The 69,118-nt window shown below is 39.9% G+C and overlaps 1 protein-coding gene across 5 annotated transcripts; it reads right to left on the bottom strand.

Moving 5' to 3' along the window:
• Nucleotides 1-9,246: 9,246 nt before the first annotated feature.
• ecscr (endothelial cell surface expressed chemotaxis and apoptosis regulator) lies at nt 9,247-47,875 on the bottom strand. 5 transcript variants are annotated; one of them, XM_043703696.1, is made up of 11 exons: nt 47,739-47,875; nt 26,905-27,021; nt 26,544-26,618; nt 23,364-23,468; nt 19,965-20,063; nt 16,677-16,751; nt 12,736-12,837; nt 12,203-12,239; nt 12,010-12,077; nt 11,828-11,922; nt 9,247-10,349 (listed from the first exon to the last, which is right to left on the bottom strand). In XM_043703696.1, the coding sequence occupies exons 1-11, from the start codon at nt 47,794-47,796 to the stop codon at nt 10,332-10,334; spliced, it is 849 nt and encodes a 282-aa protein (XP_043559631.1). In that variant the 5' UTR covers nt 47,797-47,875; the 3' UTR covers nt 9,247-10,331. The 5 variants fall into 5 exon arrangements, with proteins under 5 accessions (XP_043559631.1, XP_043559632.1, XP_043559633.1 ...); XM_043703697.1 differs by having other exon boundaries at nt 11,828-11,919; XM_043703698.1 differs by having other exon boundaries at nt 23,364-23,417.
• Nucleotides 47,876-69,118: the final 21,243 nt, after the last annotated feature.

The following is a 69,118-nucleotide window of genomic DNA, read 5'->3' as shown; positions in this document are numbered from 1 at the left end:
ATTTAAAGTCTATTTGTTCTTCCATTTTCCAGAATTATCAAGCAAAAATGAAGTAAAGAAAAACAATCTTCTACTGTTACATGTTTCAAATTTTGGTTTTATTAACAGTGCAGAAATAAAATGTTTGATACATTCTACTTGTCCTTGCCAAAAACATTAGCCAACAGTTCTTAAACTTTAATTCAATTATCGCCACACTTTAAATTAAAAAGTGTGTATGGAGTCTTATAGGGCCATGAATGATGTGAAATTTGGTGAGAATCTGGGAGAATTGTGTGAGAGGTCAAGGAAGGGTCTTTTTGAAACTCAGGAGCAATTAGTTGCATTTACCAATAAAATTCTGGATGTAAAGATGAGATCTTCACTACAGAGCAGCAAGATGCCTATTAACACATAACTATATTAATTATTATAATTAATTATTAAAATCATCAATGCTGAGTCTTGCCTCATTTATATGCATCTTCATATTGTACCACAGAATGAGTGGATGCTCAGAATTCCTGCCATAAACATCAGAGAGGGTTCCTGGTGGTTCCAGTTTATTCCTCCAGACTGCCATCTTGGACAGTACCAATGTTTCAATGCACACTGCACACTATGTCCACAAACAGTGGTGTCCAACATATTGTCAACCTTTCAGCGCCATCGTGGTACATCTTTACTCCACTTGCAGAATGTTTCTGGCATGTAATGCTGCCCATAGGGGCACACTGTCAACTGTAATTGCAAAGCAACTGCAAGGGCACCCAGCCTCAAAGACTGGACCAGACTGCTCATGTGCTGTCTCAGTGCTCACTTACTTTGTGCCTACCTGCGTGTTCACATTATCCCTGTTTTGTCTTACCATGTCTTGCTGCGTTATGCCTCTTAGCATATTGATGATAGGCCAGATCTTAACTATAAGTCTGTCTTGACTTGCTGATCAGTGCAGAGGATACAGAGCCAGGCTTCTGGTCATGCTTGACAGTTGTGATCAGAGTGAGGTGGGCATCTTGCTGTAGAGCACTGAGCTACATGAAGCTCACACTTACAGCATTAACAAGCTGCATGTGTGGGAAACATATGCAGGATTCTATCAAAAGGCCAAGTGTGAACGTCCAGAGACAGTAGTCCACAGTCGAGTCAAGTCAGACTGCAGTTAACCAGAGCGTCATGTTATAGTCAAGGGCAGCTACTGCACACAGTCCAGGGGCATGTGAACTGTCAATCAGGTGCTTGGATGGCTCTGGGGTTTCGTCTTACAATAGGCTGAGTAGTGGGACTGGGTCAATACTATAGGTTCAGTGCGGGAGTCAGATAACTTGCAATATGTCAGTGAGGGAGCTGCAAGGAAAGTATTAAGGGGTCTGCTCAGTCATGCAGTGGGGCTGTCCACTGAAGATAGTAAAATTGGAAGTAGTGAGTCCTGGGACTTGCTGGTTGAGTGTTGTGGTAGGGGGAAATGGGGCATTGTAGCAATAAGAAGGTGTTGTTTGGACACCGGGGATAGGAGGCAGAAACCTGGGTTGTGAAGAGGCCAAGGCCTCTGATGGGGAGAAATTTGAAGCACTGGGGGCTGGAGCAGTAGTGAATAGGATGGCAGGAGATGCTGTGGAAGATGTGGGAGGAGGAGTCACTACTACTGTGACCTGTACTGGCAAACAGTAGGACAATAGGCACTTCCAGATTATAGTGGCAGGGCTCAAGGGGTAAGATGAAATGTTGTGGTTGTACAACAATGTGCTGGGTTTCTACAATGTGGAGATTTGGTAGAGATGGACTGTCTAGGGAGAGCAATCTAGAACATGACATGAAGGCTCCGTGAGATTGTGGGGAGGAGAGGGTGGAGATAGGAAGGGCTTTTACCCGAAACGTCAATTTTCCTGCTCCTCGGATGCTGCCTGACCTGCTGTGCTTTTCCAGCACCACTCTAATCTAGACTCTGGTTTCCAGCATCTGCAGTCCTCACTTTTGCCTATAGGAATTTAATGACCAGGTCGAACCTTACCCTGAACAGTGTCCAGCATGATCTATGTTTCCGGTCATGACTTGCTGATTGCTGAAAGAGCTCTGCCATTAGAACATGCCCAGGGTGGATGCAATCCATGTCTGTGTTTGATAAGCAAAAGTGTGAGTTCCATTTCTGTGTGATAGGATGTCATTCAATAGGCAAATACACCAATCATGCAACTGTAAAGTGCATGTTCATATCACTTGTAATCATATCGTGGTGAGTATGAAACGCATGCACACAGGTGGAATGCAAATACTGGTCACAGTCACTAATCTTTGCAAATTGCAGATGGACTTCTCAATGTAGCGGAAGTAACCACAGCTGACATTAAAAGAGGCAGCCATGGGGCCACAATGAACACAGTTGATGTAAGGGTCCAAAGGGGCACTGGACTGAATCTTTCTGCACTTGAACTGTGAGTACAAAGAACAAAGAGTAAAGAACAAAAGGCAAAGAACAGTACAGCACAGGAATAGGTACTTCAGTCTGCCAAGCCTGCACTGACACATGAATATCTTTCTAAACTAAAAGTGTTTTACCTCCACATGGTCCATATCCCTTTATTCCCTGCCTATCAGACCATAGTGGAGAAGATGATAGACCTGCTGGAGGTGTAGTTTCACTCCTTGGACCTGTCTAATGGGCCTTCAATATATTCCAGATAGAATGTGCTGCATCATCCTCGCATACTATTCCCTGCACAACTGGTGCAAGCAACAAAGAGATTTGATAGATGCTGAGGAACTAGGAGAGTGGAAGCGGTGTTTCAAAGATTGAGGGTGTTAAGCAGAAGGCACATCATCTTTTGCATGACTCAGTGCAGCTGCGTCAAATGGTACAAGTCAGATAGGAATTATTGACAAACAGTAACAGTAAATGAAAGCTCAGTGATGACTCACTGACGGTAAAATTGGTGTTGTTCCACATGCAAGTAATCTGTTTGCATTCTAAAAGAGAAATGCAGTTCCTCTTCATTTCCATTCTGTTTGCTTTTGGTGTTACAAGTAAAAGATTGTCATTTGAAGATTTGCCTGTATATGATGGCCCCTCACTGAATAATGATCAGAGACTAGTGTCCAATGGACATTGGAGAAACAATAACAGTGATAGGGTGGTAAGATGCGATTTCTCTAAGGACAGGTGGGATGTGTGGCCTAGTGTTTAAGCAGTGATTGTCAGAGAATGGTATTGCTTATAGAACATAGAACATAGAAGAATACAGCGCAGTACAGGCCCTTTGGCCCTCGATGTTGCGCCGATCCAAGCCCACCTAACCTATACTAACCCACTATCCTCCATATACCTATCCAATGCCCGCTTAAATGCCCATAAAGAGGGAGAGTCCACCACTGATACTGGCAGGGCATTCCATGAACTTACGACTAGCTGAGTGAAGAACCTACCCCTAACTTCAGTCCTATATCTACCCCCCCTTAATTTAAAGCTATGCCCCCTTGTAATACCCGACTCCATACGCGGGAAAAGGTTCACACTGTCAACCCTATCTAACCCCCTAATCATCTTGTACACCTCAATCAAGTCACCCCTAAACCTTCTTTTCTCTAATGAAAGGAAGTGTCATCCATGTTAACTATGTGCCATGAGAGTACTGATTTCTGGCTGTTGTGCCACTGTATTGCTTGGGGAAAGGAGTTTTGAAGTGCCAGTGCATGTCTGAGTACACAGGATGCTGGTCTATTCGAGGATATCACAGCAGGGATGGCTTCTTCTGGGTCTGGTGAGAGTTAGAATCCAGCTAACATCGAACAACAGGGGGTGTGACAGGGTTGGTAGTTAATGAGGCAAGTTCAGGGCAATAGCACAAGAAAACCTATTAGGACTCGCAGTGAGAAACCCTTTGAGAAAATTGATGAAAATGGTACTTTGACAAAATATGGGAAAATTCAGCCTTTTTATTTAACTGCTGCTCACTTGATCAATGTAAATAAAGGAGAATAAACTGAATAAAATCCTCTTTAACAATAAGTGTCTCTGAATGCATTTGTTGTGTTTGGGTGACTAGTGACAATGCAATGATAACAGTTAACCCATTGATAATTAAAATGATTAAAAAAATTTTTGCTTGAGATAATTGATCAATTTAGGCAAAAAGGGTAAATAATTTTTACACTTGAATTCTGTGTTTTGTACGGAGAGTTGAAATCAATTTACTATCAATTAAGATGTTTTTGTTAGCAAATGTATCCATTTTTAATTGTTACCCACTGCTTAAAATGATCAAATATGTAATAATGTCACAGAATCACCAAATTACTGTGGTGCAGAAGGAGGCCATTCACTCTACCATGTCTGCCCTATCTCCCTGCTCATCTTAACTTAGTGCAAATCTCCTGCCTTTTCCCTGAACCCTGCACATCATTTCTATTTAAATAATCATCCAATGCCCTCTGAATGCCTTTTCCACATTACAGACTATGCATTCCAGACTCTAATTACTCACTGGGTGAAAAAAATATTTTCCATCTAACGTCTGCTTCTTTTGCAAAACACTTTGAAACTGTGTTCCTTGGTTCTTGATTCATTTATGAATGGGGTATTTCTCCCTGTCTACTTTCTCCAGAACTCTCACAACTAACAAACCCTTAAAATTAATATTTTATGTTACAGAAAAAAATCACTTTACCCAACAAATAAGTGTGTTTATGGTTGTGGATTTTTATTCATAAGCACGAATCTATATTTTGTAACAGTAATGACAACAAAAACAATCAGTATTTGTCGTAATTATCCCACCAGAATTGACAGCAATTTTTTACATGAACTATTTGCACAATTGCTTTTTGTTATTTACATACTTAATTATGGCATAACTGATGAAATCAATGTGAAAGTGGTTCATAAAAATCAACAATACAGATTTTAATGTTGAGCTGAACCAAATGAGTTGCTGCTTTGCTGTAAGATCTCAAATAATATTGTATGTAAGCGTATACTTTACTAAAATGTTATTTTTCTTCAAGCTTATGTGAGACCTGATAGTATTAAAATGACCTCATAAAATTATTTACAATAATGACACTGCTTAAATAAGTGGCTCTTATTGCCAGTTGTGATTTGATTCTATTCTGACAGATAGAAAGTATACAGCCTTAAAAAAAACTTACTTAACATGCAATAACAGAATTTAATGCCAAACAGGGATCTAGCAAGAGACTGTTGGTCTTACTCTAGGCAAACTAAATTTTTAAAAACTAAGTTTGGTAAGATTTTACATTCTTATTAAAAGACTAGATAGAAGCAGAAATGATCCTCACTGATCAAATATGATAGATTGTGTTGAAATATAATGAGTGAGGATGTGAAGTCAAAATAGTATACATAGCACCCAAATTTGGACAGCTTGATGCCACAAATAGCAAAAGAGCTCCAGGAGTTGCTCAGGGTGGTGTCCTAAACCCAACCATCTTCAGGTGCTTCATCAATGACCTTCCCTCCATCATAAAGACAGAAGTGGATATGTTCATTGATGAATTCACGATGTTCAGCACCATTTGTGATTCCTCAGATACTGCAACAGTCTATGTTCAAATGTAACATGATATTGACAACATCCATGCTGCCGTTGACAAGTGGCAAGTAACAGCTGTGCCACACAAATGTCAGGCAATGACCATCACCAATAAGAGACTATCTAACCACCACCCTTTGACATTTAATGGTGTTACCATCACTGAATCCCACTCTATCAACATCCTGGGGGTTACAACTGACCAGAAACTCAATTTGACTTGCCACATAAATACAATGGCTACAAAGCAGGTCAGAAGTTAAGAATATAGCAACAATTAACTCACTTCGTAATTCCCTAAAGCCTGTCAATCATCTACAAGGCACACAAGTCAGGAGTGTGATGGAATACTCCCTACCAGCCTGAATGAGTGCAACTCCAACAACACTCAAAAAACGTAACACCATCCAGGACAAAGCAGCCCACTTGATTGGCACCACATGCACAAGCATCCATTCCATCAACCACCAATGCTTGGTAGCAGCAGTGTATACCATCTAAAAGATTTTCCTGACCCTTGGATGCTGCCTGACCTGCTGTGCTTTTCCAACACCACTCTGATCTAATCTCTGGTTTCCAGCATCAGCAGTCCTCACTTTTGCCATCTAAAAGACGCACTGCCAACATTCACCAGAGAACCTCAGAAAGCACCTTCAAAACCCATGACCAGTTCCATCTAAAAGGATATAGATACACGGGAACATCACTACCTTCAAGTACCCCTCCAAGCCACTCACCATCCTGACTTAGAAATATATTCTTCACTGAGGCTGGGATAAAAGTCTGGAATTCCTTCCCTAATGGCATTGTGGGTCAACTCACAGCAGTTCGAGAAGACAGCTCGCCACCACCTTCTCAAAGGCAACATGGGACAGGCAATAAATGCTGGCCCAGCCAGAGATGCCCATATCCCACAAGTGAATAATAAAAGGTAGCTAATTATTTAATCTGTATTTATTCTATCTGTTGGATTAATGTTAACCAGCTCATTTGAAGAACTCTGTACTTCTCCTCAAGTACTGCATGTACTCTTTACAGCCCTGAGAATGGGCAGATGGGGACTTTGTCTAATGCCCCCTCTATGATCGACACCTCTAATTCAACATTCTCTTGTCCTGAAATGTCATTATTTGTTACATACATTATATGGTGATTTAACCAATAAACTAACTCAGAGGTAAAAGTGATCTTATTGAACTAAGTTGATAGATAACTGGTTGCTGGGAAAGGTCATTTAGGAAATAATTTGTTATTATAATAGAATGGTCAGAATGGTATTCTGGAAACATGAGATTAGCTGGCCTTGTTTCAAGCATCTTGTGCTCTTAGTCCAAAACCAAACTCTGAGTGACATTAGTGTTACAAAACTTAGATTGTGCTTTCTGATCTGGAGTGTGACACATCAAAATGATTGTTATGACCGGCTGTGTTCTTTCGGCTAATTAAAATTCAGCTATCATAATCCTCTGACCAAAGAGACAAGAAAACAAAACATGTGATACGGAAGTTTAAGGCTTTACTGGGGCTTTCCAAAGGGGAGTGTGATATGTTAAACTGATCACCATGAGTTCCTACATTGATCAGACAAAATAAAATTTAGTTATCATAATTCCCCAACTAAGGGAATTCATTGTGTCAATTTCTTAACACCGCATCAATTATTACTGTACTTGGAGCAGTACAAGATGCACTAATGGGTTAGGGGAGCAAAAATCAGACAAGTTTGAAATTATTGAAATGCAAGAAGGTGAGAAAGGAGTGCTTCATTTGCCAATGAACACAAATGGACCTTTGGGTCAACTAGTTACTATAAATAGAATAAGGTTTACAACAGGCAAAGAAATGTATTATGAATCCATTAAATATAGATATAACCTAATGTTGCAAGTAGTGATTTCTATGTTCTTGAAATTTAATGAAATCTGACAATTACACCTTTCAAATTTTTATATTTTTAAGCATTTCAACATTTTATTTCAATCCAATGTAGAAGTCAGGAGAGGAGAGATTTGGTAAGTAATTTTGAAAATGTCATTATACTTTGAAAATAAGAAATTAAATTAAAATGTAAATTATAAACTGTTTATTCATTTCTTTTAATTTCTTTCTTAAAGAATGGATAGACTAAATTAACTACACAGGAAAACTATAGTTTACAAACATGAAAGTTACTCAAAGAGTTCTAGCGAAATTGAATTCAATGGAAAGCAGGAGGAAAATGCTCCATCATTATACCTAGCACAAAAAAGATGGTTGTGGTTGTTGGAGGCCAATTATCTCAGCCCCAGGGCATCTCTGCAGGTGTTCCTCAGTGTAGTGCACTAGGCCCAACCATCTTCAGCTGCTTTATAAATGACTTTCCCAACATCATTATGCCTGAAGTGGAAATGTTCACTGATAACTGCACAATTTTCAGTAGTATTCATCACTCCTCAAACAGTGAACCCTTGTCCATATGTAGCATGATCTGGATAGTATCCACTCTCGGGCAGATAAGTGGCAAGTAACATTCACGTCACGCAAGCACCAGACACCTCTGACAAGAGAGAATCTAACCTTCTCCTCTTGATATTCATTGCATTCCTACCTTTGAATCCTCTGCTCCGAACATCCTCTGGCAACCGAACTGAACCAACTATATAAATACTGTCATTATAAGAGCAGGTTGGGATGTGGGAATTCTGTGACAAGTAATTCAACTGCTGTAACCCCAATGGCTGCCCACCTCCACCTAAAAGGTTCAAATCAGGAGAGTAATGGAATTGCCTGGGTGAGTAGAGGTCAAAAAATACTCAAGAAGCTCACAACAATCCAGGACAAAACAGTCTGCCTGACTGGAACCCCATTCACTGCAAAGCACGATGGCATCAATGTGTACCATCTACAACTCACCAAGCCTTCTTCGATGGCTTTGTTCAAACCCATAACCTCTTCCACCATGAAGGAAAAGGGAAGCAGATGCATGGAGCCACCATTAACTGCAAGTTTCACTCTAAGCCACACAGCACCCGGACTTGGAATGCTATCACCATTGCTGTTCTATCACTGGGTCAAAATCCTAGAATACCCTTCCTAACAGCATTGTGGCCATACCTACATTCCTTGAACTGCAGTACCTTACAAAGGCAGCTCACCACCATGCTCCTAAAGGGCAATAAGGATTGGGTAATTAATGCTGCTCCAACCAAAAACTAGTCTTTAGTGCAGATTCCAGGATTCTAGTAAGATCAATGTGAGGGGAGGTAATTTGTAATAGGGCCAATGCATTTAGATCACTGGACTCTTTCTACGTCAGAGCTGGGAACTTCCATACGTGGCAGTCTTTGGGGGCTGCTTAGACTACTCCCCAAGAGATTCTATGTAGATCGCCCCTGATCTGTTTTGAATTGAAATGTACTAATATTTATTTTAAAGGATTCATTATGTATCATGGCTTGGAGAGGGTGGACACTAGGAAATTGTTTCCGTTAGGTGAGGAGACTAGGACCCGTGGACACAGCCTTAGAATTAGAGGGGGTAAATTCAGAACAGAAATGCGGAGACATTTCTTCAGCCAGAGAGTGGTGGGCCTGTGGAATTCATTGCCACAGAGTGCAGTGGAGGCTGGGACGCTAAATGTCTTCAAGGCAAAAATTGATAAATTCTTGATGTCACAAGGAATTAAGGGCTATGGGGAGAATGCGGGTAAGTGGAGTTGAAATGCCCATCAGCCATGATTGAATGGCGGAGTGGACTCGATGGGCCGAATGGCCTTACTTCCGCTCCTATGTCTTATGGTCTTATCTCTAACCTAAATTCCTCTTGATGACATCCATTGCCATCTTTCTGGAGTTAATATATCTCATCTTACTGGCTTACCACCCCCCATTTTACAAAAAAAAAACTTTTGATAGGCCTGAGCCAATCCTATCTGAGAATCCCCAGACTGGCCCCTCATTCATGCATTATTTATTTGTAAGGTTTGGGTTGAGACGTTTCACAAGCAATGATGTTCAAGCTCATCCACAAGACCTTGCACGTACTTTTGAACCTGTGTAGGACAAAATCTGGTCTATAAGAGTCCTGTCAAAAATCCAGGTTCTACTGCAGGTACATTCATCCCATTTACTTTTATGCATTTTTGCCAGAAAATAACTTTATACTTACTAAAGGAACTGGAAATGATGCAATGGGGAGATAGAGTCATGAAGGAACTAAATATGTCCAAATGTATTAATTAAACATCTATGTATTCCACTTCATGTATTTACCGACATGTATTTGTCGTATTGGAAGTTGTAGATAATTGTTTTTTCAACAACAGGACTGGCATTTTTGTGTATACGGATTTGAAAATTGGGTAAACAGAAGTTTAGAAGCAAAGTTAAGCTCTATTTCCCTCTCTGAATCTAATCTTCTCAGAACAAATCAAAGTTTTGAATGGAGGACATGCCTCTGTAACATGTATAATAATCAAACAAATTCAAATATCATACACTTAAAATTCTCAGTGTTTCATCTTGTTTAGTCTTCATTATTCTTTACACATCTATTGACAGAAATGATAAGTAACAAAACAATAATTTACAAAGTTACAGCTTATATAAATGTTACTTTAGCTCCCCAAGTGGTGAAGCACTCTGGAATATAGTTCACTTATTAGTCCATAATAGCATGTAAAAATGTTTCAGATATTGCTTTATTTAAAGTAAAAGGGAGAACCATGTACTAATAGGGAAGACGAACAGATTGAGTTGACAATGTTGCATTGTAAGATTCGCTCCATGCTTCTCCGGAGTTTATACCTATCTGCAGCATTGGCCTCTGTCAATTTCTTGATACCAACTGAAATAAAGTTCCAGAAGGGTTAATAAATAACAGCAACAGGAAACAGTTTATTATAGTGACATAGCCACTGTGATTATGGATAGATCAATAATGAGAAGCAGAAAACATCACTCAGGATATGTACCGTTTTGGATCTCAAAACATTTCCAGTGGCATGTCTCCTAATTATGATAAAATAGATTATTTTTAAAAGATAGTATCAGTTATGTATTTAAAATGCTGAGTGATCACAGGATTGCAAAGCTGTTGCACTTGTAAGGACCCATGAATATAACATTATGTGACTGAGACTAATGAGACAACTGTTAAGTTCACATTCCTTACCCACTCTCACACTTCAGTCACTCACTTTCCTGATGTTTAGAGTCATGGTTCTCAAAGTTTTAATGTTAGAGACTGCATTAATTTCTGCATAATCTGTTGAGATTAGATAGGGATAAACCAGAACATCTTAGGATCTCATGGAGTGCAGATGTACATCCACAAGTCTCCTCAGTTGCCCAATAGTTGTCTAATGAACTAATGCAACTTATAACTGATTACCCTCATGTTAAAAAGAAAAGCCATTTTTTCAATCTCAATAGTAGTCATTCCTCCACAACTATAAATCAATTAAGCCAATACCAGTAAAACAAAAGATTGTTGGCAATAACCTTTGATCCACAAATGCTTTTTAATTCCTTTCCTTCCTATCTATTTTCTCCATGCACCTCTATCTTCTCTATTTTCATTCACTATTCTTACTTTTAACCCTTGTCCCATCTTTCCTCCTTCTTTGCTTTGTCCTGCTCTTCTCTGTCTCTTTCAATCCCCTCCTCCTACTTGTATTTATCTTTCACTTCCCTTCTTTCCCTCTCCTCTATTGTCTTCATTTCTCCCTGCTTTCCTCTTCCATTTATCTCCTCCTGCATTTCTCCCTACTATCCATTCAAGTTTTCCTTTTTCTCGTTGCTCCTCCTCTCATTTTTTGCCATCCCTCTCTTGTTCTTGCTCCTTTCCCTCATCTGTTTTCCTCACTTCTTCCCCTCTCCCAGCCATGAAAATTATACTTGGTTGCCAGTTTGATGGGTCCTCTGTTAATTCTGTAAGGAACAATTTATTATCATTTTTCTTCAAAATGAAAAGGCCAAATAACACCTAAGGAATAATTTACTTCCTTAATATTTTATATCATTAGATTTAATACCTCTCTCATATTGACCCAAATCTAGGTAAATGGAGAAGAGTTCTCTAAGGAAAGTGAAGTGATTTCTTTTACAGCCTTTTTTAAAATGAGATAGATTAGCACTAAATTGCAAGAATATGCTATTCTTATTACAGTAGAAGAACAATCATGTGAGATGAGAAGATGAATAGAAAACAATATAGATTTTTCTTCACATGTAGAGAAGGTAAAACAAGTTGAATAATATGCAAGGGAGTCTTTTAATATGCACCTTATCCACAATGCATTTTGCTGTTAAAAAAACACACACCTTTGTATTATTTATTTGTTGGAAGTTTTTATCAGTCTCACCAGCTTCAATGGCATCATTCTGAAGAGACCTCTGCATTAATGGTTCTGGTCCTGCTGAAGTACAGCATAAACATAATCACTGCAGAATCCAATTACAATAGGAACAAAATGTTCTGAATGATGTATTCTGTAATTACGCACCAGTTTCAGTACTTAGAGTTCGCATAGAAACCAGAGTAATGCTCTCTTTTTCTCCATTAGCCTGAGAGCTGAGGGAAAATGCAGTTATATAGATTTTGAAAAACCAATATTATCTGTATCAATTATTACTTCTCAATTTTTAAGGAATTGTGAAATATAATTGAATTGAATTGTCTAAATGTAACTTACTTACCTTTCTGATGGTGCAGCATTTCTCGCCTTCCTTGAATCTAAAGAATTTTTTAAAAAGGTGAATCTATTAAAGAGTCACTAGCAAGATATAGAGTCATGGAGTCATACAGCACAGAAACAGACCCTTCAATCCAACCAATCCACACTGAACATAATCCCAAACTAAACTAGCCCCACCTGTCTGCTTGGTCCATCTCCCTCCACCTGGTCCATCTCCCTCAACTTGGTCCATCTCCCTCCAAATCTTTCTTGTTCACATATGAGCAAAATACTTTGCTGAATAGTTTCTTTTTGTCCTTTTTCAGTATCTGCTCATATGTTTTTTTGAAAGATGTAGTAAGTGTAGTAACTGATTGTTTCTAATCATTATATAAATAGTACATTACTCTATGAAACATGTTTTGAAATGGAAATGCTAGAAGATACAGTCATATTTTTTTCATGACACATTTAAGTTTTAAAAAGAGTTTTATCGCTATGTTTGTTAACTTGCAGTAACTTTTGGCTAAAAAGTGTTGTAAATGGGTTGGATACCTATTGATGCATCCTGAACATCACAGCATTTAAACCGCAGGCTGATGACACTGACGAGGATCACCACAACTATTACAAGGATCAGGATCAGGATGATCACCGCTGAAAGCACATCCAAAACATCCATAAGGTGAAAATGTTACATCTCACAAGGATGAATTTTAAAATGACAACAAAGAAGATAAGGCTAATTTAGTAGGCAAGTAGGTAAGGTTAGAATAAGCATTAAATTAATGGAGTTCCTAAAGATGTTTAACACACAACTGACTTTTGAGGAAAGTTATAGACAATGAAATAAAAGAGGTAGTAGTACATGGTTACACAATGGACTGACAGATAAAACACAATGAATGGTTAATGGGCATTTTTTCTTCTGGCTGGAGAAGGATTAGGAGTTGAGTTCTCCTGGGGTCAGTTTTGGGACCCTTGCTTTTCCCATTGTATAGATGATCTATATCTGGACAATTTCAATAACAGGAACAATTTCAAAGTTTGCAGGTGATACAAAACATGGGAGAGTTGTAAACTTTGAGGAGGAGAATGTAGAATATGGAAAGTAAATTAACAAGTTGGTGTGGTGAGAGAATGGGTTGCAGATGAAGTTCAATGCAGGGAAGAGTAAAGTGATGCACTTTGGTACAGTGCATTTGGAGATACAATTATGAGAAAGGGTACTATTCTAAAGATTGTGGAGGAGCAGAAATACTTAGATGTGTACATGCATAAATCATTTGAAGTGGTGGGACCGGTTGAGAGAGCTGTTAATAACATTTATAGTATTCTAGGATTCATTAATAGGGCCATAGAGTATGAGAGCAAGGATTTTTATGCTGAACCTATATAGGACACAAGTTAGACCTCAGCTGTGTGCTATGTATTATGTACTGTTGTGGGTGCCACATGTTAGTAAACATACAAACGCATTACAGAGTGCATATGAAGTTTAGAAAAAATGGTTCCACGGATGTGAAATTTCAGTTATGAGGAAAGATTGGAAAAGTTGGGATTATATATTTTGGATAGAAGAAGACTGAGGGGAGATTTATTGGAAGTTTTCAAAATTATGTGGGGTCTGGACAGAGCAGATAGAGATAAACTATTCCAACTTGTAAAAGGACCCCTCAAAAGGAGAAGGGAGGGGACAGTTTTAAAACATTTTGCAGAAAAAAGAAATAAGAAGTGAAAAAGAACTTTTTCAGACTACAAGAAGTTAGGATAGAATTCATTGCATGGACGTCTGGGGAAGCAGATTCAATTGAGGCATTAAGAGGGCATTATATGATTATTTAAATAGAAGCATTGTGCAAGGATATGGGAAAAGCTAGAGATTGGTGCTAAGGCAAAATGCTCAGAGAACTGATGCATACACAATGGGCTGAATGACTTCCTTTTTCACAATGAGACTTCTGTGTTTCAGTAATTAATCTGCAACAACGTCCTTCATATTAGATTTTCAGTACATTTAAATGTTTGTTTGAAAAATCTGGACTTTTATGTACACATCTCTGGAGACAGTGTTTCATCCAGCGAGAATCAGGACAGGCAGACTTTTAAAAATAGTAGGTTGGAGGAAGAACGCCTCATCTTCTGGCTAGGAACCCTCCAACCACAAGGGATGAACTCGGATCCTCACCTTGTCCTCTTTCCACCTATCACATTTCCGACGCCCCTCCCCCAAGTCCCTCCTCCCTATCTTTTATCTTAGCCTGCTGGACCAACTTTCCTCATTCCTGAAGAAGGGCTAATGCCCGAAACGTCGATTCTCCTGTTCCCTAGATGCTGCCTGACCTGCTGCGCTTTTCCAGCAACACATTTCCATCTCTGATCTAGAGCATCTGCAGACCTCACTTTCTCCTTTTAAAAATAGTAGCCAGATTCAGTTGCAAAGATTCCATCTCTATTTTGACAGATAAAATTTTTGACAGTAGGGAAAAGGCATGATTAGATTAGATTAGTTACAGTGTGGAAACAGGCCCTTCAGCCCAACAAGTCCACACCGACCCTCTGAAGAGCAACCCATCCAGACCCATTCCTCTACTTTTACCACTTCACCTAACACTATGGGCAATTTAGCATGGCCAATTCACCTGACCAGCACATCTTTGGACTGTGGGAGGAAACCAGAGCGCCTGGAGGAAACCCATGCAGACGGGGAGAATGTGCAAACTCCACACAGAGGTGGGAATTGAACCCAGGTCTTTGGCGCTGTGAGGCAGCAGTGCTAACCACTATGCCACCATGCCACCCACAGAACCATAGATTCACACAGAAAAGAAACCTGAATTCTGTAGGGCCGTTTGTACTTAGTGCTGAATTCAAAAAGACCCCATTTTACTGTTGCAAGGGCTTTAATCCACAATGTGGGAGTCACAAATTCATGGAGTAGACATAAACATACCTGAAGGATAGATAAGATCTATTTAGATTTTAAAAGGCCCACCCTTTAAATATTAAACAAAACTGCAGCTATCACTGAGACATAAGAAGTAAATCTTATGTGGAACTGCTAGGTGTAGGTAAGAAAAAAATAGCATCTGGTCATGTTGATTCAACAGATTTCTTTCGAGAGTGTGGTGCTGGAAAACACCACCGCTCTGGCAGCATCCAAGGAGCAGGAGATTCGATATTTCAGGCAAAAGTCCTTCATTGCCCTGAAATGTTGACTCTCCTGCTCCTTGGATACTGTCTCACCTGCTGTGCTTTTCTAGCACCACACTCTGGACTCTAATCTCCGGCATCTGCAGTCCTCACTTTACCTCAATAGATTTCTTTGTTGACATTTACCTAAGGGCGATTATTATGTCATGAGTGATACTTGGCTGGGTTTCAAAAGCTACAATTATCTCAGCAGGAATTTCACATCTGATTTCACATCTGATTTGCTTGCTGAAAAGGCAGTTCAAGCATTAACTGTCCTTGAACTGGCCTGAATAGAATGTTGGTGGTTTTTTAAGTGGAGACTAGACTAGAGGGCCTAATAGCTGAAAATGTGTTGCTGGAAAAACGCAGCAGGTCAGGCAGCATCCAAGGAACAGGAGAATCGATGTTTCAGGCATAAGCCCTTCTTCAGGAATGAGGAAAGTGTGTCCAGCAGGCTAAGATAAAAGGTAGGGAGGAGGGACTTGGGGGAGGGGCATTGGAATTGCGATAGGTGGAGGGAGGTCAAGGTGAGGGTGATAGGCCGGAGTGGGGTGGGGGCGGAGAGGTCAAGAAGAAGATTGCAGGTTAGGAAGGCGGTGCTGAGTTTGAGGGATTTGACTGAGACAAGGTGGGGGGAGGGGAAATGAGGAAACTGGAGAAATCTGAGTTCATCCCTTGTGGTTGGAGGGTTCCCAGGCAGAAGATGAGGCGCTCTTCCTCCAACCGTCGTGTTGCCATGGTCCTTGTAGAGGGAGGAAGAAAGCTTCTTCAAGGGCCTAATAGGCCCTTCAAGGGCCTTCAAGGCCCAACACTAGAGGGCCTAATAGTTTACTTAAAAAAAACTGGAGTGAAGTCCCAGAGAATGGAGGTTGGCATTCTAACCAGTTCAACTTCACAGTTATCTGCTTTTGGGACTGCTTCCTGGGCTGATACATCCAGTTCATCAACCCTGCTCTCCCTAACCAAAGATTGCACATAGTGGCACATTATTTACTGAAACAGCTTCAGCGAGTCAGGAGATTCCTGACTTGGGCTAATTACTTCAGTACTGATAATTTGCTCCTTTGTGTCAGGAATTGAGCCCAGCAAGATTTACCCCAAGATCTCTAATGCATAAAAAAAAGGTATGATCAAAATTGGGAACCATTGGTATTCTTTGTAAGTCTCCATTTCCATTTTGCCCACCTCCATGTTTTTGCTTTTACCCTACCTTTGACGGCCACCCATGAGAATTGAGCACAAACATAAAAGACAGTGTTAGGTTGACCAAACGAACTGTGTATTCAACAGCATAAAATTACCAAAGGCTAGTACAGACAAAGGACTGGATCCATTTGCAGAAGTAGTTAAAGTTGGCTGTAATGAAGACGCAGGATCTATCAAAAGGAATCAGTACAAAAAAATCAGTAACATATTGATTATTGAATGTGCAATTAAAATAAAAACCATAGGACTAAGATACTTTGATTTGAGCTAAGTTTATCAAATTTTGGGATGTTACTACAAACATACAATTGCATTGAATTATGATGCTTAGAAACATTTGTAAACTATTTTAATAGAAATGAGGATTTCACTGTCACAGTTAAGTATGAAAACCTGTTACTCAAAATACTGTATTAAATCCACTTGACTATATTTAAACACTAGAAATACTGATAAAAAGAATGAAACTGGACACTGTCTGGCATTGACCAACAGACCAGAAATAACTACAACACACATATACCTATCAACACTGAAAAGTTTCCCTTATTAATGTCAAGGGACTTGTTCCAAAATTAGGAGAGGTATCCTACAGAATAATCAAGCAACAGCCTGACACAATCTTCTCATGGAATCATACCTTGCAGACAATGTTTCAGACAGCACCATCACCATCTCATCCCTAGGTGGATTATTTTTCACTGACAGGACAGACCCACGAGAGGTGGTGGGACAATATATACAGTGGGGGTTGCCCCGATAATCCTCCATTATTAGCATGCTGGGGTTACCATTGCTAATTACTATAAGCTGAAATGGACGAGCCATATGATTATGTGATTACAAAAGCAAATCAGAGTCTGGAAATTATGTCACAATTAAACTCCTAACTCCTGCAAGGCTATCTACCATCTACAAGGTATAAGTCAAGAGTGTGATTGAATACACTCCAAATGCTTGGATGCAACTGCACTGATGAAGTTTCACACCATCCAAGACAAAGCTGTCTGCTTGATTTGCACCTCAGTTAACGTCTTCAGCATTCATTCTGTCACTGATGCACAGTGCCAGCAGCAGACCATACTGACCTTGAGCTATATTGCTATTCCTTCACTATTGCTGTGTCAAAATCCTACACTCCTTCCCTATCAGTATTATGTATGTAGTAGTTCAAGGAGGTGCCTCACCATAACATTCTCAAGGGCAACTAGCAATGGACAATAAATGCTGGCCCAGCCAACGATGCTTACAATAAATTAACTTTTTAAAAAATAGTCACACTTGCAAATTGCATTGACAACAACTGATTGGATTCTGAGGCAGATTTTTTTCACAATGGAATCTGTATAGGTTTCTCTGCATGTAAATCTACCCACCTCTGATTCCTTAAGATATATTAATAATGCCTTTTGAGCGTTGTGTGAATGAGTAAACACAGAAAGTGAGGGAGATTGCATTACCAGTGTTGTGTCCAATCAACTGCATTATCAACAAAGTATTCAGCCAGGCACTATAAATCTGATACCAGTTCCCTCAATACAATACATAGGTTTACCATCAATTCTGAGAGCTGTGCCTTTGTGACACAATATAATTAGCATTAGGATGAGAATTTTCTGAAGCACAGGAACCATAACCAATTTGATATTCTGACTGCAATTTAATAAGTTGATGAGGAAATTCAATAGGAAAGTTGTTGGCCCAGGCTGGGAGGAGAGAAGTCACGTTTACGTTTCCAGAGATAAAAGTGAGGTGACCTGGAGGTGCTTTAGTATGTAAACCTCAAGACCGTTTTTCCTTTCAGGAGACCTGTTCTTTAATTTTGTTTAGTAAACTGAGATGATCTCCTTGTCCTCTATTTGTCAAATCTATACATCTGATCTTACCAGACGTTTGAGCTTTTATGTTAATATTTGGACAAGGTCAAGGTAGGGGAATTAAAGATAAAACTATGAGACACTAATCATCCACATATATGCCAGCTGTCTAGATTAGATTCCCTACAGTATGGAGGCAGGCCCTTTGGCCCACCAAGTCCATACTGATCTTCCAAAGGGTAACTCACCCAGACCCATGCAACTAACACTATAAGCAACTTAGAATGGCCAATTTACCTGACCAGCACATTGCTGGATTGTGGAGAGGAAAATGGAGCATACCCATGCAGACCATGCAAACTTCACACAGGCAGTTGCCTGAGGTGGGAATTGAACCCCGGTCCCTGGCACAGTGAGGCAGCAGTGCTAGCCACTGTGCCTTCCTTTTTAAAATGACCTGTTTCATGTCATTAGAGCCCCCTACGATGGAAAGGTGGGGCATTTAATTTATTTACTTAAATTAAACTTTTACATTGCAATTGCCAGCCCAGTTTAAACCTCATTGGTATTTTGCCAGGGTTGGTAACCCGAGAAATAAAAACAAGATAGAATCAGTTATTCCACACAGATATGTGCTATTTACAGAAGTTCTGCTAGGCCAGGAGGAGCAGTAGAACTTGGACTTCTCATGAAAGCCCTCCACGTTCCCTTTGCTGATCATGATCACGTCTTTCTCAAATCGACTGAGGGAAATCTGATCCCTCATTGCCTGCCCTCAGACTCATTTAGCAAGCAACCTTCCCCTTGCTAAGATGGCCTCCTCTTCTGACCATTGGTCCCTGAACATTGACATCTCCCCTCCCATAACAGCCTCTCTCCTGGTTCACAAAGCACCAATCTGCAACTTCCTAAATTGACAAAGACCTTCCTGGCAATGGTAACTTGAAAGGTGAATGATAGAAAGCAAAAGGAAAGAGTACTATTTCGGCTGTGCCTTTAAGGTTCACAGAAATTGATGTGCCCTGCTTGATGAGGTTGCCCATGTGTTCCCCTCCTCCTATTAAATATCAGCATCATTGCGTCACTCTGGTTTATGTTAGGCATTTTAGAACTGGAACAATGATATTCCTTATACAATAACTCCTTACCCTTGACAATGCTTATTGTAGCCATTTTAGGTATAGGCTTTGGCTGACAAGACATTAGGCAGATCATTTATTATCTTTATTCACAGAACTATGGTAGATGTTTATTAAATAAATAGACATGTTGGAAAAATATATTTTCATAAAGTGTTTGTTAAACTTAGTTCCTGAGACTGAAAGGATGTTGCTGCAACCCACACTTAAGTTGAGTCAGTGTAGTTGAGATTTTTCAGTAAGGATAAAAGGTTTCATCATTTCCATGGTCATTTCTAAACATATTTCACCATCTGCCATGGTGGAATTTGAATCCTGATCCCCAGACCATTAGTCTGGCTTTACTGGGTTACATATTACTTTAATTGGCCACTTGCCAAATATAGAGTTAATTTAATACGAGAATAAAACCAGTGACAGTCTTTACCTGTTAATTCAGCCTTGCTGATTGACATCATAGAGAATGTAGCCAGTCTAGTAGTTGCCACAGAGATAAATGTTGACTGAGTAGCAGTGGTTGTGTTAACTATAAGGGAAAATCAAGAAAATACAGGTGCGATGTAATTAATAATTGTAAATATTAACAAATAAGAATGGCGACAAAGGACTTGAACAAGGATCCATATTACCACAAATCCCCTGAATTCTATTAATTGAATCTTTTAGGCGATGTTCTAAATTGGAGCTCCAGAACAGATAACACCTTCTTCTTTAACTTTCCAGCTCCTCCTTCTTTCCACAAAAAGCGCCAGTGCTAGATTTTGTCTGTATCTTCTCCCTTTGTCATCTAATTTTACCAACTCTGTCCTCTTTAATAGTCTCCATTTATTTTTTTCACCGTAATAAATTCCACCCTTAGCCCCCAAATCCCAATTTGATTACATTCTGTTCTAATGTATGTTTCGTCAACACAAATTTGCTGCAACACGATTGGCGAATTGAGGACACTGTTTCTAAAGCATAAACTTTTAAAATGTGTTTTGGCTGTAACACGATTACATCACCTACACTCTAAGTGCTCTTTCTAAAGCGCGATTTTTCTTTTACGCAGGGTTGCACAAGAACACAACCATCGTATTGTAGAAAACTGCTGAGCGTCTTTCGCTTTAAGAACAAAGCGCAACAAAGTACAATACAGGAGCAGGCTTTTTGGCTCTTCAAGCCTGCGCTGACACATTTTGCCCTTCCATAATAAAACTGTCTTCACTTACAGGATCTGTATCTCTCTGTTCCCTTCCTATTCATGTATTTATCCAGGTGCTTCCTGAATGCTGCTATTGTGTCTGCTTCCACCACCTTCTCTGGCAGCATGTTCCCACTCACCACCCTTTATGTGTAAAACTTGCCTCACACATCTCTTTTAAACATTCCCCCCTCCGCCTTGAACCTGTGTTCCCTAGTAATTGACCCCTCCACTCTGGGAAAAAATCTCATACTTTCCCCTCTGTCTATGCCATTCATAATCTTATAAACTTTTGTCAGGTCACCCATCAACCTCCTGTGTTCCAGTGAAAACAAACCCAGTCTAGCCAACCTTTCTTCATAACTAAAATTCCTGATAGCAGACAACATCCTTGTAAACCTTTTCTGTATCCTATCCAAAGCATCCACATCCTTCTGGTAATGTGGTGACTAGAACTGTATACAATATTCCAAGCGTCATCTAACTAAAGTTCTGTAAAGCAGCAGCATAACTTGCCTATCCTTATATTCAATGCCCCTTCCAATAAAGGCAAGCATGCCATAGGCCTTTTTTACTATCTTATCCACCTGTGCTGCACCTTCAGTCATTCTGTAGACCTGCACACACAGATCCCTCTGCATATCAATACACCTAAGGATTCTGCTATTGATTATATAATTCCCACTTGTACTTGAACACTAAAACGCATCACCTCATTAGCCCAGATTAAACTTGATCTGCCATTTTTCTTCCCATACCTCCAACCTTCTTTTACTATTTTCCATGTTCCTTCTGGCTAACAGGCTTGCTCCCTTTCAGGGGCATCAATGCCCCACTCTATTTCATTATTAGATGTTTCATTTTGAGTAGTGCCATTATTTCTTTTCATGTCTTGCGCAAAGCAAACTTCTATGGGTGAAGTACTGGGAAGATCCCTTACAGTGGAGGATTAAGAAGCTCAGATTCAGGTGAACTTATGTTGTGAACTAGCATGTATCACTGGAAGAAGTTGAAGATGTAGGATGGAGAGAAAAGTTGAGACTAATTTTGTAATTGAGAAATTTAATATCAATTTATTGTGAATCAAGTATTGAATTCTAATTTGTACCAATGTTGTTAGCACATTTTCAGCAATAATTTCTGCCGCATGCAGCAAAACCCCATTAACCCTTTCCTGTTCATTAACCAGATACTACCTTTCAAACCCATCTCTTCATGTTTTCTCACTATATCAAGAACTGGGACCATTTTATGAATTTTCTGTCCTAATTTATAACAATGTTTATTTGATGAGATAGTTACTTAATAAAAATATGCACAAATACATATACAAATTATGTTGATTGTTTTGTTAGTGACACCTGTCCCTTAATTCAGTAATGATGTCCCCTCAGAGGTGTAAATTTCAATCATCGATCATTGATGTTTGTATAGTTATAAGAGATGTTTGAGTTAGATCTGCTGTAGGGAGCTTGCAACGAGTTGCATAATGTTGGCGCTATGAACTTGGAATGAATAAGCCAGTTCTCGAACTGTATATCTTTGGGCACAAAAATCAGGATGCCCCATGAGATAGTGGAATCCAGAGTACAGAATTTGCTTATTCTTCTTTCCTCCTGGTCTTACTATTAAGACAGTGTGCCTTAAAGTGTGATGCAGCTTGATGGGCATGTTGTTGTCATTCTGACCAATAGGTAAAAATTCCTTCCAATAATTATTATCAATACTACCCTGTTTCAAGGAGAGTTTGAGTACCTTGGAAAAGTTTTCTTTGCCCTCCCCTGGAATATTGACCATTTGAGAGTTGAGAAAACAGGATCTGATGAAATTTTGACCATTCAGACATAGTGTCCAGTTTTCTGAAGTTGCAAGAGTTTCACCTCACTGCTCGTGGAGCTGGCTTCAAAGAGGGCACCCAAATGTGTGTTTGATGTTCCTTACAATAAATCTGGAGGATATGGAAGAGCTTTGCTAATGAACCTTCTGTGGTTCTCTTACACATCACTGATGCACAGTCTAAATTGGCCACCATAGTAGTAAGGAGATGACAACTGCTTTCTATACTAAGACTTTGTTGTTTTTTTTATTGTAGTAGTTTGAAGAAAGCTAAACTGGGGCAACTAATTCAAGTGTTGGATCTTCTCACTTTTCAGAAAAGTGGCAACTGAGGTCTGGGAAATGCTTAACATATTCCAGAGTTTCTCCTTCAACATATGTGAGAGGTAAAATATTAGGCTGACTATGTGTGGGTTGATATATGAGTTTTGTTTTAGCAACATTCAGGGTCAGGCTGGGTTTTGTGTGCAGAATTGGAGAGAGTGAGAGTGACTTTCAAGTCTGGTGCAGAGTGCAAAACACCACGATCATCTGCAAACTGTTGATCGCAAATATCTGTTCTATAGTGCATTCCCTAAGACTGAAAAAATCCTGCCTGAGGCATATTGTGACTTTAGACATTCCATAAGAAGGTGCAACAGCTCACCTCTTGAAGCATCAACTGTCCTCTTGTGTCACTGTTAAGAACAGTCACATGGAGAAATCTTTAATCTATGTCAAACCCTGTCAAGCCTAAAATGACCAGTATAGATGGATTGTTTACACCACATTGAAGTACCAACATTTTAATGGAGTGACAGGTTTTACCTGTTGTTTCATTCTTCTGAGAGGTTACTGTTTCAAATGTTGTGTTTTTGCTTCCTGTAGATGGTACAATGGTGAAAGTGTCTGTCACTGAAGGAATACTTGACACTATAAAATGAGAAGTATTGCTGATTATGATACAAATATTCACAACAGTTCAAAGCAATTGTTTACAACACCGTGTCAGAATCCCAAAACACTATGGTGTTTTTAACTCTTAATTCCAAAATATTTTTTCAATAGGAAAAAGAGGAATGCAATAGAAAAAATACCCACAGGTATAAATTCAGTGGCTGGCTACCAAAAGAACTTCTGTGTGGAATCAATAGTATTTAACACATAAAGGTGTCAAAGAAAGTTCACACAGAAAGCAACTTGAGATAACGAAGGTAATGATCATCACTCCACCACTTTTCACCCCTTGGCAGTGACCCATCTCTTGCAGGTACTTTTTGTGGTTTCCTCTTCCAGGAATATGCAAAAAAGGGGCTGAGTCAATGACTGAGTGTATCGCTGGACTTCTAATCTGGAACCCTAAGTAATGTTCTAGGGACCTGGGTTCAAATCCCATCATGGCAGAGACTGGAGTTTGAATTCAATAATAAAAATTGTGGAGTTAAAAGTATAATGATAACCACAAATCCATTGACAATTTTTGGAAAAACCCACTTGCTTCCCTAATGCCCTTGAGGGAAGGAAACTGCCATCCTTACCTTACTGGCCTACATGTGACTCCAGACACACACCAATGTGATTGACTCTTAACTACCCTCTGGGCAATTACAGATGGGTAATAAATGCTGGCCTGTCCAGTGACAACCTCATTCTATGAATATTTTTTTTTTAAAAGCCTTAAAAGAAATTGACCACTAGTTAACAGTATTATTAAGCTGCTGTGGACTAGTGCATGCCTATTATGCTCTGGAAATCCCTGCACACAGTTAAAGAAATGAAGGACATATGTCTGTCTCTGACCGCCCACAAGCAATTATTTTTTAAAAAAGGAATCAGGAGAAAAGCATTTTAATCAACCTACAAAGCTTAGGATCTCAAAAATCAACTGTTCAACTGTCAACGTCAACTTTACAGGAGTAACCAAATATTCCTGCAATATAGAACAATTCAAATACAACCAAATAACCTGGCTTTTATTCTTTTTTGGAGTAACCTCCTATTTCTAATCCAAGTGCAATTGACCTTACTAAAATTGTCATTTTCATTGAGCTCCATGGAGGAGTAAGTTTTCTCACAGGATTGTCCCTAAACCACCTCATTAACTATATCCCATGAATCCATGCACCCCAGTCACCTGATGCTATATTAAATCTCCTAGTCATCGTAGGTAAAATAGTCATTGCTGCCAGGATATCCTGAGATCCGAGTGCCTTGATCATTTTTGAAAGGCCCTTGCACAACCAATCGAAAATTGGCAGTGCAGAGCCAGTCTGTACAATTTGCGAAATTTACCCCAAACATGATAGACAAAGGGAAATTGTCACACTATAAAATCTGCACGTCCCCTGCGCTGTTAACTCACTTACTTGGGACAGCTTTATCCAACCTGCATGAGCACCAATAGCTGTGCCACCTACTTTCATCGCAATCCCTTCCTTTGTGTCATTCCTGCTAATGAGAGAAAGTGAGGACTGCAGATGCTGGAGAGTCAGACTCAAAACGTGAGGCACAGGAAAAGCACAGCAGGTCAGGCAGCATCTGAGGAGCAGGGGAGTTGACATTTCAGGCATAAGATCTTCATCAGAACTGTGGAAGGGGAAGAGGGCTGAGAGATAAACAAGATGGTGGGTGTGAGGTGGGAGGGAGGTAGCTAGAAAAGCAATAGGTGGATACAGGTGGGTGCTGATGGTGATAGGTCGGAACAGAGGTTAGAGAAAAGAGGTGGGAAGGAAGACGGACAGGTAGGACAGTTCAAGAGGGTGATGCCGAGTTGGCGGATTGGATGTGGGAGGAGGGGAGATGAGGAAACTGGTGAAATCAATGTTGATGCCATGTGGTTGAAGGGCCCCAAGGTGGAAGATGAGGCATTCTTCATCCAGTTGTCCAGTGCCTTGGATCTGGTGGTGGAGAAGGCCCAGAATTTTCATATCCTTGGTGGAGTGGGAGGAGGTGTTGAACATTCATTTATGAACAAATTTTTAAAAAGTAAAAATAATAAGAATGATAATCTCAGTAATAGCCTTTCACTGTTCACTAGCAAGAATCTCATCTGGACGGCCAGGATTTAGTTTGAAAATATGACTTTTCAGTGTTAATGTAGAGAAGGGCCCCACTGGACATCTCATCCAATTTTTTTACACATAGCCCATTTCATTCATGCTCTGGGAAAATTCTGCTGTGTGTGTGTGTTGTGGTAGTATTTCTTCTCATACCTAGTAAAAAAATAAGTTCACTCCTTTTGTTAATCCAAAAAAAAGCCTTGTTAAATTGGCTCCTTTTTAAAGTTTAGGTCTTGGAGAAGGTATGCAGAAGTGAAGGAATCCTTTCTAACTTAATCTTTTTGTAACCAATAAAGGGAATAAGTGAATTAAGGAAAGGAACAAGTTTTTCCTTGTCACCTGGGAGCTTAACTGTATGTGATATCCCTCTTGGAACCATACGAATGAGCAACCTTGCCAGCATCTAGTTGCAACATACTTATTAGCAAACAATAAAGTAATAGTTTTTACTGTTTCAATTTATGAGACAAAGATGCCTGCGTTCTCAGTTGAGAAATGGAAATTATTTCAATTGATATGCATTCTTATTATCCAGTTGTACCCTGCATTATGATTAAAGGGGTCATTCTATGATCCTATTTTTCCAGCAGGGAGTATGCTTGCAGTGAGTGGCAGTCAGTGACAGGCCTGAAAATTAAACTTGAACCTCTGACTTGTGCTCTCTGATAATAAATGCTCCCAACTGGGGAACTGCAAAATTACTGTTTTGTGGCGAGTCCCTTGTCATTTGCCTTGACAAAATCCTTCATGTTCTGTCAAATCTTTTATTTTTTACACCAGCCATCATCTGACTGCCTAAGGTAATAAAAATCTGTACTTTGAAACATCTGTTACATGAACTTATTTTTTGTGTAATTATGATGTCTATTGTACTGTTTAGTGCACTGGGAGGCTCCTTAAAATTAATTATTATTGATCAGGAAAGACATTTACACTCAGAGGAGCATACCTTTTGTCTCCAAAACATGGCTGCAGTATGGTTGCCTCTGGCTTTCTGGCTGCCAGACAGTAAGCCAAGGCACACCTGCAAAAAAAGCACAGAATCTGCTCACTCTCCTAATTACTAGCTGTACCTACATGCTGACTTCCTGTAATACATTAGAAGAACCCCAGAACCCTCTGTACTGCAGCAGTTTGTTGCCTCTCTGCTTCAAATAAGGTTCTGCTTTATTATTCTTGCTGCTGAAGTGCACATTGCTAGAATGCATACAACCCTTTCTTTGGAGTCTTACTGGCCTTAAAGTTAATGACTTGTATTATTCCAAATTCATAAACCTTTGTGTTGAAAGCTGAAACATTAAAACACTTACCTGGGATTCTCGTAGTTTGCTGGCTACCTGCATCTTGTGAACTTGTGTTGCCCCATGTCACTGATGATTCTGATGTATTTGTTTTAACAGTTGTAGTCTCTCCTCTGGTTGTTATTCCTAGGGCATAACATTCATAGAATAGTTTTCTATTTTCTGTTAATAAAAGATTAATGACCAGATTCAATGGTAACACACTCAGTTCTTAAAGCTGAGGATGATCAGAGATAGGTACCATTAGCCTATGAAGTTTTATTTTGCTTATCAACATTACACTGGATGATTGTTAATGTCAGGTGTTGATGCAATGAAAATTGTGGGTACGTGGAGAGGAGGTGCACGAGAAAATGGGCAAGGGCACTGATCGGGCATAAGGCACAGGTAATTTATTTTCCTTAAAGTTTTACTGGTAAATTCTCTGATCAAATGTTCCACCAGAATGTGGGGTAGTTGTCTAATTTGCATTGAAGGCAGGGTCTTAATTAGCTCTGTGTACACATATCATCATCCTTTTGTTCCAATCATTTCCCATTAGGTTTCACTATATCCCTGGGACACATTGTGGCCTTCATTATTGAGCAAGAAAAGGGATAGGCACTTCATCAGAAGTAGCAAACTAATAAACTGTCCATCCTAAAGCGTCACCTCTTCTTTCTCCTTTAGATGGTTATAGAACTGGAATATTTTACAAACTTTTTTAAATCAAAATACTTAACAAAGTTGTTTCAATGTATTCATGGTGCAATCTTTATTGTTCACTGAAAATTGAATTAAATTGAATTGAATTTATTGTCATGTGTACTGAGGCACAGTGACCGTGGCAGTCTTTTTATGGTAATTGATCATACTTTCATAAAGGAAGTGCTCAAGTATAAATGAGACCAATTATAGGGATGTGCTAGTTTACATCCAGAAGCCTAAGGCAAGTAGGAAAGCAATAAAAGGAGGTAAGGCTATAATTTTCCAAAATTCAGTAGATGTTGCACCATTACTAAACCCAAAAAATGTGACTTATTTAAAATAGAAGATAGATATAAGTTAGGAAAATATTTAATAATTAACTTTGCTCAGAATATTTTGTAAGTTATTAGAGTTAATAAAATAGAATCATTAAAAACAATTTTTAAAAATTGATAGAATTAAGCACGGTTAAACAGTGTGATTTTTCTAAATGACAGGCATGCTGAATCAACCTTTAAGAATTCCTTGTAATGACAATTAAGGATAGTTTCAAATTAAAAGGCTGATATTTAGGCAATACTCCCTTTAAGTCCATGTAGAAAAAAAACTTCAGAAATGAATTTGAATATCTGTGCAAATATCATCCTTTAATTTCAAATCTATCCTAAAATGTTCTTACAAAGAATTCTACTCAGATGAGTAGATTGATGAATATCAAAAGGCAAATTAAAATGATAAGAGGAAATCTATAGGACTAAAAATCCAGAAAGTTGTAGACTGTGGTATTTCACAATGGTTTCTGTTAGGTTTGCTGTATATAAATAGTTGGATATAATGTTGGCTCTGAGGGAACAATATTGGAATGATTTAGTGTCACTCAATTAGTACAGAGGTAAGAAAAATTTGATTACTATTTTGGATAAAAATACTGCAGGAAGACATAGGTGAAGCTTGAATGGATGAAGAAGTGGCAGATAGGGTGCAAAGTATGGACAACGTAGAAACAAGAGTATATAGTATGTGGCAACTATACCTTACCTCATATGGTCTTAAATTTATGAGAAGAACATGATAAAAATGATATGTAAGAATATGCAGAAACAGATACAAGCACACAATAAGTCCATGATCCACGTGTAATTTATTCTTGTATCAATCACGTTGAATCATGCAACCAGGCTTTTATTTTTTTATTTATTATTAATGAATGTTAGCTTGTTGTGGTGAAATTCTCTGAGCTAGATTTGTCTTATGGTGGTGGAGGAAGTAATTGGTAACCTGGATGTAGAATGCAATTATGGGCATGAGGATGCAAAAATATTGGTCAAACCACCAATTTTTGTTGACTGTCTCTAGTAATTTTCTAGGGTGTGTAAGCTGTGAAGGACATTTTTTTTTCTGTGATTGGAAAACTGTAACCTACACTCAATCATTGAGACATATTAAGGATACTATCTTAAACAATTGCTTGCATTTAGTCAAGCATTGCCTTGAAGAAAGGGTCCAGAGAAAATACAGGCTTCAAACACAATAGCAACATCATTGAAAATCACTTGGATGGGATAAAGACAATTGTTACCTTATGTGGCATGGTCGGAGCAAGGAAAGGGGAATAAAGAAACAACTTTGTGAACAGTTCGGTTACCTACTTCAGAAGACATGCCAGGACAACTGTTGATGGGCTGACCACTTGAGACATACCATAGTTTGTAAGATGTCTCAGAAATCAGTGTTGTTGTGAGTAAGTAGTATTACTTAGAAATTTAGTAACAGGTAACTCGTTAAGTGGAATGAAGTCTGAGTTGTTGTGTGCCATTAATATTTGGATCAGAAAATTTAGACCCAATGAGGAGATTTTACAGGTACAACACAAATTATCAAAGGTGGCAGCACACTTTGGTATATAAGATCATTCAAAGGATATGGGAAACACCAGCTTTGTATCTGGAGGCATATAATCCAAAGGTGGAGACAAATATTCAGCCTGGCTCAGATTTTAATTAAACCGCAGCTACACTGTGTTGTATGTAATTTTGAGCAGTATTATTTGAAGTATCAAAAAGAGAGAAAATGTTGTTTATGTTCACTCAGATATTATTAGGAATACTTATACTAAGATATTTCATGTTAAATTGTTTCTACTTGTATGTGATATACAATAAGGGGACAAATACTTAAGTGTATTAAAGAATTAAGGGTGATGCAGAAAAAATATCACTTATTAGAATTTGGAACTCTTTGTCACAAAGCTTTCTAATCATGTTGTGATTGTTAACACTCATTTTGTTTTATAATCTAAACTGGAAGTAACCACAAAACAAAATAATTGTAAGTCTGTATCTTAGGGGAATGAGGGATCAAGTCAATGCAATTTTGTTAATGCCAAAGTATTTGACTGTCTAGTGTAAACAGTGTTAAAAACAAACATAAAAACAAATGATTTAGGAGCAGGAGTGGCTCATTCAGGCCCTCATGCCTGCTCCAACATTTGATAAGATCATGGCTGATATAAGTATGGCCACAATTTTGACCTAACCCCAATAACCTTTGACTCCTTATAACAAATATCTGTTGAGGTTGTTGGATTTATTTCGGTAGATGTCACAGAAGTTGTGGAATTATTTTTGGTATTACTTGAAAGAGGAATTGAAGAAAAATGTAATGAGATATTTTTAATAAAATTTAATAAAAGCTGCCCGGGATTCTGTTAATAATTTATCACAAACATTCTGTTAATTTCATAATTTAAAATTGCTTGCATTTACAGTCAGTTTTAACAGAGTTTCCAAAAAATGCCATAAACTAACAGTGTTTTTGATGCAAAAATATATTTGAAGTATTTAGATAATAATGAGATAAAATAATTTCAGTGTACTTCAAGCGATTGTGTTGAAAGCTTCATAAAACAGAAAGGGTCAGTAGAGGATGTTTAGAAAAAGCTTTGTTCTGCAAATAGACTCTGGCTGGCTCAGCCAACAGGAACCAAACCCTGTTTCCTTGGGCATAGAGGAAGTTGTATCACCAGCCAGTAGATTGAATCTTATTCAAAGCTTTGATGAAATTATATTCATCTTCCAAAAGATGTTTTGGAAGATGAATATAATTTCATCAAAGCTTTGCATCTTTACAGAAACTCTGGTGAACAAACATTAGTAGGCAATGTGCCAACAGGTTTTGGTTCTAGCCAATAACAGCTTTGGCATGATCATTTTTATTTTGAAATATGAAAGATGTTGGGCAATTTGAATATAAGGGCATAGAAACAAGGCCACAACGAACAAAATCTTGACTCTTCAACAATTAGTTGCAAAGCATTTTTGCATTTTGGTTTCTAACTTGTTTATTTGCAGCAATGCAGCAACCCCAAAGGAATCGGACCCATGCATTTAGTTTGCATGCATTACTTTAACTTTAAAGTATTGACCAAAGTAACTGCTATATTTCTTCATTCATTGTTCTGCTTTACACACAGCATTGTATTTGCATTGGCATGAAGACTCAATCCCAATAATTCCACATAAAGATGTTTGAAGGAATTAAGGAAGTTAAAAATTCACCTATGTCACCCAAATGACAATGCAAAAAAATCAGTCCTTGCCATGGTCACTGGGTGTCTGTCCGGGTCTCTAGTTTGGATCGGTATTGGTCCTTGGCTGTCTTAATGGTTCTGCGAAGGTCATACTTGGATTCCTTAAATTTGAGTAGTTCTCCTGATCTGAAGGCCTCACACCTGGTTTTTAACAGGTTCTTTATGTCCTGATTCATCCAGGATTTCCTGTTGGGAAACACCCGGATTGACCTCCTCAGTATGCAGTCCCCCACACACTTGCTGATAAAGTCTGTGACGGTGGTGGCATACCCGTCCAAGGTACCTGCGGACTGTTTGAACATGGCTCAATAAGCCGATTCCAGACAGCACCGGAGTTGATCCTCTGCCTCCTCCGACCAGCACTGGACCTGTATCCACGAGTTTCACCAGTTTTCTCATTTCCCCTCCCTCCACCTTCTCCCAGATCCAACCTTCCAGCTCAGCAATGCCCCCATGACCTATCCTACCTGTCCATCTTCCTTCCCACCTGTCCATCTTCCTTCCCACCTATCCACTCCACCCTCCCCCCCCGACCTATCAAAAATACCCCCACCTTCATCTACCTATTGCACTGTCAGCTACCTTCTCTCTAAGCGAAAGTGAGGACTGCAGATGCTGGAGATTAGAGTTGAGATTAGAGTGGTGCTGGGCATGCACAGCAGGTCAGACAGCACCTGAGGAACAGGAAAGGGAACCCATTCAATACAGTAGGGTGCAGGGATGTGATACTTATTGTTCCCCGGTAATGATGCATGAGGCATTAAATAAATGTTATAGAAATATATAATTGGATCCTATGCTTAATGTAGGATAGTCATGAAAGTTTGCTCCTTGATTGAAATAAATGCATTTGCAGATTAGGAAAATACTTAGCCTAAAAGGGGCGACTGTACATTGTTAAAATCCCCAACTTCACCCACACCATCATCCTGCATTCACCCCTCCCCGCCTCCTCCACTCACAAGCAAAGAAGAAATATTACAACACAGATATAGCAAGCCAACCAAATTAGCATCACTATCATTGGATTCGTAACACAGTGAAATTAAGACATTCAATAACTCTAAACATTTCACATTTCTTCCTAACCAGACTTTACAAATAAAAGAACATCAAGTTTATAACTTAAAAAAATCAATTTATTATTAACAATGTAACTTTAGTAGAACAAAGATAAAACAAGTGATTGAAGCAATATTTGCAATCTTTGATCATAACTTTCAATCACACACAGACAGACACAGTTAAAGAATATGTTAAAGAGAAAATAAAGGAATTATAGCTTGCCACTCAATGAAACAGTTTCAAATGATGAATGCCAGGTCTTCATGAAACCTTTGGACAATGAGATGTTCACAGGCACATAGAACTGGATAACTTGCTTGATTCTAAAGTCACAGATTAGTGCAAACAATTTCAGCAGATTCCTAGGAATATTTACTTTTTTTAGCCAATGGGCTGAGACGTGGCAGATGGAGTTTAATTTAGATAAATGCGAGCTGCTGCATTTTGGGAAAGCAAATCTTAGCAGGACTTATACACTTAATGGTAAGGTCCTAGGGAGTGTTGCTGAACAAAGAGACCTTGGAGTGAAGGTTCATAGCTCCTTAAAAGTGGAGTCGCAGGTAGATAGGATAGTGAAGAAGGTATTTGGAATGCTTTCCTTTATGGGTCAGAGTATTGAATACAGGAGTTGAGAGGTCATGTTATGGCTGTACAGGACATTAGTTAGGCCACTTTTGAAATATTGCATGCAATTCTAGTCTCCTTCCTATCAGAAAGATATTGTGAAACTTGAATGGGTTCAGAAAAGATTTACAAGGATGTTGCCAGGGTTGGAGGATTTGAGCTATAGGGAGAGGTTGAATAGGCTGGGGCTGTTTTCCCTGGAATGTCGGAGGATGAGGGATGACCTTATAGAGGTTTATAAAATCATGAGGGGCATGGATAGGATAAATAGACATAGTCTTTTCTCTGAGGTGGGGGAGTCTAGAACTAGAGGGCATAGGTTTAGGGTGAGAGGGGAAAGATATAAAAGAGACCTAAGAGACAACTTTTTCACTCGAAAGGTGGTACGTGTATAGAATGAGCTGCTAGAGGAAGTGGTGGAGGCGAGTACAATTGCACCATTTAAAAGGCATCTGGATGGGTATATGAATAGGAAGTGTTTGTATGGTCCAGGTGCTGGCTGATGGGATTAGATTGAGTTGGGTATCTGGTTGGCATGGATGAGTTGGACCGAAGGGTCTGCTTCCATGCCATACATCTCTATGACTCTATGACTCTATGACTAGGATCCTTTACTTAGATCACTCAAAAAATTGATAACTGGAGAATAAACTAGAGGGAAAAGCAGAACAGCAAGTTTAGAAATGTTTTCTCCACATACAGTTATAGAATCATTGGGTCATATAGCACTGAAACATGTTCTTCAGACCAACTCATACATGCTAACCTGGCTTCCTAAACTAAGCTATTCTCATTTGCCTACATTTGGCTGAAATCCCTCTAATCCTTTCCTGTCCACGTATCTATCCAAATGTATTTTAAATGTTATAATTGCACTCAACCCTTTCACTCCTCTAGCAGTTGTTCCATATATGCACCACCCTCTGTGTGAAATAGATGTCCCTAAAGTCCCTTTTAAACCTTTCCCCTCTCGGCTTAAACCTATGTCCTTTGTTTTAGACTCCTCTATACTGAGGAGAAAATTTGGCTATTCACTTTATATATGCCCCTTAGGATTTTATAACCTTCTTAAAGGTCACTCCCCTCAGTCTCCCATGCTCCAGGGAAAGAAAGTCCCAGCCTATCCAACCTTTCCTTGTCGATCTTTTATTCACCCTTTCCAGTTTAATAACATCCTTCTAATAGCAGGGCAACCACTATGTAGTACTCCAAATGTGGCCTTACCAACATCTTATACAACTTTAACATGAACGTCCCAACTCATGTGTTCAATGCTCTGACTGATGAAGGCAAGCGTGCCAAATTCCTTTTCCACCAGCCTATCTATCACCGATTCCACTTTCAAGGAGCTATCTACCGTCACCCCTAGGTCTGTCTGTTCAGGAACACTCCCCTGGGACCTACAATTAACTGTGTAAGTCTGACCTTGGACATCTACAGAGAGATAAAGAGTTAATATTTTGAGTCTTGTGTGACTCTCCTTCACATCTGTTTCTCTCTCCACAGATGCTGCCAGATTTCAGTTCCTCCAGTAATTTTTCTGTTTGTTTGACATTTCCAGCATCCAAACTATTTTGTTTTTATTCTTAACACCAGCTCTGTCAAGCCCTTTCAGAATCATATATTTGTTGATAAGATTACCTTCATCTTTCTAAACTCTAATGAGTAGAGGCCTTAACTAGTTTAGCCATTCTTGATAAGTGAATCCTTTCATCCCAGGGATCAGCCGAGTGAATCCCTTTGGATAGTTTCAAATACCAATGTATGATTTCTTTAAAACAGTGACCAAAACTGTACAGAGTCTCACCTCTGTGGCCTCACCTACACCTTGTAGACATGTAACAAGACTGTCTATTTTTAAACACTTTTAAACAGAGCTTTGATGGGTGGCACGGTGGCACAGTGGTTAGCACTGCTGTCTCACAGCGCCAGAGACCCGGGTTCAATTCCCGCCTCAGGCGACTGACTGTGTGGAGTTTGCACGTTCTCCCCATGTCTGCGTGGGTTTCCTCCGGGTGCTCCGTTTCCTCCCACAGTCCAAAGATGTGCAGGTAAGGTGAATTGGCCATGCTAAATTGCCCGTAGTGTTAGGTAAGGGGTAAATGTAGGGGTATGGGTGGGTTGCGCTTCGGCGGGTCGGTGTGGACTTGTTGGGCCGAAGGGTCTGTTTCCACATTGTAATGTAATCTAATCTAATTGAAAAAAACTCCAGCCTGAAAGCAATAAAGGATAAACTTCTTTTTTATATGCTGCACCTGCAAGCTAACATTACATGCTTCATGTATAAGAACACCCAAATCCCTCCTCTGTGCTATGCTTTGTTGGAGGTTCTTTGAATTTAAATAATAGTTCTGTCTTTAATCCTTTTTACAAAAGTACATAACATCACTGTCTCCTACATTAAGCTCCAAATGTCAAGTTTTTGCCAGTCACTCAACTGGCATGTATCCCCTTGCAGATTCCTTATGTCCTTATTACAACATGCCCTCCCATCTATTTTTGTATCATCAGCAAATTTCGACACATTACATTCTGCTCCCTCCTCCAAGTTACTAATGTAAATGGTAAATAATTGAGGCCCTTAGGCTAATTATTATGGCACTCATTAGTTATAGATTTCCATCCTAAAATGACCCATTAATCCCAAATCTCTATCTAATGTTTGTGTAATCAATTCCAATTCATGCTAATACATTACCATCAACACTGTGTGGTCCTATCTTGAGCAATAATTTTCTTTTTGGCACCTTATACAAAGACGTATGAAAATCCAAATCTGCTACATCTGCTGGTTCTTCTTTATCAATACTGCTTGTTATATCCACAAAGAACAATCGGAAAATTGTTTTCAATTTTGAAGTAACTCGACAGAGGCTGGTGTCCTATCACCTAGTCACACTTTATTTGTATATGGAAAATACTGATAGCTGCCTCAGAGCCAACTTTTGGAGTAAACAGTGCCTCTGACATTCCTGTTTATATCTATCAGCCAGGAATCCCTGAAGGACAGACTGCACCTGAATTGGAATAGGACCAAAATACTGGCAGGGAAATTTGCTAGAGCTGCTCGGGAGGACTTCAACTAGTAATTTGGTGGGGAGGGTTGGGGTTCACAAGGCAATAGTGAGGAAAGGGTTCAATATGAGACTGGTACAATTGAGAAAAGAAATGAGTCAAACAGTCAGGACAGGCAGGGACAAAGCAGAGAACAAGGTAGGACTGATAAATTAAACTGCATTTATTTCAATGCAAGAGGCCTAACAGGGAAGGCAATAAACTCAGGGCATAGTTAGGAACATGGGACTGGGGTATCATAGCAATTACAGAAATGTGACTCAGAGATGGACAGGACAGGGAGCTTAATGTTTCAGGATACAAATGTGACAGGAAGGACAGAAAGGGAGGTAAGAGAGGAGGGGAAGTGGCATTTTGATAAGCTGTGCTGAGGAAGGATATTCCTAGAAATACATCAGGGAGGTTATTTGGTTGGAATTGAGAATTAAGAAAGGGATCATCACCTTATTGGGATTGTGTTATAGACTCCTAACAGTCAGCGGGAGATTGAGAAACAAATTTGTAAGGAAATTTCAGTTATCTGTAAGAATAATAGGGTGGTTATGGTTGGGGATTTTAACTTTCCATACATAGACTGGAACTGCCATAGTGTTAAGGATTTAAATGGAGAGGAATATCTTAAGTGTATACAAGAAAATTTTCTGATTTAGTATGTGGATGTCCCGATGAAAGAAGGTGGTAAACTTGACCTTCTCTTGGGAAATAAGGCAGGGCAGGTGACTGAGGTGTCAGTGGGGGAGCACTTCGGGGCCAGCGACCTTAATTCTGTTAGTTTTAAAATAGTGATGGAAAAGAATAGACCAGATCTAAAAGTTGAAGTTCTAAATTTGAGGAAGACTAATTTTGATGGTATTAGGCAAGAACATTCAAAAGTGATTGGGGGCAGATGTTTGCAGGTAAAAGGATGGCTGGAAAATGGAAAGCCTTCAGAAATGAGATAACAAGAGTCCAGAGACAGTACATTGTTGAAAGGGTGAAAGAAAGGCTAGTAGGTATACGGATTGTTGGACAATTAAAGAATTTGAGGGTTTAATTAAGAAAAAGAAGGAAGCATATGTCAGGTATAGACAGGATAGATCGAGTGAATACTTCTAAGAGTATAAAGACAGTAGGAGTATACTTAGGAGGGAAATCAGCAGGACAAACAGGGGACATGAGATGGTTTTGGCAAATAGAGTTAAGGAGAATCCAAAGGGTATTTAAAAATACATTAAGGACAAAAGGGTAACTAGGGAGCAAATAGAACCCCTCAAAGATCAGCAAGGTGGCCTTTGTGTGGAGCTGTAGGAAATGGGGAGATACTAAATGAGTAATTTGGATCAGTGTTTACTGTGGAAAAGGACATGAGCGTTATAGAATGTCAGGAAATAGATGGTGACATTTTGAAAAATGTCCATATTACAGAGGAGGAATTGCTGGATGTCTTGAAACACATAAAGTGGATAAAATCCCAGCACCCAATGAGGTGTACCCTAGAATTCTGTGGGAAGCTAGGGAAGTGATTGCTGGGTCCCTTGCTGAGATATTTGTATCATCGATAGTCACAGGTGAGGAGCCCGAAGACTAACAGAGATTGGCTAATGTGGTTCCACTGTTTAAGAAGGGTGGTAAGGACAAGCCAGGAAACTATAGACCTGTGAGCCTGACGTTGGTGGTGGGCAAATTTTTGGAGGGAATCCTGAGGGACAGGATGTACATGTATTTGGAAAGGCAAGGACTGATTAGGGATAGTCAGTATGGTTTTGTGCGTGGGAAATCATGTCTCACAAACTTGATTGAGTTTTTTGAGGAAGTAACAAAGAGGGGGGATTGATGAAGGCAGAATGGTAGGCATGATCTATGTGGACTTCAGTAAGGCATTTGACAAGGTTCCCCATAGGAGACTCATTAGTAAGGTTAGATGTCATGGAATATAGGGAGAACTAGCCGTTTTAATACAGAACTGGCTCAAAGGTAGAAGACAGAGGATGGTGGTGGCGGGTTGCTTTTCAGTCTGGAGACCTGTGACCAGTGGAGTGCCACAAGGATCGGTACTGGGTCCACTACTTTTCACCATTTATATAAATGATTTAGATGTGAGCATAAGAGGTACAGTTAGTAAGTTTGCAGATAACACCAAAATTGGAGGTGTAATCGACAGCGAAGAAGGTTACCTCAGATTACAACAAGACCTTGATCGAATGGGCCAATGGGCTGAGGAGTGGCAGGTTGAGTTTAATTTAGATAAATGGGAGGTGTTGCATTTTGGGAAAGCAAATCTTAGCAGGATTTATATACTTAAAGGTAAGGTCCTAGGGAGTGTTACTAAACAAAGAGACCTTGGAGTGCAGGTTCATAGCTCCTTGACAGTGGAGTCACAGGTAGATAGGATAGTGAAGAAGGCATTTGGTATGCTTTCCTTTATTGATACAGGAGTTGGAAGGTCATATTGCAGTTGTACAGGACATTGATTGGGCCACTTTTGGAATATTGTGTGCAGTTCTGGTCTCTTTCCTATCGAAAAATGTTGTGAAACTTGAAAGAGTTCAGAAAAGATTTACAAGGATGTGGCCAGGTTTGGAGGATGTGTGCAATAGGGAGAGGTTGAGTAGTCTGGGGCTGTTTTCCCTGGTGCATCGGAGGCTGAGGGGTGTCCTCAGTGAGGTTTATAAAATCATGAGGCGTATGGATAGGATAAATAGACAAAGTATTTTCCCTGGTATAAGGGAATCCAAAACTAGAGGGCATAGGTTTAGGGTGAAAGGGGAAAGATATAAAAGGGACCTAAGGGGCAACTTTTTCACGCAGAGGGTGGTATGTGTATGGAATGAGCCACCACAGGAAGTGGTGGAGGCTAGTACAATTTCAACATTTAAAAGGCATCTGGATAGGTATATGAATAGGAAGGGTTTGGAGAGATATGGGCCGGGTGCTGGCAGGTGGGACTGGATTGGGTTAGGGTATCTGGTTGGCATGGATGAGTTGGACCGAAGGGTCTGTTTCCCTGCTATACATCTCTATGACTCTCTGATTCTGTGGACCAGATTAACAAGCCTATTCCGGGAGCTCATATTCCATGGAGTCCACTTGGCTTATCTCATTACATCACTACATCTTTCGCCCAATCATGTGGACTCTATCTGGTTGTGTTAAGCTTTTCTCAATGTTCTGCTATTTCGAGATTTTTTTTCCAGTGATGGGTGTTAGGCTAACTGGCCAGGACTTACTTGCTTGTGGGTGATCAGTTTACACTAAACGGCCAGGCATTTTATGCGCCTATAGAGGATGTTTATTTCTGACATGGAACCAGGTATCTTCTGCCTCCTAGCCTGTTTTGTAGCACACAAGGTCTTTTGGAGACAGGCAGCTTCTCTCTTTTAGGCTGTTTTATAAGCAGGTACCCTCAATGTTTTAGTTTGCTTTTTACCACAGAAGGAATGGCAGGGTGGTGGGGAACATTGAAGAGTAAATCTTTCAGTCAAAGAGGGTGTGGAAATGTGTTACACAAAGTTACGTCAGCATCAGAGCTGCAGCATGTGCCAATAGCTGATTCAGGAAACAGTTTATGCGCTGGAAGGAAATGGTGATGCGTTAAAGCTGAAGGAGATGAATGCTTAGTGAGTGCGGATGAGCTTTAGCCAGTAAGTGGATACTGCCACAATTTGTTAGATATTGGTCCAGGGGTTCAGCCAGAGTCAGTCAGACACTTGGAGTTAGCTGAGTCTAGGAATCTATATCTTTGCAATCCAGTAATTGGGCCACGTGGTCAAGTGTAAGCAGTCTAATGATTTACAGGGAGGTCAGTCAGCATCACTAATAGTCTGGGAGCCTATCAGGGCAATGCATGACATCTTGGAGAAAGTGGGTAGATCAAGTCTGGGGATGAGCTTCGCTGTACTGGCTCACTGAGAGAAAGGTGATGATGAAAGGTGGATTGTAGATATTAGAGTGGGATATCTTAGTGAATGGGACGGGGCTGGGACCTTTCGAAGGAAAATTCATGTAGGTCATGGTTACTCAGGCTTCTACGCATGGAGGTTGTGGGGCCAACAAGAACCTCCTGCATCATGGTTTCTGTGGGTAAAACATTCACGTTAAGTGATGTACAGAAGATCAACTGAAACTGTGGGAAGGCTGAAAGTTCATCAGGGCCACAAAAACAACATAAAATAGAATTTGAAGAATAGGGGAATGCATGGGTCATAGGTAGTGTCTGCAATTTACATTCACAAACATAAGTTGGAACCTCACAACATTGGACTGAAAGTCAACTGTGCAATAGGTTTACAAAATGATGGGACCACACATAAAGTAAAAGGAGCAAGTTACTGTTTCCATCCACAGGGTGAAGTTTGGAATATTTGTTTTGTGGCCCTGCGAGAGGCAATTGTAGTTATCATATCTTCATTGATTAAACAATATTATCTATCTGCCTTCAAATCGCCATTCCTTTTGAGGTCAATAATTGTCAAAGATTAGATTAGATTCCCTACAGTATGAAAACATGCCCTTCAGCCCAACAAGTCCATACAGTAACCTACCCAGACCCATTCCCCTACATTTACCCCTGATTAATGCACCTAACAGTATGGGGCAATTTAGCATAGCCAATTCACCTGACCTGCACATCTTTAGATTGTGGGAGGAAACCAGAGTGCCCAGAGGAAACCCACGCAGACGCAGGGAGAGCGTGCAAACTCCACACAGTCAGTTATCCGAGGCTGGAATTAAACCCGGGTCCTTGGTACTGTGAGGCAGCAGTGCTAACCACTGAGTCACCATGCCACCCTTGCAGCTTATGATTATGGCTTCAAGCAGTCATGAGCGTAAAATTATTCCCATTGACTGCTTCCTTGTTGTGTAAGTTCAATAAGTTCTATTGTAAGAAGGAGCTTAAAAGTTAAATCTGACATTCCCATTTGATAGATGGGATTTGTCCCATTGACAATCTATAGCAAGAACTGGAAGATAACTTGTAGCAGCTTCCATAGCCCTACGCAGAAAAGTCACCAAGTCTATTGTGATGTGAAAGGTACGGTTGCAAGTGAGGTGCATTTCAAGGTGTCTTCCTAGCAGAAGTCTGGAGGCATTGGTTGACAACTGTGCATTTGGAAAAGTCACACATCTTGGAGTTCCTTGTCACAGATTGATAGTTTATATGCCTTAATATGTGAGACGATAATAGTCAACATGATTATGATGTGAGGGGTCAGGCATCCCTTCAATAACACTGTGCGATTCCTCTGACTTTCCTTACAGATTATTTGCTAATGGATCTGAAATGTCTGAAGTCCATCCTGCTATGGTGGTCTTGCAACTACTGACAATTAATATGAGTAGAATGTAGTGTCCTTTAGAAAGCCCAGCAAGACCAGCAATATCCAAAGAGAGAAGCAGCAGGACAGAATCCATTCAGAATGCACGCAGGAATGCTAAGAACTAGGGCTTATTGGCTTCACTCCAGATATGGACAAATGTTAAAATTGCAATACTGCAGATTAAGGAGATATGGAGGCTCTGGGGAAGGGGCTGGTACCTGGTAACTAGACAGAATCTAGTACTGACCATGTCTACTGCCATTACTGTCACTTGCTGTTCTCTAGATATGAAATGCAACTGGAAAACACTGGGGACAATAAAATTGCATGATAAAAATACTGTTTCTTCCAGAGGTCCTCAGTCCATACAGAGATGGCTGTTGGGAGCAAATTGTTCAGGACAGTAGGGTACATCAGGACCCATGGCTCTAGATGGTCTGTACTGTTCACATCAAGGACAGAACCACCGCACTCACATCGGGGTCAGCTAACTGTGCTGAGCTCAGGTTGGGCCCCTGTGCTCCAGTCAGGGGTGAGAGCAGCACTCAGGCTTGTTATTTCTGACTAGCAGACAGATGGTAACCTCTCTGAGACCAGATCATGGCAACTGTAGGAAAGGCACAGATTGTTGCAGTACTATGGGACAGTGCTGCTCCTGCTTCTTGTAGTACCATAGTGGAACAAGCCATAAACCATCTGATGATAAAGTTTTGATGCCTGGTCCACTCCAACATGGCTTTATAGTATATCGCAGATGTCATTGCAATATGCTGTGCCCTTTCCAATTTGTACAGACAATGGAGGATGTCTTGGATGCAAATTAAATTGAGGAACAAGAAAAATCGGTTCAATTCCAGCCTCGGGTGACTGTCTGTGTGAAGTTTGCATATTCTGCGTGGGTTTTCTCCGGGTGCACTGATTTTCTCCCACAGTCCAAAGATGTGCAGGTTAGGTGAATTGGCCATGCTAAATTGCCCATAGTGTTAGGTGCATTAGTCAGAGTGAAATGGGTCTGGGTGGGTTATTCTTCGGAGGGTTGGTGTGGACTGGTTGGGCCGAAGGGCCTGTTTACACACTGTAGAGAATCTAATCTAATTTTAAAAAATCCTCTGAGGCTGAGGCTGAAGATGAAGCTCAGCATCAGGACATTAACCAAGAGGGTTATCCATGAGAGAAGGACACAGCAATGATTCAGAGAGGTTGAGTGGCCAGATTGTATTTATTGTCTGCTACTTCCTGGATGACTTTTCTGGGTTCAGATTTTGATTATTTTCATATCAGAGTGCTTATCTGAACAGCCAGCCCCTACTTAGTATAAAGGACATGGCTAACTTGTAAGTTTGCTGTTCTTCATTTTTCCTGCTGCATATTAAATGTTATGTGATCCATGTTCATATGGAAATTATTTCTTCAGTCTAGCCAAAGACAAACTAACAATGCAGAAACTGCTTTATATCTTCATTAGGGAAAAGACAACAGTGAAACAGACAGTGGAGTTACATCTCAGTACACTAATGTGATTTAGCTCTGAAAGATATGTGCTGGCCTGACCTTGGAACATTCCCTGGATTTTGTCTTTAATCTCCATGTCCTTCAGATTAACAAGTAACACCTTGACTGTAGTCCTTAAATTCAACGCTCAAGGATTCTTGCGGCTATCTGCAGTCAATGACTCTGTTGCTTTGAGAGATGAACAATGCGAGGTGATTGCAATTTATTACATCTTTGGAACTTACTAAGATGTTCCTCATCATTCACAGGAGTGTAACCTAACCAGGTCCTAAAATGAAAATAATAGTACAACAAAAATTGTAACAATGCAAGTGAAAACATATTGACAAAAATAATGGTGCATATACATTGATGTAGCACTGATGCCACCTACGTTTCCTCAGTTTGTTTTCGTTTTCCTCTTCTTCCCAGCACATCTGAGTGCATTTATGAATTCTGCAGCCAGGGTACTTTGTGATTGACCCTGTTGACTTGGAAGACGTGGGTATTTGTCCTTTAATGTCTTTGGGTCTTTCTCAGAAGATTATGTGGCTTGGCAGGAAGGGCTGAGGAAGGGGGCGGTGGTGATGTGAAGTGAACTGAAAGTGACACTTGGTTGGTTGGTTGGTGGACATATTCAATAACTCTGGTGCCTATAAGTATTGAATCATTTCTTTGTTCAAGCTATTTTTGTTAATCTGGCTCATTGCAATCTACAAAGTTGACTTTTATTCTATGGGAGAAACCTCCATCTAGTGGAACTTTAAGAGCCATTGCATTTCTGATATATTTCTAAGTTACTTCTGTAAGCAAGTTTCTGGATCATATTTCACCATGATTTGTCATAAACCTATTCCTTGTCTTCTTCCCTTTATGAAGAGACCCCTTTGTGAGTACCATGGGGATGATATAGTATTATAGGACCACACTGTACCCCTTGTCTATAATACAGCTAATGTAAAGCAGCATGACAGGGAACACATTATTATGTACTCTATCACAAACATACAACTGGAATCCTTAGCATGTCTCATTGGTAAGCATTTATTCTTCCCAGTTCTCCAGTTTGAAAGTCATCACAAGGCTGTGGTTTCCCCGAAAGAATGCTAATATTAGGCGCTGTAAAACTTAATGGTTGTTAGTGGCAGCCAAATGTGAATAAAATCTAACCTCTGAATATACATGTCAACTTATTAAAAATTGTGCTATGCTGTTTTGTTTCATTGTTCATTGCAAAATTTAGCATACTATCCTCTATGTAGGACTTGTATAGGATTAAGAATTAGTGCATTGTAAATATAAAAACCAATTACGAAGCAGATTCAAGTGTTGCTTTTTAACTGAAATACAATAACCAGTCTTTTTCTTCATTGTTGAAAATTTCCGACAAAAATACTTTAATAGTACGGTTCTAATGCTTCAAAGGTATGTAAAATAAATGTTGAAGTAAATATATACTGAAGTTGCTTAGGACAAACAGTATCTCAGGACATGATCCATGGGCACCAACCATGCTCATCCTTTGACCATTACATTGATACTTAATTTCTCCTCCCTTTCAGGCACCTAGTCACATTTTAATTGACCAAGTGGCTCAGGATACCTAGCAAAAGGTGATAACATAATATTACTGCCATATGCACTAATCAGCCATTAATGAATTTTGAGAAGATTTGTAGCTCAGGTTGAGGTTCTGGAAGGTTCCAGCTCAGCGAGCAAACTACATCCAGAACTATTCAGCCATCTTTGGCTACAATGCTGCAAAATATTTAAGGATCTTACACATTGTACTGGACAGGAAACTCCATCATAACTTCATATTAATAATGCATTCCTTCATATGAGTAATATATATTACACCAGAATATTATGTGGCTACTTTTCATTTACATCGTCAAGGAATATTTTGAATGTTTTGAAAAGAAGCACAGTACATTTGTATCCGTTTCCTCAAAACTAGGTATTCGTTCCTTTATGTTTCTAATTATTAATCGCTGATACACTTTTCCATCTACTGTACCTATACTAGAGACTTGCACACCCTTTACATGTATTTCTATGTGTTCTGTCATTATAGGAGAGTACTATGAAAATATAATGCTAGAGATCCACAACAAAGAAGAAGTAGGACACTTGAGTTCAGTAGCCAAATCTCCAGTTCTCTTTTAATCCGAAGAAAGCAGAGCTAAGGTCACCATAGATCAGTTGTGATCTTATTGAATTACTGAGTGGGCTCAATGGGCTCAATGATCTATCCCTGCTCCTACTTCTTTTGGAATAAAACATACTTTGATGTCAGATATTTCCCCTTTCCCATTATCAGTTTGAATCTGGACAGACATCCAGTATTGAGATATCAACAAACATAGATGAATAGCTAATTACATTTATGTATATTCTCCTCAGACAGCATCTTCTAAACCCACAACAACAACCCTCTAGAAGGACAAGGACAGGAAATACTTGGGAACACCACAACCTACAAGTTCCCCTGCAAGCTGTTTACCAACCTAATTTGGCGTCACTCGGTCAAAATCTCAGAACACCCTTCCTAATGGCATTGTGAGTTGATTTACACCAAATGGATTGCTGCGATTCAAGAAGACGGCTCACCATTCCCTTCTCAAGTGCAACCTGAGTGGGCAATGAATGCTAGCCCAGCCAGTGATGCCCATATCCCATGACTGAATTGAAAACAAAAGCAAGTGAACAACTAAATGGCATTGATGTTTTTTTCACCATTATCAAAATAACTCATTGGAAGACAATCATGGGTTTAAGGTAAAAGCTGCTATACTGCAAAGGTTTTTAATTTTTAAAAAAATCATTAGTAAAGGTTTTTCAAATCATAATGATGAAATATGGCATTCCACAAAAGAAAATTACTGTTTCAGGACCATAAGCATGTTCAATACTTATTAACTTAAAGGTATACCTCAAACAAAAATGTATAAGTTTTGTAAGGGTGTTAAAGCAAGACAAATAATGTGAAAGTGGGAGTTCTTGCCAACTCAGTAATTTCCATTTGAGGTTAGTCTGGAGCTGAGGTAAGTGAAGGTTTGGTGAAATGATTAAAATCAGGGATGATAGAGAGGTTAGCATTAGTTAAGATTTGATATTTCAGAGACCTGAGCTGTTGGAGGAGGTTACAGCAACAAAGGAAAGCCAAGCATGTGGAAATTATTCAAATGTCAAAATCAAAGTGCTGCCTAATCAGGAACCAATGTGAGTCGGCAAGCATTGAGGTGGTAGATTGAACTTGTCTTGGTATAAGGGAAACTGGGAAAGGCAATAAAAAGCTTATTGTCAGTCTTGGCTACACTTAGAGTCATAGAGTCATAGAGATGTACAGCATGGAAACAGACTTTTCAGTCCAACCTGTCCATGCCAACCAGATATCCCAACCCAATCTCGTCCCACCTACCAGCACCCGGCCCATATCCCTCCAAATCCCTCCTGTTCATGCACCCATCCAAATGCCTCTTAAATGTTGCAATTGTACCAGCCTCCACCACTTCCTCTGGCAGCTCATTCCATACTTCAACCACTCTCTGTGTGAAAAAGTTGCCCCTTAGGTCTCTTTCATATCTTTCCCCTCTCACCCTAAATCTATACCTCAAGAACAAATACAAAAAGGAAAGTGCATTTTACTGGCCTCTGACAGTCAATCTAGTCAATATGGGAAGGGAAATGTGTTATGGCAAGTCACAAAGGTGTCCAGAAGATTGCCTACATAAAAATGGCTTTCAAGGTATGTGTATTTCAATCTTTGCTGGTATGATCAATGCATAGACATTCTCTGAAAGAACTTGCAGAGGTGCTTTCTATCCTTTTGGGCTTGTTGTCCCTTCAACACGAAAGCACCCAACAGTAAGAGTTCTCAGCGTGAATAGCAAGGAATAAGGCACTGAACTGCATGCAGACACATTTATGCTGTTGGAATTTCCCTTCATGAGACATAAGTATCGGGAATAGTATTTAGCATATTTCCAGTCTGTCTGATATAGATTGGCAGAGAGCTCAAGGACATGAAGCCAATCAGCAGAGATTGTCATTAGTCAGATAATGTATTGGCACAAGGCTCCAAGTCTTTAAAAGTTCTTGTAAGAAGGGAAGTGAATTTTCCTGTTATCTAGCCATTATTGTTTCTTCAACCAGAATCATAAAATATGACAACTGGTTATTCTTCTCACTTGCTATTTTTGGAAACATCCCAAATGCCACTGGCTGCTAGAACAAGTAACCATTTGTCAAAAAACAACTAATTGCAACGAGAGCAATTTAGGATCTCCTAAGGATATGATAAAATACATTACAGTCAAGACTTCTTTCCTCTGTCTTCAAAGGTCATTTGTTCCCCTTTATAATCCCTACAATAAGGTGTTTTTTATTGTTGAGTAGTTAACGGGAGGTCATTTCAATGATCAATTTTCCAGCTTATATATCTGTAACTTCGATAGCCACAAATTCTCAACAATTCTAAAATGGTAGGTACTTTGTAAAATTTGCCTGCTCAAGCACAACGACAAAACAATTAATATTCATAATCACAATGTTCAGAGTATGAATATAGAGAAACAGTAGCATATTATTGCAGCTATATTGAGTGGCAGAAAACATCATTTTTAAATATCTGAGTAATAGTACAAAAATACACGAACAATAAACAGAAAATTACAATTATCTGAGGGAAACTTAAGAAAAAGTTCAGTTTTCTGATGAATGTTTTTGAAGGAACAAACTTAAAATTAATTTTCTCTGACCTTGGTTTGAAAGCAAGAAATATTAAACATGTTATAAGGATTTGTGGGGGGAAAAAAGTAATGCTGTTGGGAAGGCTGAACACCTTCTTTTGTTTTTTGTGAATACTTTACTAAGCTGTGGTCTGTAGACCTTTGGTAGTATGTGGATTAACACCAAAACCAGTGTTGTCTCTAATTGAAATAGATTCTCATTAAACTAGCTATTTTAACCTAAAGTAGGACCAAAAGAAGCTAGACATAAGGCATTCCTACCTTTTTGAACCTGAAACAAGAAGAAAATCAGGAAGATGATGACTCTTAAATTTGCCATTTTTCTGTTGCTTTAATGCAGAAAGTAGGACTGAAATATATTTTCCCAACCTTGCTCTGCCTTGGAAGTGGAAAAGGTGTATAAGTGCTTGGGTCTGTACTGATTATTCATGGTGTTTCCTTTAAAAGAATAGGAGGAAGTAGCATGAGATCACATGGGAATGAAGACCATAGACTGTTTGCTTTTGTAATGCTCTAATCTGATTCAGAGGGTGTGAGAATCTGCATTTAAAAATTCACAAATAATTGACATCAATTTTATTTTAGTTGAAGCCCAGCTCCTAAAACATTTTTAAAATTATCTATTATCATATAATTAAAATATCAATTCCAATTTTTAAGTGTATTTTTTCTTAAGTCTATTCTACAACAGAATACACACTATCACAAAGGAGCCAGTTTCTAAATTTGGACAATATTGTTACATATGTTATAAATGACTTAAGTTCCTAACCCTTTGTTGGATGTTAGGCTTTTCTCTTTGTTCTTTCTCTTGCTGAAAGCTACTCTATTCCAAGGCACTATCTGATGTTGATTTCACTACTTTTCAAGACTTGTCCTTGTCAGCGTCTCTCTTCTAATGCTCACTTTACTTCTGTTTTCCATTTCCTAATGTGTTCAGATCAAAAGTGACCCACGCCTTCAGCTAAATTGCATTTTTCGGCAGTCTTGGCGAACAATTAAGAGATGGAGATAGGTTATGTGAGTAGTAAACATTTCGGAGCTGGAATATCGTATGGGAAAATTATCTATAAATGAGAACTTGTCCATTTTGGCGGGGAGAACAGTTTATTATTTAAATGGACAGAGATTGCAAATAGAAGGGTGTCTGGGTGTCCATCTATATGGATCACAAAATGTTAGCTTTCTAGTATAGCAATTGACTCGGAAACCAAATGGAATGTGCTGCAAGGGGAATAGAATGTAAGGGAAAGGAAATTGCTCTGCAGCTGTACAAGGCTTTGGTGAGACCACACCTGGTGTGTTATGGATAATCTTAGTCTCCTTACTTGAAAACAGATATAAATGCATTGCATGCAGTTCAGAAAAGACTCACTAACTCATTCTTTGGATGAAAATCTTATTTTACGAAGAAAGGTTGAACTGGTTGAGCCTTTACCCATCGGAGTTTAGACAATAGAAATAGACAATAGGTGCAGGAATAGGCCATTCTGCCCTTCGAGCCTGCACCACTTATTAGTAGGCTTATTAGTGATAGGCAACATGGTTTTATGCAGGGGAGATCGTGAAAGAGGCGATATTACGGAAATTTGTAAGATGTCGAGAGGCCTAGACAGAATGGATTCTAAACTGTGGATGGCATGAGAAATTGTACGACTAGCCAAGAGGAAAAGAGAAGTGTACTTAAAGTCTAGGCAGCTAAGAACAGAATGGACCCTGGCGGAATATCAAAAGAGTAGGACAAGTCTTAAACGAGCGATCAAGAGGGCTAAAAAGGGTCATGAAATAGCTTTAGCGAGCAGAATTAAGGAGATTCCCAAAGCATTTTATTCCTATATAAGAAGCAAGCGGGTAACTAGAGAAAGGATTGGTCCACTAAAGGATAACGAAGTAAGGCTGTGTGTCGAACCTGAGCGAATGGCTGAGATTCTGAATGATTACTTTGCATCAGTGTTCACTGAGGAGAGGAACATGATGAATGTTGTGATTGGAGATAGAAGTTTGATTAGTCTGGATCACGTTGATAGAAGTAGGGAAGATGTGTTGGGTAGGCTAGAGGTTATTAAGGTGAACAAATCCCCAGAACTGGATGAGATCTATCCCAGGTTACTGAGGGAGGCGAGAGAGGAAATGGCTGGGGCCTGACAGATATCTTTGTGGCATCCTTAAATACAGGTGAGGTGCCGGAGGACTGGAAGGTTGCTCATGTTATCCCCTTTTACAAGAAGAGTAGTAGGGATATTGCGGGGAACTACAGACCAGTGAGCCTGGCGTCGGTGGTGAGAAAGTTGCTGGAGAAGGTACTGAGGGATAGGATCTATTTATATTTAGAAAAGAATGGGCTTATTAGTGATAGGCAACATGGTTTTGTGCGGGGGAGATTGTGCCTTACCAAATCAATAGAGTTCTTCGAGGAAGTGACCAAGTTGAAAGATGAAGGAAGGGCTGTTGATGTCATATACATCGACTTTAGTAAGGCATTTTATAAGGTTCTCCATGGTAATCTAATGGAGAAAGTGAAGTAACATGGTGTGCAGGATATTCTAGCTAGGTGGATAAAGAACTGGTTGAGCAACAGGAGACAGAGAGTAATGGTTGAAGGGAGTTTCTTGAAATAGAGAAAGGTAACCACTGGTGTTCCACAGGGGTCAGTGTTGGGGCCACTGTTGTTTGTAATATACATAAATGATCTGGAAGAGGGCACCGTTGGTATGATCAGCAAGTTTGCAAATGACACGAAGATTGGTGGAATAGCAGAAAGCATAAGGGACTGTCAGAGAATACAGGAGGATATAGATAGACTGGAGAGTTGGGCGGAAAAGTGGCAGATGGTTTTCAGTTCAGACAAATGTGAGGTGATGCATTTAGGCAAGACTAATTCTAGAGCGAATTATTAAATGAACGGAAGAGCCTTGGGAAAAGTTGATGGGCAGAGAGATCTGGGAGTGCAGGTCAATTGTACCCTGAAGTTTGCTGCATAGCTGGATAGAGTGGTCAAGAAGGCATATAGTATGCTTGCCTTCATTGGACGGGGTATTGAGTATAAGAGCTGGCATGTCATGTTAAAATTGTACAAGACATTGGTTCGGCCACATTTAGAATACTGTGTACAGTTCTGGTCGCCACATTACCAAAAGGATGTGGAAGCTTTGGAGAAGGTGCAGAGAAGGTTTACGAAAGGAAGGTGCCATGGAAGGTGCTAGATATGAAGAGAGGTTGAGTAGGTTGGGTTTATTTTCATTAGAAAAAAGGACCTGATTGAGGTTTACAAAATCATGAAGGGTAAAGACAGGCGAGAGAGGAAATGGCTGGGGGCCTGACAGATATCTTTGTGGCATCCTTAAGTACAGGTGAGGTGCTGGAGGACTGGACGGTTGCTCATGTTGTCCCCCTATACAAGAAGGGAAGTAGGGATATTCCAGGTAACTACAGACCAGTGAGCCTGATGTCAGTGGTGGGAAAGTTGCTGGAGAAGGTACTGAGGGATAGGATCTATTTATATTTAGAAAAGAATGGGCTTATTAGTGATAGGCAACATAATTTTGTGCAGGGGAGATCATGCCTTACCAAATCAATAGAGTTCTTCGAGGAAGTAACCAAGTTGATAGAAGAAGGAAGGGCTGTTAATGTCATATACATGGATTTAGTAAGCTTTTCTCAGGGTGAAGGATTCAAAATCAAGGGGTCACGCTTTCAAGATGAGGGGGAAAGTTTAAGGGGGATACACGCGGCAAGTACTTCCCACAAAGGGTGGTGGGTGTTTGGAACGCGTTGCCAGCAGACGTGGTAGAGGCAGGCACAGTAGATTCATTTAAGATGCGTCTGGACAGATGCATGAATAGATGGGGAGTGTAGGGACACAGATGCTTAGGAATTGACCGACAGGTTTAGACAGTACATTTGGATCGGCTCAGGTTTGGAAGGTCAAACTGCCTGTTCCTGGGCTTGTTCCTTGTTCTTTGTTCTAAGGGATGTTTCCCTGTAGGAGAGATTAGAACTAAGGATACATTTTACAAATAAGAGGTCTCACTTTTAAGATTAATAACAAGGAGAATACTTTTTTCCCCAAGAAGTTTGTTTGTATCTATATTTCTCTTCTCCCAGAAAATAGTGGGTGTTGGGTCATTGAATTTATTCAAAGCTGAGTTATAGATTTTTGATAAACATGGGAGTCAAAGGTGATGATGGGCACAAAGTGGAATTGAGACCATAACAACGTGAACCACGAGGTTATTGAATGGCAGAGCAGGCTCAATGGGATGATACTCCCACCTCCTTCATCCCAAGTTCCTATATTTCTGCATCACAAAAAAAATTTAATTCGATCATTGTTCCAAAACTCAGTGTAACTGTATGAATCTTATTTATTTTTTGCCGAAGTCTGAATTGTCTCAAGTTCTTGTTGCCTAGTAAGTTTCATCAACTTAGCTTACCAAACTTGCCTCATTAATTGCCTAACACATCCTATGGCATCTCTTATGTTTGATTTCCATCTCATCCTATCACCTGCCACTCAGTGAATATCTGGAATTCACTGGCATCACTTGTACTCATACCATCTTTAAAAGCTGGTAATGTACCTGAACAAACATTGCCAGTCCAAAGCTACCCTGCATGACTCTAGACAATTGTCTTGAACATGACAGGCAGGGGGGGTTTGGTGCCCTACCCTACAGCAGGATCCTGGAGACCCAAGGGAAGGTGGTATGGGGAGGGCTGACATCACACAATTTCGTCTCCCCCCAGGACAGGCAGTAGGCCATGCCATTCTGATCTGATGCTGCCAACCACAATATAGCACTCTTACTAACTGGAGGAATGCTGAACAATGCAAGAAGTAGGTCAGTATCCTTATCCTCTCTGTCACTATAAGTGGCAACATCTTCTCTCCAATACCTTTCACCCCATCAATCTCTGCTAACGTACCCACCTTCCATCGAGGCTCATGCTCCATCACTCTCATTACGGCCTGCAACAACTCTGTCAATCACTGTCACCCATCCCAATTGCCAACATCATTATCCTTGCATGTCCTCTGTGCCCCATTAAAAGTATTAATACTTTTGCAGATAAGTGATTTACTTGGATTTGGGTTTTATCTGCACATTTCCTTACAAAACAGATAGACATTTACACCTAGGAAGCAATTTTGAGACAAGCAGAAAAAGAAATCAGTTAGCAGCTGTAGACGAGAAGGAACAGCTGTCAAAAACTGAGTGTTGCCTGATTTTGGAGTTACTAAATAAGAGTGAATCCAATGCTTGAGCTATGACATTAAGGTGCTTAAGGCAATTTGGACAACTACCAAATCTGGAGAATGCATCTTTTTATTGGCTTTACTTTTTATTGGGGTCTAAAATGGGAAAAGGATTATTTTAAAACCAGAGACTAAGGAAGGATATCTGCACTTGTTAAAAAGAATGCTAGAACTCATTCTGAGTTACGTTTTCATTGTTGCTTTGCATACTGTGGTGGAGGAGAGATAAAACAGCAAAGCACTAGGGTGTATGCGCAGATTCGGCACTGGAAAAGCACAGTAGGTCAGGCAGCATCCAAGGAGCAGGAGAATCAACGTTTTGGGCATAAGTCCTTCATCAGGACATTCTTTGACTTTTTGACTCTGATCTCCATCATCTGCAGTCCTCACTTTTTCCTGTATGTGCTCAGTGAGAGTTGTGGGTGTCATAGAATCAGTGTCAGGTGTCATCAGCTTGTCAACAACTCACTGATTGGTTCTTGGGCAGCTAAAGACCTTATGTCACTTTTGCCTTTTATTACTTTAATCAGTTTAATACCATTTCTTTAGGTTAATAACCTTTTACTCAATGGAAAGAGATTCTCTACCACGGTGGCTCAGTGGTTAGCACTGCTGCCTCACAGCAATAGGGCCCCAGGTTTGATTCCAGACTTGGATGACTACCTGTGTGGAGTTTGCACATTCTCCCCGTGTCTGCGTGGGTTTTCTCTGGTTTCCTCCCACAGTCCAAAGATGTGCAGATCAGATGAATTGGCCATGCTAAATTGCTCATAGTGCTAGGTGCATTAGTCAGAGGGAAATAGGTCTGGGTGGGTTACTCTTCGGAGAGTCAGTGTGGACTGGTTGGGCTGAAGGGCCTGTTTCCACACTGTAGGGAATCTAACCTAATTTTAAACACATCTGTTATACCTCACTGGATTAATGCTGGAAATCATGCCAGTCATTCAACCTTTAACCCAGAGAATATTTCCAGTGGGAAGCAACATTGCCTAAGTCATACCCTGCTTTTCTTTGGTAAGGACAGAGCACATGTCGACATTTCTACTTCATTCTTCCATTTATCATAAGGTTCAGCTGGGTAAAACACTGATGGGAAATTGTAAGTTAACAGTTAGTTTCAGCCATTTTTCTCTAATGTAACTTCAGTTATAATCTTCTGTCTGAAAAAAACTCAGGTTTGAATCTTCACTTTGGGGAATTATCATTTGCTCCCAATGTCAGTTCAGATTCAAGCCATTTGGTAAATCAGAAATCAAAATGAAAATACCATCTATCCAGTTTCACAGCTCCTTCCACACACCAGTCCTGCCTGTATCCCTGTTATATGTACACAGTCAATTGATTGATCAATTATATATGGAATGAGCTGCCAGAGGAAGTAGTGGAGGCTGGTACAATTACAACATTTAAAAGGCATCTGGATAGGTAAATGAATAGGAAGGGTTTAGAGGGATATGGGCCAAGTGCTGGCAAATGGGACTAGATTATGATATCTGGTCGGCATGGATGAGTTGGACCGAAGGGCCTGTTTCTATGCTGTACATTTTTTTAACTCTTATGTGTTATTGTTGATTTGTATTCACCTTACTATTTGCCACACTTGGGAGATTTGTATCATCACTTTACAGCATATTTCAAAATATGTGTGATTTATATAATTTAGAAGAAGTAGTGGTCCCTGCTCTATTCCTTGGGGGAGATCGCTGTCTACCATCCTCCAATCTGGAAAACAAACTTATCACAAATTTGTTATTTTCTGTCCTTAAGGTAGTTTTTATGCAAGCTAAAACAAATTTTCTATTCTATGAGCCTTAGTTGTGTTAACCAGCATCTTACGTGGTGCTTTATCAAATGACTTTTCTCAAATTCAGATAGACATTGCATTCCCTTCCATCAGCACGCTTTGCTACTTCATTGAAAAATTCACTTCGATTAATCAAGCATATTCTGCCTTTTAGAAACCTGTTCTGGCTCTGTTTAATTAACTTTAACGTCTATAGGCACTGATGATTTTTTTTTCTAATTATTACTTCTAAAACCTCACCCATTACTGCTGACAGTAAATGACTTTATACCTTCTGCGATTATATTACCACCCCTACTTCCTTTAACAATTGTCCACACCAGGCAATGTATCCACTCTAAGAATAATCAGTCTTTCCAGTACATCCTGCATATCAATTTTCACTCCATTCATCATATTCACCACCATTGTTCCTATCAATGTTCGTCAGTATTCTCTTCCTTAGTAAGCATTGTTACAACATACTCATTAGGTTTCCAAGCCTTCTCATGCACTTTCATAATCATTTTATCCTTTTTAACCAGATTAACTCCATTTCTTACTACCCACTTACTCTTCACATGCTGGTAATTGATTTTTTGGGGGTTCACTTTTATATAATAAGCTTTCTATTCTCATATTCTTTCTTTTGCAACTTTATTTTCTTCTTCATTTCCCATCCTGACCTATTGTATTTGACTTGGTTCTCAGCTGATATTCCTCACATTATCTCTTTGATTGTTTTGTCATTAACACAAAATGCATGAAATGCTGAGAATGCCAGAACTTTTTTTACGAAGTGATCGAGCCAAAAGCATTTTTATTTAAATGACGTGATCATTTAGTGCTGTTTTGTTTTAGAAAGGGATGTACCACTTCTATTGCCTAAATGAGATTAGTGACTACACCTTGTAAAATAGCACATTTTGGACAAAGTCCTTTTCCTTTACTACAAGCTTTATGGATAATCACAAAAGAACATGAAAGTGGGATAATGGAACTTCTCAGGCTGTTAAGGTCAACATCAAAAGCTAGTCCAGGAAACATTTTGTACAAGGTCAGTTCATTTGGTCAAAAACACCAGGTCAATACTTCAGAACCAGTGGTCGCAGACAGTCTGAACCTAAAATGTATTATCGATCTGCATATTGGAGACAATGCATAGAATTAAAATATGTTTAATCTGTGACTGTAATGAGTACAATGAGTATAATGAGATCATGCTGAGTTTGTTGAAAGAGTTGGGTCTGTCCTCATATTGACGAACAACAATCTATGTATAAAATGTAAATAAATGAGGAGGGGAGAGCATTTTTAGAACATTGCAGGCTTAATCCGAGTTCCAAGAGTGTCGATATGTCAGCAGGCATCATTGATTGCATATATTATTCATTAGCATAATGGAAACTACTAATTATCCAAAAATGAGCTCCCAGTTTGACTCATGCTGTTATAGATTGGAGTAGAATACGTTGCCACAGAATTAAAATTTTATTGGTAGAATGTTCTTATAGTACAATAGACGGAGTGGTTTATGTATCATAAATAACAAATTGAAACCCAATACTTGCAAGTTTATTAACTTGTAATGAACATAAAATCATGCCCAGCACTGGGATTACAAGGTAATACATAAGCAATTTACTGCAAATGTTGGAAATCTGACAGAGAAACAGGAAATGCTGGAATAACTCAGCAGTTCTAACAGCATCTTGGAGAGAGAGAGTTAACATTTCATGCCTATGATCTTTTGTCAGAACAATCTGATGGTTATGATTGTACCCCACTTGTATATTTTTCCAAGCGTCAATCCCTATGCATCCTTCATGACCCTTACACACACTGTACCAATCTTTATCAAGATGTTCCAGACTATATAAATATTATCTCTATCTGATGTCATATAGTACTAAACGTTAGCAGGAAATATTGCTATTTATGATTAGAGTTAACAAGACTGGCTTGATGAAGGAAAAACAAAGCAGACTGCTATTTTTCACTGACAGCCACATTGGCAGGTTTCTTATTTTAAACCTGTAAATATTCAGCTTAGTATAAAATGGATTCTTTCACAAACTAGATTCCTGTACTGTCTTTTTTATCTTGAGCTATAATTGCATGGGTTGTCTCCATTTATCCACCTTCAAGCTGTTTCATGAGTATCCATAAAGTATGTAATAACAAAAAAGGACTTCCTGTACTATACTTTATAAATGTAGTCGGTAATCTTACTCCTACAATCAAAATGGTACATGTTACATAAAATGTACTAAAATTAAGTTGTTAAGCAAGAACAGTCTGGCTAATTTTGGCTCACATTTCTTTTTTACATTACTATCAAGATAAAATGTAATCTTCCTACCAGATGACAGTGAGACACAATATGCTATCTGAAATAATAACTCACAAGAAACTGAAAAAGATCTGTTTAATGTTAATCAATTTCCTTTCTCAATGCACCATCATATCAGTATTCAGTAATATGAACTACGGAACAAGGAAATAAAAGATAGTCAAGTAATATTACAAATATGGTGGGTGGAATACCATATTTGGTAATCAAGTCACACTTCACCAACAGTTGCACCATTAGTATAAATGTTTTCATTCTATCATCAAATGGCCAAATAGAGTCATAACATCATAGACTCATATAGCATGGGAACAGAATGTTTGGTCCGACCCCTCCCACCTGCCTACCCCTGGCCCATTTCAATCCAAACGTCTCCTATTCCAATACCTATCCAAATGTTTTTTAAACATTGTAATTGTATCCACATTCACCACTTGCTCAGGAAGTTCATTTCATGAGCGAACCACACTCTGTGTAAACAAAAATTGTATCTTATGTCTTTTTTACATTTCTCTCCTCTCACTTTAAAAATGTACCCCCGGTCTTGAAATCCTCCGTCCTAGGGAAAACACCACTACTATTAATTCTATATATATCTCATTATTTTATAAATTTCTACAGGATCATTTAGAGTCATAGAGTCATAGAGATATACAGCACAGAAACAGACCCTTCAGTCCAACTTGTCCATGCCGACCTGATATCCCAACCCAACCTAGTCCCACCTGCCAGTACCTGGCCCATATCCCTCCAAAGACCTCTTACTCATATAGCCATCCAGATGTATTTTGAATGTTGCAATTGTACCAGCTTCCACCACTTCCTCTGGCAGCTCATTCCATACATGTACCACCCTCTGCATGAAAAGGTTGCCCTTTAGGTCTCTTTTATATCTTTCCCCTCTCACCCTAAACCTATGCCCTCTAGTTCTGGACTCCCCCACCACAGGGAAAAGACTTTGTGTATTTATCCTACCCATGTCCCCCATTATTTTGTAAACCTCTATAAGGTCACCCCTCAGCCTCCAATGCTCCAGGGAAAACAGCCCCAGGCTATTCAACCTCTCCCTATAGCTCAAATCCTCCAACCCTGGCAACATCCTTGTAAATCTTTTCTGAACCCTTTCAAGTTTCACAACATCTTTCCGATAGGAAGGACACCAGAATTGCACGCAATATTCCAACAGTGGCCGAACCAATGTCCTGTACAGCCGCAATATGACCTTCCAACTCCTGTACTCAATACTCTGACCAATAAAAGAAAGCATACCAAATGCCTTCTTCCCTATCCTATCTACGTGCAACTGCACTTTCAAGGAGCTATGAACCTGCACTCCAAGGTCTCTTTGTTCAGCAACAGTCGCTAAGACCTTACCATTAAGTGCATAAGTCCTGCTAAGATTTGCTTTCCCAAAATGCAGCACCTCACATTTATCTAAGTTAAACTCCATCTGCCACTTCTCAGCCCATTGGCCCATCTGGTCAAGATCCTGTTGTAATCTGAGGCAACCTTCTTCGCTGTCGACTACACCTCCAATTTTGGTGTAATCTGCAAACTTACTAACTATACCTCTTATGCTCGCATCTAAATCATTTATATAAATGATGAAAAGTAGAGGACTCAGCACCAATCCTTGTGGCACTTCACTGGTCACAGTCCTCCAGTCTGGAAAACAACCCTCCACCACCATCCTCTGTCTTCTACCTTTGAGCCAGTTCTGTATCCAACTGGTTAGGTCTCCCTGTATTCCATGAGATCTAACCTTGTTAACCAGTCTCTCATGGGGAACCTTGTCGAATGCCTTACTGAAATCCATATAGATCACATCCACCGCTCTGACGTCATTAATCCTCTATGTTACTTCTTCAAAAAACTCAATCAAGTTTGTGAAACATGATTTCCTACTCTCGACTATAAATATACATATGCAATCCCTGCACTAACTCAACTTTAAACATTTTCACTCTCAGTTGGTATCTTCAAGTATTTTGAAGCAGCCAAGGGGAACTGTTCACTTTTGGTTAAAATTTACAGCATGAAATCCATTTAAAACTAAATAAAACCCAGAAAGTGGCAGAATTCTCAGCAGACAGCAGCAATGATGAAAGAGAACGACGATGATGAAATGTATTGTATGACACCATGGATCCCCATCCCCTAGATGATCTGTTTGAAGGTGGAAGGGATCATAACCCACAGCGCATGGCTTTCCACGTGCCTTCCCAACGACCCTGACCGATTTTACAAAGGATGGAGTAAGTGTCAGATAGACAATTTACCCTTGGGATTAGTGAAGACTTTAAGTAGTCAATTAGTCCACATTAAAGTGCCTCCCTACCCCACTACTATTATCCATGTTATGGGAAAGCCAACACCAGCTAGATAGCCTGTTTTTTTGTTAGTGCATCAGTTGGTATCAGGCAAGAAAGGGGGTAACTCATTTTGTTGCCTATGCCTGTCAAAAACATCCCCCAGAGTTTGCATTTGTTGAATGGCATGCTAGCTCGCAATGCTATACAAGCTGCTGCTCTGGACTTGGGTTCTTTTTTCACAGATGTAGGTGGTCACAAGGAAATAATCATGGTGAAAGTTAGTACCATCATCCTTTTTTAAGTATTACAAAGTATTTTAAGTATGGTAGAGAAACCCACTTAGTGCTCTAACCAGTAGAGTCACTTAGATCTAACAAGATATAACATTTTTATATTTTCAATTAGCTTGTTTACCTTGACATGATAGACATTGCTCTAAAACCTTTGAGGAAGACCAGAGGGTTTCACTCTTTGAGATTCAAAGTCCATATGACACCATTATTGTGGATATTGCTTTTGGCACTCCTTAGTATTAACCATTTCAGACACTCTCAGATAAATATTCCCTCTGCTAACTCACCCTTTTCCCCTCCTTACCAGTGCCATTTTCTTCTTCACTTGCCTTACTGTTGTCTGACAATCAGCTCCTGCTAATATCTTAAACTTACATGAAATTTATTTGATTGCTTTATACTCATCCTTCTCTTTTGGGAATTGGTGTAGTTCCAATAGTGACCACCACTCAAACTTGGTGCTAGTGAGCCTAGAGATCTGACAGCCCATGAGGTTGGCCAACAACTTGCTCAGGCAATACTGGAGGCATCTCACCCTGAGCCAATTAACCGCCGATCAAAAGTTAAATGGCTACGAACATTTAAGTTGATGGACATTTTAGTTAGAGATGGATGCGGAGTGCAGGGAATACAGAGTTATGTGAAATCCAGCTCAATGTTTCAAGATAATGACCTTTCACCTGAACTTGAAAAGGTTAGACTGTAATAGACATTTGCATTTAATTTCCCCAATGTAAGGTAGTGAGCAGTGAACACTATCAACAAAACATTGCTTCACTCATTAGGACCAGGACATAAGAAACTAGACTTGGAAAAGTTTGAATGGCATATGAAGATATGCTAATTGGCTGGGCCATCATAGGAACTGGAACAATCAAATAAGCAATGTGTTCATTGAGTAATTCGCCAATGGGTTCTTTTACTGAAAGTCAATGTTCACTGTCATTGGGATTTCTATAGTTTCATGTGCTACAAGATTGGTTTAATTACAGCCCTGTAAATAGGGCCCTAGGCATCTGCTCACCATGTAAGCTTGACACTGATATCAAGCAAATCAAACAAATCCTCCAGGATGTCTACTCTTGTAAAATCGTCACGGACTGTATTTTGTGTAAACTCATGAAATGGCCAATGGCTATCTATCACTTTTAGCCCTGAATGGTGCCCAGTCTTCCTTAGATTAATCGGAAAAGGGAAAATGTCTCAAAAACTTGTACAACGGGTGAAGCCGGCTGTCTTATGCTGCTACCTTGTCGTAAACACATGACTGGTTTACTCCACCAATAGGATGCTGCTGTTAAGTCAAAATGACATTCTGCTTTAAATGAATACATAATGTACGAGTTTCAGTGTTGATGCAATGTCAGGTTTATTGGCCATTTTTATTGGCCATATGTCCTAATAATTGGCAGATCATATCAAACAATCAAGCCTATTGATCAAAAGCAGTAACAGCATTCCAGTTATGTTCAGCTATGTTTGTATGCCTCAGAACAGTATGTCCAAACATTCAATGTAATTTGCTAATAGTCAACATTTAATTAGTAATCCAGATCATGGCTGCATTTCCCACAACACTCAAGAAGGTCAACACTATTTCGGACAAAGCAGTTCACATGATTGGCATCCCAAACATTTATTCTTTCCATCACTATAAACAGTGTCAGCAGTATATAAAATGTAAAAGATAACTGTGATAACTTGCAAAGCCCACGTCCAAATTGGTGACTTCTAACCCCTGGAAGAAAAGGGGCATTAGTTGGACAGGAAGCCCACTATCTATCTCCAAGTTCTCCAAATGACTCACTGTCATAACTTCAAAATATAATATAATTTCTTCACCATTATTAGATTAATTATACTGGACGTCAATTTAAGTTCGTCAGCCGAGTTCATAGTGTGATGCATTTAGGTGTTCTGGTAGCTACACATATTATTACTCATGTTTTACTTTGGTAAAGGTAAATTATACAGGTATTGCATCTTTTTAATCAGGAAAGGAAACATGGAGACTGATAATATCTGCTGAATTCCCTAGACAACTACTTCACCAATCAGATCCTACCTAACTAAGATAAAAACTAAGATTGACAGCTAATTGTCTAATATATCTCCATGTCAACAAAGATCGACAAAACAGCTCTTTTCATACTGTACAAATTGGGGTTCCTTCTCAAGTCTATTTCTGTATTCTTGTCCTGTTGACTACTAAATGAAAAGCTTTGACCTTGTGTCTTCCTTTAGTAACATGCAGTATCCTAAATTGAAAACAATATAAATAAACCTGTAAACACGAAGAACCACAGATTCTGGGAATCTGAAACAAAAACAGAATGCTGAAGAAGCACAACAGGGCTGGCAGCATCTGTAGACAGAGAAATAGATCCAATGACTGTTTATCAGAATTTCTAGTCACTGGAATTGAAATGTTCACTCGGTGTTTTTGTCTACGGATGCTGTCAGACTTGTTGCGTTTCTCTGGAATTTCTGTTTCTGTTGTTGAGTAAGTCATTGTTTTCCCTGGAAAGAACTTTGTAGTTTTGCCATGCAAAGGGCAGAGATCAAAGGACAAGTCATAGAGTCATAGAGATGTACAGCACAGAAATAGACCCTTTGGTCCAATTCGTCCTTGCCGACCAGATATCCTAACCTAATCTAGTCCCATTTGCCAGCACTTGGCCCATATCCCTCTAAACCCCTCCTATTCATATATCCATCCAGATTCCTTTTAAATATTGCAATTGTACCAGCCTCCACCACTTCCTCTGGCAGCTCATCTAATACACGCACAATCCTCTGCATGAAAAAGTTGCTCCTTAGATCCCTTTATATCTTTCCCCTCTCACCCTAACTTATGCTTTCTGGTTCTGGACTCCTACCATCCCAGGGAAAAGACCTTGTCAATGTATCCTATCCATGCCTCTCATGATTTTATAAACCTCTATAAGGTCACCCCCTCAGCCTCTGATGCTCCAGGGAAAACTGACCCAGCCTATTCAGCCTCTCCCTAATGGCATCCTTCTGTGATGAATCATGCTCTAAGTTTGATACTAATAAACCATATTGTCCCTAATTTCCATCAAAAAAGCCAGTGTTGTGGGCGGCACAGTGGTTAGCACTGCTGCCTCACAGCGCCAGAGACTCGGGTTCAATTCCCGCCTCAGGCGACTGACTGTGTGGAGTTTGCACGTTCTCCCCGTGTCTGCGTGGGTTTCCTCCGGGTGCTCCGGTTTCCTCCCACAGTTCAAAGGTGTGCAGGTCAGGTGAATTGGCCATGCTAAATTGCCCATAGTGTTAGGTAAGGGAGAAATGTAGGGGTATGGGTGGGATGCGCTTCGGTGGGTCGGTGTGGACTTGATGAGCCGAAGGGCCTGTTTCCACACTGTAAGTAATCTAATCTAATCTAATGCAAGCTTTTCCAAACCTCCAAGCCTATAACATCTGAAATCAACAAAGAACAAACATGAACAAAAAAGGAGCTGAATTTCTTGGACTTTGTGGACTGAGTTGCCTTGATTTGGAGGCTGATGTCCAACAAACACTTCATCAATCATTTGCTTTTTCAATAACTTCATACCTGTTTTAAGGAGATGGGGTTGTGTGAAGGGACTAGGCTGACCGAGGTAGCAAGGGGAAGGTTCTTCTGTCCGGAAGGTGTAATGGAAAATCTCCTGTGGAAGCAGGTACTGCATCCTGAAGAATAGAAAATGCATTTAACATTAAAAACTGAAGAGTCATAGAGTTGGACAGCACTTGCATCTCCTACGTCTTCCTTGGAAGGTACCCTTAAAAGGGCAGTTCAGTAAATGTTTGTATTGTTGGTAAGGCCAGCATTATTGCCTATCCCTAACTGCCACTGATTAAACCTCCTTTTGATTATAGGTAGGGAGTTCAAAGATTTTTGCTGAATGATGTTACATTTGAGGTTATGATGTTCTCACTTGGAGAACTTGGAGATTTGTGATGGTCCTCCTGTTCAACTAGTGAGCTTTTCTTCCAGATGGTAGAAGTCACTGATTTGGCAGTAGTCAGTTCAGGTTGGTTGGTAATTGGGTCAGGATGAAGAAATAATCAGGGGCTCATGCAAGCTTGTTGTATGGTTGGCAGGGGTAGTTGGGTGGTCAGATGTAATGATGTTGTCCCTTTAACAAGGTTATGTTGTCCTTAGATTTTTTTCAAGAGGTGTCATAAGGCAGAGATTCCAATATGTTGGGAAATATATACTTTAAAACAATGCCAGGGGAGTGGCCAGTTATCCCAATTCAGGATTTTTATCTAATTTGGTCTGTTTTAGCAGGCAGTCAGAAATTGTCGAGGACCTAGAGATGCAGCTGCAGTGAAAAGAGATTCTATGCTTCAACAGAGGTCTTACCTGAAATTTCTCTCTAAAATCTCTCCAGCCTGTAAGAACCTGTGGATGTAAGTCTGCTTGCTGAGCTGGAAGGTTCGTTTTCAGACTTTCATTGCCATAATAGGTAACATCATCAGTGAGCCTCTGGTGAAATGCTGGTGTTATGACATGCTTTCTATTTATGTGTTTAGGTTCCTTGGATTGGTGATGTGATTTCCTGTGCTGGTGATGTGATTATTTCCTGTGCCAGTGATATAATTTCTAGTTCTTTTTCTCAGAGGGTGGTAGATGGGGTCCAAATCGATGTGTTTGTTGATAGAGTTCTGGTTGGACTGCTATGCTTCTAGGAATTCCCCTATGTGTCTCTGTTTGGCTTGGCCTAGGATAGATGTGTTGTCCCAGGCAAAGTGGTGTCCTTCCTCCTCTGTATGTAAGAATACTAGTGATAATGGGTGATGTCTTTTTGTGGCTAGTTGATGTTCATATATCCTGGTGGCTAGTTTTTTGCCTGTTTGTTCGAAGTAGTGTTTGTTACAGTTCTTGCAAAGTACTTTGTAAATGATGCTTGTTTTACTTTGTCTGTGCAGGGTCTTTCAAGTTCATTAGCTGCTGTTTTAGTTTGTTGGTGAGTTTATGGGCTACTACGATGCCAAGAGGTCTAAGTAGTCTGGCAGTCATTTCCAAGATATCTTCGATGTAGCGGAGAGTGGCTGGGGTTTCTGGGCGCATTTTGCCTGCTTGTTGGGTTTGTTGCTGAGAAATCAGCAGACTTTGTTCATTGAGTTAAAATCAACTAGGAGAAAGTGAGGACTGCAGATGCTGGAGATCAGAGTGAAGAGTGCTGTGCCGGAAAAGTACAGCAGGTCAGGCAGCATCGGAGGAGCAGAAGAATCACCATTTCGGGCAAGAATCCTTTATCAGGAAAGTTCCTGATGAAATGCTCTTGCGCAAAACATTGATTCTCCTGCTCCTCAGATGCTGCCTGACCTGCTATGTTTTTCCAGCACCACACTCTAGACTGTGTTCATTAAGTACCCTTTCTTTTTGAATTTACAATCTTGGTGATTTTCCTCTGTTCTTCCTAGTTCCTCTGTGCTGCAGTGTGTGGTGGCTTGTTGATATAATGTTCTAATGCAGCTTCATTTGTGGTTTTGGGATGATTGCTTCTGTAGTTCAGTATTTGGTTTGTTTGTGTTGTTTTCCTGTAGACACTGGTTTGAAAATCCCCATTGACTGTTCACTCTACAGCGACATCTAAGAATGGTAGTTTGCTGTGGTTTTCCTCCTCTTTTGTGAATCTTCTACCAATAAGGACATTATTGTTGGTCTTGAAGGTTTCCTCTAATTTGTTTCATTTAGTGATGGCAAATGTGTCATCCATGTAGAAGACCCAAAGTTTGGGTTGGATGGTTGTCAGAGCTGTTTGTTCGAGTCTCTGCATAACTGCCTCTGCTAATGATGAAGTTGGTGCTGCCTGGTGTATGTGTATTTGGTTCTTCTAATAGTGTAGCCAGTGTTTCTTTGGCCAGGTTGATGTTGATGGATGTGAACAGGGCTGATACGTCAAAAGAGACCATTATTTCATCCTCTTCTATCTTGGTGTCTTTGATGGTGTTCAGGAATTCTTAGGTAGAGTGAATGAAGTGGAGTAAGCCTTCTACTAAATGTTTTAGTCTGGTGTAGGTCCTTGGCTAATCTTTAAGTTGGTACTCCAGATAGCGAGACGATGTATCTGAGGAGGGCTCCTGGTTTGTGAATTTTGGGTAATCCATAGAGGCATGGTGTGTTGGATCCATCTGGGTTCATTTTTTGGACATCTGTCTTGTTTAATTCTCCAGATTTCTGAAGTATTTTTGAGTAACACTGTGATTTGGTTTTCTAGTTATTTTTGAACCTGTGTTTGAATTTACCATTTGCCAACGGGGTGTGTTTATGGGATGTTGTGGGAATTGGAACAGCTTTGTTAAATTGTTAGAGTCGTTTGGGTTATCAAATAAGTTAAGTTATTCTAAATTCTGTTTTCTTTTGTTCTTGTTTAATCTATAGTGTTTAAATAAATTCTGTTTTGTTTAATGCTGAGTAGTTTGACAAGCTGTATCACTCTATCCACTCTACAGCTGCCTAAAATAAAGTTAGGGTCTGGGCTACCTTCTTAAAATGTTTTGAGGCAGTGGCTCAGTGGTTAGCACTGCTGCCTCAAAGCACCAGGGTCCAAGGTTCGATTCCATCCTCGGGTGACTGTCTGTGCGGAGTTTGCACATTCTCCCCGTGTCTGTGTGGGTTTTCTCCGGGTACTCCAATTTCCTCCCACAGTCCAAATGTGCAGGTCAGGTGAATTGGCCTTGCTAAATTGCCCATAGTGTTAGGGACATTAGTCAGAGGGAAATGGGTCTGGGTGGGTTACTCTTTGGAGCGTCGGTGTGGACTGGTTGGGCCAAAGGGCCTGTTTCCACACTGTGGGGAATCCAATCTAAACTACACTGCTGTGGGCCTGGAGTTAGGTCTCAATAGTATCTGGCACCTCGGGCTCTTGGAAGGGCTTTAGTGTTCGAGTTGGGAGCCTGGGGCCCAAGCCAGGAGCAGCACTATCAGCCTGCATTTCAGTCCCTGCTCCTGCCCGGAGTCATCAGTAAGTTCATTTTACACATGAACCACTCTCTGTGTAAAAAAGTTGCTCCTCATGTTTTTTTTTTAATCTCTCCTCCCAACTTAAAAATATGTCTCCAGTCTTGAAATCCCCCAATATAGGGAAAAGACACTTGCCACTCAACTTATCTATACCCCTCATGATTTTTTAAACCTCTATAAAGTCACCCCTCAACCTCCTCCACTCCAGTGAACACAGTTCCAGCCTCTCCAGCCTTTCTTTATAACTCAAACCTCCTAATTCAGGTGATGAAGGAGCGTCGCTCCGAAAGCTAGTGTGCTTCCAATTAAACCTGTTGGACTATAGCCTGGTGTTGTGTGATTTTTAACCAATTTTGGTGTCATCTGCAAACTTATCATGCCTACTATATTCTTGTCTAAATCATTTTTATAAATGACAAACAAAAGCTGACCCAGCACTGATCCCTGTGGAACACTGTTGGTCACAGGTCTCCAGTCTGAAAAGCAGTCCTCCATTATCATTGTCCATTAATTTTGTATCCTTTTGGCAAGTTCACCCTGAATCCCATATGATCTAACTTTACTACTTAGTTTACTATGTTGAATATTGGCAAAGGTTTTATTAAAGTCCAATTAAACAATGTCTACTACTCTGTTGTCGTCAAACTTTTTAATTACTTCCTCAAAAAAGTTTGTGAGATATGATCTCGAACAAAACTATGCTGATTATCCCGGATCATTCATTGCCTTTAAAAATGCATAAAAATTCTATCTTTCAGAATAGCCTCCAACAACTTACCTACCACCAAAGTCAGACTCACAGGTGGAAAGATCCCAGGCTTCTTTTTTCATCCCTTTTTAAACAAAGGCAAATGTCTCCACTGGCCACATCAGCGGGAAGTGCACCTAGCTCCAGGTCCTCAAAAACTGACTTAGGGAACTGGAGCTGGAGCTGGATGAACTGCGGATCATCCAGGAGGCTGAGGGGGTAATTGAAAGGATGTACAGGGAGGTGATCACTCTTCAGACACAGGATAAGGACAGTTTGGTTACAGTCAGGGGGAGGAAAGGGAACCAACAGACAGAGCAAGGATCCCCTATGGCCATTCCCCTCAGCAATAAGTATACTGTTTTGGATGCTGCTGGCGGGGACAGTCTACCAGGGGAAAGCCATAGTGGTCAGCTATCTGGCACTGAGCCTGGCACTGTGGCTCAGAAGGGAAGGGGGAGAATAGAAAAGCGCTAGTGGTAGGGGACTCAATAGTTAGACAGATTGACAGGAGATTTTGTGGTCAGGAATGGGACTCCCGGAAGGTATGTTGCCTTTCCGGTGCCAGGGTCCAGGATGTTGCCGATCGGGTTTACAAGTTTCTGAAGGGGGAGGGTGAGCAGCCAGAAATCGTGGTAGTTTACAAGTTTCTGAAGGGGGAGGGTGAGCAGCCAGAAATCGTGGTACATATTGGCACCAATGACATAGCCGGACAGGGATTGAGGATCTGGAAAGTGACTACAGACAGATAGATTAGAAACTGAAGAGTAGTGTTCTCAGGTTTGCTATTAGTGCCACGAGATAGTGAGGTGAGGAACAGTCAGCGAATGCAGCTTAACACATGGCCGCGCAGCTGGTGCAGGAGGGAGGGCTTCAGATACTTAGACCACTGGGATGCCTTCTGAGGAAGGTGGGACCTGTATATGAAGAGTGGGTTGCACCTGAACTGGAGGGGTACAAATGTCCTGTTTGGGAGATTTGCTTGTGTGGTTCAGGAGGGTTTTAACTCATTTGGCAGAGGGTTGAGAACCAGAGCTACATATCTGAGAGGGGGGCAGTTGTAGATGGGCAGTGACAAGATGTAGTGAATCTATCAGGGAGGTTTTTCATGTGATGAAACAAAGGAATTGGTTAAAGTGTGCCTGCTTTAATGCAAGGAATGTCAGAAATAAGAGTGATGAACTTAGAGCGTGGATCAATACTTGGGATTATGATTTGTGGTCATAAAGGAGACATGGGTTTCACAGGGGCAGGAATGATTGCTTGATGTTCAGGGTTTAGGCTAGTCAGAGAGTGCGTCACAACTACAGAAATGAAGGTTGTCGAGGAAGGTTTGTTTACTGAGTCAGTATGGGTGGAAGTTAGGAACAGCCACCTCGTTGGGGGTTTTCTAAGACCCCCTAATAGCAATAGTGAGATCGAAGAACTCATAAGCCGGCAGATTTTGGAAATATGCAGATGTTGTTATGAGTGACTTCAACTTTCCCAATATTGACTGGAACCTTCTTAGTGCAGATGGTTGGATGGAGCCAGTTTTGTCAGATGTGTTCAGGGGGATTTTCTTACTCAGTATGTAGACAGGTTGATGAGAGGAGAGGCCATTTTGGATTTGATGCTCGGCAAATGCTGGGCAGGTGTCACATCTCGTGGTGGGAGAACACTTTGGTGACAGTGACCACAACTACCTCACATTTACCACAGCCATGGAGCGGGAAAAGTGCAGTTACCAAGGGAAAATATCTAACTGGGGAAAAGGGAATTATGCCACTCCATTTCAGAATGGCAGGCAGTGACCAGTGGGGTACCGCAGGGATCAGTGCTGGGACCGCAGCTTTTTACAATATATATTAATGATATAGAAGATGATATTAGTAATAACATTAGCAAATTTGTTGATGATACTAAGCTGGGTGGCA

The sequence above is a fragment of the Chiloscyllium plagiosum genome, chromosome 14 (assembly GCF_004010195.1).
Source record: "Chiloscyllium plagiosum isolate BGI_BamShark_2017 chromosome 14, ASM401019v2, whole genome shotgun sequence".
In the NCBI taxonomy this organism is placed as follows: domain Eukaryota; kingdom Metazoa; phylum Chordata; class Chondrichthyes; order Orectolobiformes; family Hemiscylliidae; genus Chiloscyllium; species Chiloscyllium plagiosum.
Note: the sequence above shows the minus strand (reverse complement) of the source record. Positions and strands in the feature narration are given on the sequence as shown.

What these genes read in the sequence shown, in the direction of transcription:
- ecscr (XM_043703696.1), bottom strand. Translation starts at nt 47,796, where the DNA reads ATGGCAAATTTAAGAGTCATCATCTTCCTGATTTTCTTCTTGTTTCAG. An exon ending in CCATGTTTTGGAGACAAAAG is followed by an intron (nt 23,469 to 26,543) that starts GTATGCTCCTCT and finishes CTCATTTTATAG; the next exon opens with TGTCAAGTATTCCTTCAGTG. An exon ending in CAGCAAGGCTGAATTAACAG is followed by an intron (nt 16,752 to 19,964) that starts GTAAAGACTGTC and finishes TCCTTTTGATAG; the next exon opens with ATCCTGCGTCTTCATTACAG.